The sequence below is a fragment of the Sorex fumeus genome, unplaced genomic scaffold (assembly GCF_029834395.1).
Source record: "Sorex fumeus unplaced genomic scaffold, SorFum_2.1 ptg000122l, whole genome shotgun sequence".
Taxonomy (NCBI): domain Eukaryota; kingdom Metazoa; phylum Chordata; class Mammalia; order Eulipotyphla; family Soricidae; genus Sorex; species Sorex fumeus.
Window position 1 is genome coordinate 38,009,372 of NW_026606179.1, and position 71,564 is coordinate 38,080,935.

At 49.2% G+C, this 71,564-nt stretch overlaps 1 protein-coding gene across 1 annotated transcript; it reads right to left on the reverse strand.

Annotated features, from left to right (window-relative positions):
* Positions 1-4,219: 4,219 nt before the first annotated feature.
* CES5A (carboxylesterase 5A) lies at positions 4,220-43,747 on the reverse strand. The gene is made up of 16 exons (XM_056136108.1): positions 43,675-43,747; positions 43,194-43,207; positions 42,524-42,714; positions 41,747-41,885; positions 39,116-39,249; positions 37,362-37,515; positions 35,557-35,661; positions 33,330-33,434; positions 31,831-31,971; positions 25,299-25,367; positions 22,413-22,560; positions 16,525-16,674; positions 13,340-13,412; positions 13,076-13,259; positions 4,747-4,800; positions 4,220-4,375 (listed from the first exon to the last, which is right to left on the reverse strand). The coding sequence occupies exons 1-16, from the start codon at positions 43,745-43,747 to the stop codon at positions 4,220-4,222; spliced, it is 1,890 nt and encodes a 629-aa protein (XP_055992083.1).
* Positions 43,748-71,564: the final 27,817 nt, after the last annotated feature.

Below are 71,564 nucleotides of genomic sequence, written 5' to 3' on the forward strand. Positions count from 1 at the left end.
GGGTGCTCACACCACACTCCGACCAGGTGCGTGCCAGCCCTGTGCTCTAGTTCTTCCAAGGATCTCCCTAGACCACAGTCCTTCCTGATACCCAAATTAACTCTACCACTTTTCTGCCAAGTGACTCAGTGTACTGTTGTTACCTCCAAAGACAGGGAACTCAGTGCCTCTCCAGCAGGGACCCTCCTGTTAACAGACTGTTCTTGTAGTGTAGGAAGTTCGTCTTTCCATGGCTCTGGCTCTAATAGAATCCCTCCCTTCCTCCCTCCTTCCCTCCCTCCCTCCCTCCCTCCCTCCCTCCCTGTCTGCCTTCCTTCCTTCCTACCTTCCTTCATTCTTCCCTCCCTCCCTCTCTCCCTCCCTCTCTTCCTTTCTTTCTCCCTCCTTCCTTCCTCCCTTCCTTCCTTCCTTTTTTCTGTCCTTTTCCATCCCTTTCTTCTTCCTTCTTTTCTTCCTCTTCAGTCAATTCCTTCCTTTTTCCTTCCATCCTTCTTCCTTTTTTCTTCCTTCCTTCTTTCCTTCCTTTCATCTTTCCTTTTTCTTTCTTCCACTTACTTTCCTTCCATCCTTCCTTTTCTCCTTCCTTCCATACCTTCCTTCTTTCCTTTCTTTCTTCCTTCCTTCCATCATACCACTTTCTTCCTTCATTATTCCATTTATCCATTACACCTCCAGACACTCCCTAAACCACCCTGTGTTGGCCTTTTGGATCTAAAGATGAAGTCATGTTTCACCTCGTCAAGGAGCTCACCAGGAGAGTTGGGAAAATAAGAGAAGTGGGAAGTGGGTGGTGGCCGGGACGCAATTTGAAAGCATCAAACAGGTATGAAGCGCTCTGGGTGTGCCATTTACCTGCATGGACACAAGGAAGCTGCTCAGCGCCTGCTTTATTGACTGTTTACCTGCTCAGCAGAGTGTGTGTGTGTGTGTGTGTGTGTGTGTGTGTGTGTGTGTACGCAGAACAAGTCACTCTGGTACCCCCCACCCCCACCTGCAGCAGTATCCTCTCCCAGCTTTGATGTAGGCCTGCATGTATCAACCAGGGAAGATGGGCAGGAGCGGAGAGCTGTGGGGGCGGTAGGAAGATCTGCCCAGGGAGCTGCACTTTGGAAACAATTAGGCAGTTTCTCAAAACCTTGAAGATAGTGCCCTGGATTCTACTCCTCAGTAAGCAGGCAAGCAAAAAGAAAACAAGAGCCTGCGCAAAAAAATAATAGCATTATTCATTGCAAAGAGTGGAGATAGTTTCTAATGTCCATTGAGAAATGGACAAACAAAACGGCTCTAGGTACACCACAGCATGTTCTGCTTAATGGAATGCACACCGGCTGAAGAGGATTAGACCTGGGAAGCAGGGGGCTGATGAAAGAAATTACACACACACACACACACACAACACACACACACGCAGCGGATTGGAGGGTCTGCCACAGGAAATAAGCCAGAGACAAAGGGCATTCTCGGCTGCTAGGGGCTCGAAGAAGCGGGGTAAGGGGAGACTGGAAATGTGGCAGGGTTTCTTCAGGGGCAAGGCAAGCATTCTCTGGAGAGTGGTAACAAGCACACAGCTTTGTGAACATCCTGAAAACCACTGAATCTCCCACTTCCCAAAGGTGGATTTTGAATTTGAGGTGCATGAAAGAAAACATTTCAATGCACTCAAGTGGGAAACATTCTGGAAGGAGGTGTGTCTAGTGTGTATTACAAGGGTCACTTCTTCCTGCTGGATTAACTAGTTTTCCTTATTGGGGGCAGGGAGGGAGATGGGGCCACACCCAGTGGTGCTCGAGGGTTACTCCAGGCTCTGTGCACAGGGATCACTCCTGGCAGAACCGTTGGGACCATTTAGGATGCTGGGGAATTGGACACATGTCAACTGGGTCACCTGAACCTGCCCTTACTTTCTGGCCCCAAGAAGTCACTTTTCTTGTCTTTGTTTTCTGCTTTCTTCCACTCTTGCCTTCATCTGAAGTTTGCCTCAAGTGTTTACTGGCTGGCAAATACCACGCTGAGTGTTTGTGTGCAGAACTCACATGGTTCCTGAAGACGCCCACGAGGAACCTGAGCATTGCACAGCGGGTAGAGCACTTGCCTAGCAAGTAGCTGACCCGCATTCGATCCCCAGCACCCGTATGGTCCCCTGAGCACCGCCAGGAGCTTTTCCTGAAAGCAGAGCCAGGAGGAGAAACCCCTGAGCATCCCCGGGCATGGCTCCAAAACAAAGACACCGTGGGCCAATGCTCTCATCTCCTGGACTCGGTGGAGCAAGGTGCCATCACCTACAAAGCCCATACTCTGAACTTTCCTGCCCGGGTGAAGAACTTTCAACAGGGCCAGGAGAGTAAGGCCAAAGGCCCTGAGTTTGATCACAGAGCCCCTGAACCCCTGAGCACTGCAGGGCTGGAGCAGCACCACAGCATCTGGTCTGAGCACCAAATCTTCGGGTCCGGCTGACAGAGTGTCACTGGGAGTGGCCCCTGTGTCCCCTAAGCATACCTTGGGAGCCCCCAAAAACCGTCTTTTGTGGGGGTGAGGATACGAGGCTGCACCCAACAGTGCTCAGGCCCTACTCGTGGCTCTGTGCTCAGGACAACTCCTGTCCGTGTGCAAGGGACTGACCGGGATGGAACCAGGGTTGACCTCATGCAAAGCAAGTGCTGCACACCCTGGGCTGTTTCTGCCCCAGGCCAAACAACTCTTAGGATGGACCAATTCTGCATGGCCCCCAAGCATATACTTGATTTGCCCCTCCCACATGTCCATGTCCTCCTGGGCACTCGCTGCCTGGAAGTGTCCTTGGGCCCAGAAAGGAGAGCTCCCAGGAGAGATGGTGCGGGGGAAGACCCCAGTTTCAAGGTCCCCTGTCCCGGTGTGATTTGTGCCTGAGAAATTTCTGTCCCAGTTTCTGTCCAGAGCCATGCGCATGGCCGGTGGAGAGGGAACAGGTGTGAAGTGGACTGTCCCCAGGCCAGCCGGGCCAAAGGGCAGCTGGGTCTTCTTTGGACCCCACATGAACTTGGCAAAACTGTCCTTGTCTAGACCATGTTCATGCTGAGAACAGGGCCATCAGCAGCAGCCACCTCAGTATGCACCCCCCTCCCCCGCCCCGGGCCCACGGCAGCATGGCCAAGGCTGTAGGTGCGGGCTCAGAGGAAACACTGGGGATGTCCCCCCCTTCAACGAGGAGTGTTCCTCTGCGCTCATGAGTCCCTGGGACTGCGGCCAGGGTGGACAGGACTGGGTCAGTGCTGAAGGTCGCACTCCACAGACACGTGCATGAGTTCCTCCTTCACGATCCCAGTGGAGCCACAGGTCAGAGACCGCCTCACTGTCCTCTCTTCCACACGGGCTCGCTGGTGGGCTCCTTAGCAGACAGACACACCATCCAACCACTCACGTGCACACACACACACACACACATTCACACTCATATTCACTCTCACACAACACACACACTCACACAAAACACACTCACACACTACATGCCACACACACATTATTCACACTCTCCTTCCACAGCTTCACACACCACACACACATATCACACACACTCTCACACAAAACACACATGCCACATACACATTCGCGCTCTCCTGCACAGCCTCACATACCACAGACTCACACAAATGCACACAGTCTCATACACACTCTCACACAGAACACACATGCCACATGCCACACACACATTCACACTCTCCTACACAGCCTCACATACCACACACTCACACACACAAACACTCTCATACACACTCTCACATGAAACACACTCACACGCCACATGCCACACATGCATTCACACTCTCCTACACAACCTCACACACCACACACTTACACATATCACATACACATTCACACTCATACATTCTCATGCACCACACAAATATTCACACACACACTCTTGCACACCAGACACTCACATTCATACTCATACACTCTCACACAAAACACACTCACATAGGACACATTACACCATTCACACTCATACACACTAACACACCCTCACACCCTCATACACACACTTCACTCACACAGTCACTGCCTCTGACATCCACCTCCACCACCAACACTCACCACCCCACACACACACTCACCCACCACACACACATACCACACATGCTCCCACGTACACTCACACAGACACACAGCCCTCCCCATTAGGACATGCCCATCCTGCCTCTCTGTCCTGGCCAGCTGACCTTTGCAGCCTGGCGCCATGCCCTCACCCTTGGCTGGGAAAACTGTAGCGTGCTCTCTTCAGCCCTGGATTGAAGGTGCTGGTGACATCACCCAGTTCTGCCAACAGCCAAAGTCTCTCAGGGCCCCGGGCAGGACTGGGTGCGGCCTGCAGGTGGTGGCCTCCAGTCTCATCGTGACTCTGCAGAAGGGCGGATGAGGCGGCAGAGGCTCTGGACACGGGGCCAGAGCTGAGCTCAGCACCGCACACTCAGAGGTCACATGAGGTGATTGTCAGGCACACAGTGGGTCTGTTCCCACTGTCAAGGGCAGAAAATGATCCCTCTTCCTCCCCCGTTGGGCCCACCCCTGTAGGAACAGCCTCGCTCCTCTGCCCCGAGAAAGATACTCTCCTGGGAAAGCAAATTCCCAGGAAGGGGCCTTTGCACTCAGGAGGGAGGATCCCAGCACCCCATTCCATTAATTCACTTAAGAGCTGAGTGGGGAGCCTGTTCCAGAACCAGCACTGGTGATGAGTCCGTGTTCGGCCTGACCAGTAACTATAGGACTCACCGGACAGACTTTCCAGCTCTGGGCCACCCAGCTGGTGAGGCACAGGGGTCCTTTCTAGAAAGAGGGGAGGGGAGGCAGGGGCGCTAGGAGGGAACTGACCACTAGCCTTCACCCTGGGTCAACAGTTTGTGAGTAGAGGCTTTGATGGCATTGTCCAAAACAGCTGCTGTCTGGAGACCTCCTGCCTGTTCGGTTACCCTCCCAGTAACCCCGACTCCTGTTCCAGCAACCTGCCGCCCATCCCGCTATGAGCAGCAGGGCAATTCTGTTGGACATGAGCACACCTGCTCAAAGGCAATGCGACACCATTGCCATAAATGAAACCCCAACGTGACTCCCCAGGAATTAAAAGAAAGCATGGAAACTCTGCCGCTGTATTTTGAAGAATTACAAGCATGGGGCTGCAGCAATAGCACAGCTGGTAGGGTGTTTACCTTGCACGCGGCCTACCTAGGTTCGATTCCTAGCAACCCATATGGTCCCCCGAGCACCGCCAGGAGTAACCCCTGTGCAACACCGGGTGTGACTCAAAAAGAAAAAAAAATAATTACAATCATGATAAAGAGTAATTAATCCAAAGAGTAATTAAGAGAGGAGGCTGGGGTGGCGAATGCCTTCCCTGGGCAGCCCCAAGTGAGGAGCCCAAGTCTGGGTCTGCCCCCCAACCCCCATGGTAGTGGTGGTGGTAGGGGGAGGAGGGTGCCCCAAGATTTTGATCCTGGCGTGGATGTGGCAAGAAAGGGACCCTCCTTCACTGCTAGTGGGAATGCCAACTGGTTCAGCCCTTTTGGAAAACAGTATGGACGATTCTCAACAAATTAGAAATTGAGCTCCCATTTGAGCCAGTAATACCACTCCTGGGGATATATCCCGGAGAGGCAAAAAAGTACAGTCGAAATGACATCTGCACTTCTATGAACATTACTGCACTGTTCACAATAGCCAAAATCTGGAAAAAAACCCAAGTGCCCAAGAATAGATGACTGGTCAAAGAAACTTTGGTACATCTACACAACGGAGTACTATGTAGCTGTTAGAAAAGATGAAGTCATAAAATGTACATACAAGTGGCTCTACATGGGAAGTATCATGCTAAGTGAAATGAGTCAGAAAGAGAGGGACAGACATAGAAAGATTGCATTCAACTTGGCAATATAAAGTAACAAAATAGGAGACTAACACCCAAGAATAGCCGAGATAAGTACCAGGAGGTTCATTCCATGACATGGAGGCCATCCTCACATGCTAGGGGAAAAGGCAGCTCAGGTAGAGAAGGGAGCACCAAGTAAAGGGTGTTGGGAGGATCATCCCAGGATGGGAGATGCTGAACATGATTGCCACTCAATGCCTCTTTTGCAAACCACAGCACCCAAAAGGAGAGAGAGAGAGAGAGAACAAAAAGGAATGCCCTGCCACAAAGGCTGGTTGAGATGGGTTTTTTTTGGGGGGTGGGTGGGAGAGATACTGGGATAATTGGTGGTGGAGAATGGGCACTGGTGGAGGGATGGGTGCTCCATCATTGTATAACTGAAACCCAAGCACGAAAATATATAAGTCTATAACTGTACCTCATGGTGTTTCACTAATAAAAATTAAAAAAATAAAATAAAATATAAAAAAAGGGTAGAATGTTCTTAAAAAAAAAAAAGAGTTTGATCCTTTTCCACCAGGTGTGTCTGAGCCCAGCCCAGGGTTCACTGTGTCTGAAAGAAAAAGTTATGTAAACACAGCAACACTGAAGGCCATGTGCTAGACTGTTCATGGCGTGAATTCAGGTGTGTTCTAGAATATTCTGTTCCTTACTACCGTGATAGATAGCCAACAACAGCAAAGCGGATGCTTCGTGGTCCAGAGACGGAAACATTGGCTCTGTGGCGGTAAGCGAGAAGTCACTGCATGCTTCACGGCCAAGTGTGAGAAGTGGGATATCAGGAGATGCAAAGGCGATGCCAGGGGGCACACTCTGGATCAGAGGCGGAGCTGGGACAGAGCACAGTGTGCTCCTGGCCATCAGTAGTGGGGTGATTCTGTGGGCAGATGGGGCGTGGGGTGGGCAGGGTGAGGACAGGGTGCGGGGGCAGGAGGATGGGCGGGGGTCAGGCAGGGACCACCTGAGCTCAGATCTGGATGCTGCTGAGAAGCATAATGAGTTTGTGGCATTTCTCGCTAATCATTAATATCTGCCTTTGCCTGCTTTGTATACTGTCTCCTGAGTTTTTACCGGACAGCTGAGAACACAATGTCCAGTCTTTTTTTTTTTTTTTTTGCTTTTGGGTCACACCTGGCGATGCTCAGAAGTTACTCCTGGCTCTGCACTCAGAAATTACTCCTGGCGATGCTTGGGGGACCATATGGGATGCTGGGAATCGAACCCGGGTGGGCCACGTGCAAGGCAAATGTCCTACCCGCTGTGCTATCGCTCCAGCCCCAACACAATGTCCAGTCTTAAGAACTTATTATCAAACAGGTGAGACAGGATTGCTAGAGACAAAATTCCTGACCATCTACGCTGACGGAGAGAACGTAAATGGTCCACTCGCCCTGGTTTTATTTTTTTTAATTCATTTTTTAACTTTGTTTTTAATTTTTAAATTTTATTTGTATAAAGTTGGCCACAATAATTGATTATTATTATTCAATATTTCAACACCACCATTACACCTTTTCCCATCACCATTATTTGGAAGTTTCCCACCTCTACTCAAGCCTGCCCCACAGGCAGATGCTAGATAATTTATTTTGTATTGCTGGTTATGAATAGTATAAGATGTCTGCAAGGGACTATCTCACAGTGATTCAACAAAAAAGCAAAAAAATAAATAAGTAATTTGAAATATCGAAGGGGCTGCAAAAGGGGCCACGCACTCTTGGGATCCTAAAAATTTAAATAATTGACGTCTGGCATCATCTCTGCAGCGAGTGGCCCGGTTTCAAGAGTCATTTGTGAGTCTCTGGATCATGGCCATTAATGCGCTTAAATGGCACCCAGTGGCAGTTCGTGGGCGTGACAGCCAGTCACCCTGGTTCTAAATACGCGATCATGATTCTATTGTTTCTGCTCATAGGAAGAAAGACAGCATGACACTCAAGCAAAGGCTGGGTTGCACTGGCTCTAGCATATGAGAAGTTAAGGAGGTGGCTAGGTATAATACAGCATAAATCAGAAACAGAGCACCTCAGTAGGAAGTAAACGCAAATGTGATTATAACATGCAATGATATATAATCACATGAAATTAATCAGGTAGGTAGGTAGATATAACAGATGGCCAGAGAATGATGGGTGCCTGGGCAGAGATGCTCAGACCAATTCCCTTTTATTATTATTATTTTTATTATTTTATTTTATTTATTTATTTTTGCTTTTTGGGTCACACCTGGCAATGCACAGAGGTTACTCCTGGTTCTTCACTCAGGTTTTACTCCTGGCGGTGCTCAGGGGACCATATGGGATGCTGGGAATTGAACCCTGGTCTGCCGCATGCAAGGCAAACGCCCTACCCTCTATGCTATTGCTCCAGCCCCCCCCCCCAATTCCCTTTTATTGACCAGGCCCCCATCCTCGGTTTGGGTCTGAAGCTGGGTTCCTCCCCCGTGCCCAGGCTGGTCTTCCTGCCACTGTGCGTCTGGGGAACAGCTCGGCACACCCTCTCGCTGGCCTTTGTCCTCCTGTCTGTTCTTTGAGGTTCCACCCAGGGCTCCGGAACCACCAGGTAACACGCAGTCTTGCCAGGAAACTTCCTGGCGTTTGGAATCAGAGTGGCCCGTGGTAAATGGCTTCATCCCGCTCGCCCGGTTCCTGCCTGCCCAGGGAACCACGGAGATGAACGCAAACTCTAGCAGAGTGCTGGGCTGTGTGAGGGTCCTCTGGAAGGTGCTTTCCTGGGACCTGAGAGTGGCTTCCTGATGCAGCCCTGAATGCACTTCCCGTGCCGCCCCCCGCCCCCCCAGGCCCCATACCCACAGGAAAGACTGAGGCTTATAGCCAGGGCCTGGGGGCCGGAGAGGGGAAGCATTGAGTCTGGGCAGGAAAGTTTAGGGGGAAGATGAAAAGGAATAAGGATTCCTTTTTATTCCATTTTGCCCACATGCTGCAGGTTCCTAGGTACTTGATAAGAAAGTATATAAATCAGAAAAGACCCAGCATGTGTAGGTGTGTGTTCGGGGAGGGGTGGTCCTTGGAGCTGTCTCCAGGGACTGAGCGTAGGTAGGGTGTGCCCGCAGGAGGCTTGGTTTCATCCCCAGCACCACATGGTCCCCTGAGCACTGCGAGGAGCAACCTTGGGTTATTGAGTTGGAAGGAGGAGCCCTGGCACCAGTGCACATAGCCCTGAAACAAAACATACAAAAATTAAAAAAAAGTGCAAAAGACCCAGGACTAGTGAGATCTCTCAGAGGGCTGGAGGACAAGTTTTACATGCAAAAGGCCAGGGTTCAGGCTGGAGCGATAGCACAGCGGGTGGGGCATTTGCCTTGCATGTGGCCGACCCGGGTTGATTCCCAGCATCCCATATGGTGCCCCAAGCACTGCCAGGAGTAATTCCTGAGTCCAGAGCCAGGAGTAACCCCTGAGCATCGCCGGGTGTGACCCAAAAAGCAGGAAAAAAAAAGACCGGGCTTCAATCCCTGTATATCCTCCAAGCACCAACAAGGGCAACACCCAAGCACCACTGGGTGTAGCACGGAAAAAGAAAACAAAAAGAAAAGAAAAGAAAAGAAAAGAAAAGAAAAGGAAAGGAAAGGAAAGGAAAGGGTAAGAAAGAAAAGAAAGAAGAAAGAGAGAGAAAATGAGAGAGAATGAGAGAGGTAGAGGAAGAAAAAGAAAGAAAGAAAGAAAGAAAGAAAGAAAGAAAGAAAGAAAGAAAGAAAGAAAGGTCCCAAACCTCACCCCTGTTCCACCTTTGAGAGCAGACTTTCTGGTTGATAGATTGCATCTCTTCCTTTCCCAGTGTTTCGGGGGAAGAAACAATGATACCTGGTATTGGTTTGGACGTGAACGATTTTGTCTTATTTTCTTCTTCCAAGGTCTGGGATCCCATCGCCAGCAAGTCACAAAGCCTGAGATGAATGGGTTTTTTTCTGTGATCATACTGCCCTCTGCTGGACATCAGAAAATTCGCAGACGAAGAACGGTTAATCCTTTAATTCTATTTTGGTTTGATTTGGTGATTCCGGTCCAAGATGGTTTAGAAAAAAAAAAGTAAACTGTGTATTTCACAACAAGGATTGGTTAACTATGTTCTGGTTTCATAATAATGAAAAAGCAAAGAGGATTGTGAAATGCATGTGTCTGTGCTGCTGACAGAGTGTTTTGTTGAACCATGGACAAGGGGTGACGTTGGAAGGGCATGGCCTTTGACTCGGTTCATACTTCACCGACCCAGATGTGAAAAGCAAAAGCGTGTTGATTCAAAGCTGCTTAGGAAATTGTACTCAGCAGCATCCAGGGTAGGTAAGTGTTGAGGCTGATGAGAGCCATCAAACCTGGCATAGCTGAGCACCTGGTCCCTGGAACTGCATGGTTTTAAGTGTGGTGGGTTATGGCCTTGGTGTGCCCCAGCACAACCAGGCGCCAGACTTACACCACTGGGCAGGGAATTACCATGAACGGCCTCTGGGTCTTGGGCTGGAGTGATAGCACAGCGGGTAGAGTGTTTGCCTTGCAAGCTGCCAACATGGCCGACCAGAGTTCGATTCCTCCTCCCCTCTTGGAGAGCCTGACAAGCTACCGAGAGTATCTCACCCACATGGCAAATCCTGGCAAGCTACCCGTGATGTATTCGATATGCCAAACACAGTAACAATTGTCACAATGGAGACATTATTGGGCCCGCTCGAGCAAATCGATGAACAACGGGAGGACAGTGGCAGTGGCCTCTGGGTCTTAGGGCTTACTCTTGACTCTGCGCTCAGGCATTACTCCTGGTGGGGTTTGAAGGACCCTATGAGATGCCAGGGATTGGAACTAGGCCAGCTGTGTGCAAAGCAAGTGCCCTACCCACTATACTATCACTCCAGCTCTAGATCTGTACACTTTGGGAAAGTTCTCTAAGTGGTTTTCCTACTTAAAACTTGATTAAAAATTTAAAAAAAATAACACTTTTCACTTTTAAAAGAAAAATGCAAGATGTCAAGTGGTATTTTAATTTTAACTTCAACTCAACAAAACTTCTAATGCCATGTGACAGGCCCAAGGAGGGAGAAGGTCCCACCCTGGGTGGACCTGGAGCTGTACTTCCTCCTGTGAGACACCTCTGACAATGAGAAGGCGAACTGAGGACACGGGCACTGTGGGAGGGACATAGGGCACATGTGCACTGATAGTCAATGGTCATATCTTAAAAATGAATTTTGATGTTTCCTGGTCTGCCAAGTCAAAATTAGCCTTCTTGGACCAGAGAGATAGTATAGGGGTAGGGCGCTGGCATTGAGTAAGGCCGTTCTCTGTTTGATCCTGGATACCTTATAGGGTCCCCTGAGCACTGCCAGGAGTGACTCCCAAGCACAGAGCCAAGAGTAGTCCCTGAGTAGCCCCCTGGGTGTGGCCCAAAGTCTCTTCCTCCCCACCATAAAGAAACAGGAAAGAAAGCCTTTAGGATAGGTCTGATAACCTTTCAGTAGCTATATTGCTAACTATAAGGCCCAAAGGAGAGGAGAGGAGAGGAGAGAGAGAGAGAGAGAGAGAGAGAGAGAGAGAGAGAGAACCTGTCATAGAAGCGGGTGGGGTGGGGTGGGGTGGATGATGGGAGGGAAACTGGGGACATTGGTGATGTGAAATATACACTCGAGAAGGAACAAGTGTTGGAACATTGTATGACTGAAACCCAATCATGCACGATTTGGCAGCTAGCTTGTATCTCTTCAGAGGGCCCTGATGCCCTGATGCAGTTCCAGCATCTCCCATGTTTCCCTACCACAACCATCTCAGCAAGCAGAGACCCTTTGATATGTAAATGCTCAATCCAGGGAGATTAGCATGAGAAGGGCAGCCGTGCCCACCTCCCACAGCTGCTAACTGCTGACTCACTCACCTGCCCGCCACTACAGATTCCCGACTAAATCTCCCAGGAGATGCATACCAAGCAGCTGAACTACACTGGAAGTTCTAGTCCCAGCGGTCAGCTCATTGGCCCAGACCTTAGACCCTGAAGTCTCTGTCCTGGCAGCACCTCTCAATTCCTCAATCCTGACATCCCAGTTGGTACACGTCAAATCTGATAGAAAAGTAACATAGAAGCCAATGAAACTCAACAAATAAAAGCAATTACACAGAAGGCTCAATTAGCCACAGACAACTTAATAAATCTTAGATAAGGCTTGACCCAGTGATCAGATATGACAATTTTCATATTTAAAAAATTAATTTAAAAAAGATTAGCATGATAGACAATTGGCTGTAGAATGCTGCCCCTGTCCTTCTGATGATTGTTCGTTTACAGCAATAAATATCAAATGTGGGGCTCAATCCATATGGCCCCACACTTTTTCTCTTATTTCCTTAACCCCATGGAGCAACCTGCTCCAACCCTTTTCACCGAGGGCTGGCCCCTGGCAGTCCCTGACTTGTGAGTTCCTGACCCCGTATGGCATCTGCTTTCCGTGACTGACAGAAGTTGGCTCTTGGACATGTCCCAATCCCCCACACATGCCCCCAACCTGAGCATCTTCAGTAATCCAAGGTCCACGTCACCTTGGGTGCTGAGGGGAGGGAGAGCAGTGTTGGGGGTGGCAAACTTTTCAACACAAAGTCAAATTCTTTCTCTTTATCTTACATTTTTATCTCATTTTCAAATGAGTAACAAGATCACTATTAGGTAACGAATAAGTCAACTGCCCTGGAGATTCATTGAATCTTTTGAATCTTTTATTTTTTCTTTTTGGGTCACACCCGGTGATACACAGGGGCTACTCCTGGCTCTGCACTCAGGAATTACTCCTGGCAGTGCTTGGGGGACAATATGGGATGCTGGGAATCGAACCCGGGTCAGCCACATGCAAGGCAAACGCCCTACCCGCTGTGCTATGGCTCCAGCCCCCCCGGAGATTTATTGAGGAGATCTGGAAACCTTCCAAGATGAGCAAAATTTATTAGGATTAGGATTATAATTATTTCGATGTCAAAAAGAATTATCTAAGGATGATTCCTCAGTCCCTAAAACAATGAACATCATCATAAAACATCATGTCTGATGACACAAGGATCCCCGCAGAAATGTGGCAGATCCCAGATGAAGCTAATGATGATTCTGGAGAAGGAACTCCCCACTCACACCGAGAGAGCTTCTCAAGGAGTGAAAGGGGAAAAGGAGATGCAGGGAGAGAGAAAATACAAGTAGGGGAGAAAGCGGGTCGTGGACGACTCCGGCGGACAGGATGGCTGGGAAGGCTCTGCTCCAGAAGGCCACCGGCCGCTCCTTCAGGTTCCTGCCCACACTGATGTTCAGGTCCAGCTGCAGATACTCTTTGCTGCCGTTGAAGGCCGGCCACCGAGGTAGGCCTATTCCATTAGGATCCCTGAAGGGAGGAGAGCAGAGCCCGGGTGAGACGCTGGTCCTGGGACACGGGTGCTGGGGCAGATGCAGAGGGTTACTCACCCACTGCGGGCAAAGTTGGCCCAGTATCTCATCATCTTCCTGCTGAGCGTTTTTTCCTCCTCTGTGGCTCCCTCTGAAGCAGAGAATCACAGTGAGGGGCCGGAAGTCACAACCTCATCTCTCCCCATGCCCCACTCCCCAGCTTCTCGGCAGCCCAAGCCTCATTCTGTGGGTCTCCTAGTGGACAAGGCTGAGCACACACTTCCCCAAGCCCCTCCCACCCCCAGGACATGCCAAAGTCTCAGAGGCTGCAAGTTTCTGAGGACAGGGACCTCCCTCCCTCCTCCTCTTCCCCCCTCTCTCTTTCTCCACCGATAAATTAATATTACTTATTAGTCACTTATCAATTTTTATTTTGTGGCTTTGAGCCACATCCTGGAGCTACTTCCAGGTTAGAGTTTGGGGGTCATCTCTGGCCTATCTGGGGCGCGTGTGGTGCCAGGGACTGAACACATGGCCCTTGCATGCAAAGCCTCGCTCCAATCTGTTCAGCGATTGCCCCAGATCATCAAATACCTTTTAGTTTTTTGTTTCTGGGTCATGTTCCAAGCTGCTCAGGGCTTACTCCTGGCTCTGAATGCAGGGATCACTCCTACTGGGGCTTGGGGGGAACCATATGGGATGCCTGGGATCAAACCTGGGTCAACCACATGCAAGGCAAGTGCCCTACCTGCTAGCTCTTTCTCCAGCCCTATCAAAGATTTCTTTATTTGAAAATATACTGTGCAAAGAAAAAAATCCAAATGCAGAACAGATCTCTAAGGAAAGAACCTCTCTCTCTCTTTTTCCCATTCCAGATGACTAGCCTCAGAGACAAGCCTTGCTCCCAGCTATTATAGTGATCATTAAGGACAGGATTTAAATTGACATCTTATTTTTTTTGTGGGTAAGGCGGGGGTCATACCCAGCAGTGCTCAGGACATATTCCTGGCTCTGCACTGAGGGATCACTCATGGCGGGGCTCAGGGGAGTATATTTTTTAATTATTATTTTACTTTATTTTTATTTTTTCTTTTAGGATCACGCCCAGCGATGCACAGGGGTTCCTCCTGGTTCTGCGCTCAGAAATTACTCCTGGCGGTGCTCAGGGGACCATATGGGATGCTGGAAATCAAACCTGGGTTGGCCGCATACAAGGCAAACGACCTACTCGCCCTACTTGCTGTGCTATCGCTCCAGCCCCTCAGGGGACCGCATGAAGTGGCAGGGATAGAACCTGGACTGGCCACAAGCAAGGCAAGTTCCCTACCCACAGTACTATCTCTCTGGCCCCTAAGTCAACACCTTTTCACACGCTTGATGCATTAATACTCATATATTCAGCATTTTTTACTTTTTGCTAAATTTTCCATCAGAAGGCACTTCCACATCAACACTTATAGTTCATCAATGTCTACTGGATAAATGTACTTACACCCAATTGCGTCTAAGTAAATAATTTCTTTATCCAGCATAAGGATGTAAAATGGATTTTTACATTACTTTCATTGATTTTTTTGCTGATAAACATATTGTGTGTGTGTGCATATGTTTGCACTTATGGAAATAAAAAGTGCAAACTTGTTACTTGTGGAAGTAACTGCACAAGAAGTTTTCCATGAATGTATGAGGTTGCCTGTTTCCTCACATCTGCCTGATATGCTATCATCATCATCAGTAAAATGTATTATTCTTCCAAAATGAGCAAGGAGTCCCTGCTTACTCGTCACCCTCGTGAGGAAAGAATGGTAGAATGAGTTTTCAAAATCACTCATGCTTCCTTCCTCATAGACTATTGGTACCAGTTCCCCCATTCTTTGGCTATTCCTTTTTTTTTTTCTTTTTGGGTCACACCCGGCGATGCACAGGGGTTAGTCCTGTCTCTGCACGCAGGAATTACTCCTGGCAGTGCTCAGGGGACCTTATGGGATGCTGGAAATCAAACCCGGGCCGGTCTCGTGCAAGGCAAACGCCCTACCCACTGTGCTGTCGCTCCAGCCCCTCTTTGGCTATTCTTGTTTCATTGATGTTAGTGCTTTAGAGATCAAGGAATGGGATCCTCTGGTTCCTGGCTTCTTCCTTCTTCTGGGTCTGAGGATCCATCTGCCCAACGTGTAGTAAGCCTTAGACATTGGTGCCTGATTCATAATCATAACATCTATTTTTCATTTTCTTTTGGTTTGGGGGGGCCACACCCAACAGTGCTCAGGGCTTACTCCTGGCTCTGCACTCAGGGATCACTCCTGGCATTCTTATGGGGTGCTGGGGATTGAATCTGGGTGGGCGCCTGCAAAGCAAACTCCCTACCTTCTGTCCTACTGCACCAGCCCCCGTAGCGACATTCATTAAGCAACCTTTGTGAGATTTGTGGGAATTGTTTCAGCTAATCCGTATAGCAACAGGGAAGGGAGTGATTATTATCTGTAGCACAAGATGGAAATGAGTAATGGAAACAAAGAGTAAGTCACAGTGTGTGAACCAGTCATGAGCCTGTATCATGTCATTCCCGCTGCCCCCCAACAAACTCTTAAGTGACACCTCAGGTAGGCTTTTCCCATCATTTATCGACTCACCTGACCTAATTGGTTAATGTTTTTTTTTTCCGGCAGTAAACATGGCATCCATTTGGGAGCCATAAGCCAGCACTACTAGTTCATGTGAATCTACATTAGATCATCGACATTCAGACCACTTGCAGCTAGAACGAAGTGAATAGGAGTTTTTGCCTTTGAATGCTTATGGCCAGTTGGTTCCTAAGAGTTCTGGGAAGTGCAGAGAGGTGGGACCCAGAGTTCAGAAAAGGAAAAAAGGAAAAAAGAAAGGGACTCTAATTTTCGCAAACAAAAGCACACACACACACACACACACACACACACACACACACACACACACACACAAAGACCCACAGGGAAAAAAAGGAGATTGCTTAAGAGTCAACATCTGCAAAGCTGAGCCCAAAAAGAAACAGTCATCAAGCAAATGAGGGCGGCTCCTATTCCACCTTGGCTTCTAACAATACAAGTGGATGCTTTTGCCAGGGCGAGTGGTGTCTGCCAACACAGATCCCAGCCAGCCCTCCCAGACTCCTCTCTGGCCGCCAAGAAGGGGCCGCATGGGGCGCTGTGGGGGATGCATTTCTGCACGCAGCCCTTGGGGCTCTCCGGAGCATCCGGGCCAAAGCCAGAACCCCTTAGGGCGGTTCCTACCAAACATGACCATGTCACTCTTCAGGAAGGGCCCTCCAAAGACAAAGCGGATTTCATCCGTGTGGTCAGCTTTCACGAAGGCAGGTTTCGAGTCCGCAAAGCAGAGGGGTCGGTGCTGGAATTCGTAGAAATAGACTGGCGTGCCGGAGTCTGCAGGGCAGAGGGGAGAGGGTGCGGGCTGTCATACAGGCTGGGCCGGGCAGAGGCTAGCCCTGCTGGCCCCCACCCCTCCCCCATCTAGGCCCCATCACCATCACCAACCCAGCCACAGGAGAAGGGGACAGCCTAGGGACCAGAACTCTCCTTATCATTTGAGACCAGCCTTTTCTATTCTCCAACACCCAGGGCAAAGAACTCTACCCTTCCCCCCCACCCCCCATTCCTCCCCCAAGGGACAGCCAGAGGGAAAAGAGCTCGTTCTTCTCAAAATTCCCTCAAACTGGTCAACATCTCCCTCCCCGAGACCTCTCCTTGACCCTGGTTCAACTGTCTGCAGACAAACAGAACCAAGTTTCCCCTGCTTCTGTGACATTGAGTTGCCTGCATTCCTTCCATTCTTCTCTGCTAAAGGTCTCTCTCATTTTGACCTTCTTTCCCTGAAAAATCAACAAGTTTTCTTGATTGGACCATGGCCACTAGGAGCCAAGTGTTTTACAAAGGCTCTCACTAAAGCGCACACAGGTGCACACACAGACACACATGAGCACACAGGGATACACAGGTGCACACGTGAGTGCACACAGCTGCACACACGTGCCCACAGGCGCAGAAATGCTTCTGGTCTTGGCCCCAAACTCCCAATCCGGTTTCTTTTGCTCCATTCTAGCAAGACCCCATGCTACAGTTGCTCTGTGTGCATTATCTTGGCTTTAACTGGAATATCATTTATGGGCAATACAAAACAGATTTCAAGGGTACAGTCCAATGAGATCTCACAGAGATATATTCTATTCCTTGATGTGCCTGCATCAGGACACAAAACATTTCCATCACCCTGGAAGGTTCCCTTGTGCCACTTTCTAATCACATTTTGCCAAGAGACAAGCGAGATTCCCCTCTCTGATCACCATTTAATCGTGCCTGCTCTTGACCGCCAAACAGATGTCATCTCTCTGCATGTCTACTCGGGCATGGCTACTTTTGCTCAGTATAATGCTTTTGAGATTCACGCATGTTTAGCATGTATGTTGCAAGATGACCTTTTTATTATCAAGTAGTGTGCAATTGAACAAATATACTATGATTTATTCATCTGATAATAGGGTTCTTTTTTTCTTTCTTTTGGCTTTTTGAGAGCCCGGCAAGCTGCCGAGAGTATTCGATATGTCAGACACAGTAACAACAAAGTCTCCAATGGAGACGTTACTGGGCCCGCTCGAGCAAATCGATGATCAACGGGAGGGCCTTTGGCTTTTTGAGTTACAACCGGCAATGCTCAGGGGTTACTTCTGGCTCTGCACTCAGGAATTATTTCTGGCAGTGCATGGGGGACCAAATGAGATGCTGGGGATTAAACCCAGGTTGGCCGAGTGCAAGACAAACACCCTACCCACTGTACTATTGCTTTGGCTCCAAATATGGTTCCTTCCTTCCTCCCTTCCTTCCTTTCTTCCTTCTTTCTTTCCTTCCTTCCTTCCTTCCTTCCTTCCTTCCTTCCTTCCTTCCTTCCTTCCTTCCTCTTTCTCTCTCCTGTCCTTCCTTCCATGCATGACTTCTCTCTCTTTCTCCTTGTCTCTCTTTCTCCCTTTGTTTCTTTGCTCTTGGATCACACCCAGCGATGCTCAGGGGTTACTCCTGGCTCTGCACTCAGGACTTACTCCTGGCTATGCTAGAGGGGCCATTCCTTTCCTAGGTATGAGATGCTGGGGATTGAACCCGGGTTGATCTCATGCAAGGCAAGAACCTTACCCACTGTACTATCTCTCCAGCTCTAATAGGGTTCTTTCACCTTGGGGTTATTATGATTTAAATTTGCTATGAAAAGAGATATTCAAATCTTTGTATAGCTAGATGCTTTTATTTCTCTTCAGCAAATATCTAGAACAGTAAAATAATGGGGTCAGTGTGCCTTCAGCTTTATAAGAAATTGACATTTCACAATTTTACATTCCCATCAGAAGTATATAATGGCCGTGAACATTCTGTGTCCTTGGCAATAATACATCTTTGTATGGTCCGCGTCTTGAATATTAGTCATTCTAGTAGGCGTGAATGGTTGCCTCATTTGGGCTTTATTTTACATTTCCCTGATGACTAATGATATTGAGCACCTTTTTGAGTACTTTTGGCTTTTCTGTATCTTCTTTTGTGAAGAGTCTTTTCAAGCCTTTCACTCATTTGTAACTGAATTGTCTTTTCATTACTGAACTGGGAGAGGTTTTCTAGTCTGCATATGAATTTATTGACAGGTAATTGTATTTGGAATTTGTTATTATGTTCTATGGCTGGTGTTTTAAAAAACTTTAAATGGTATTGTAGGTAAAATTCACAGTGTATAACGTGCATAGCTTTAATTATTTCAAAGTATATAATTCAGTGGACTTGAGTATAGTCAGGATACTGTAAAGCTGTTCTCTTCATCTAAATCTAGAAATAGTTCACCACTCCAGAAACCCTAGTCCCTCGCCCATTTGTCCCTCCCCTTTGACACTGGAAATAATTAATGTGCTTTCTGTAGATTTTCCTTTCCTAGGTATGTCATATATACTGAACCAGACAACACATAGCCTTTTATATCCAGCTTCTTTAACTTAGCATAAGGTTTCTAGCCTGTGCCAATACTCACTCCTTTTTATGGTCAAAAAATTATCCATTGCATTTATAGACCAGATTTTGTGCATCTGTTTATAAGTAGATGGACATTTGGATTGTTACTACTTTATGGTTACCATGAAGATGAACTCCATGAGCAATTTTTGTTTAACTCTGCTTTTAGTGCTCTAGCATATATTCCTGGGAATGTTGTTGTTGGATTCAAGAGTAATTCATGTTTCACTTTTTGAGAAGCAAAGATTTTCACCATGGGAGAGTAATTTTACATGTCTACAAGAAATACATAAAGATCCAGTTTCCCCATCACACTGGTGTTTGTACCCCCATCAGTTCAACAGCATCACTTCTCTCTCGTGGACATTAAATGGCATCTCAGTGTGACCATGATCTGAGATGCTTTAATGCTTAGTACTTGAGCATCTTCTCATGTATTTACTAGGCATATGCACTTTGTCTCTGAAGAAATGTCCCTTCAAATTCTTTGCCCGTTTTTGAGCTGAGTTGTCTGTTTTTAGTGGTAAGAATACTTTACATATTCTTAATAACAAACTCAGGCCAGATACATAATTTGCAAATATTTATTCCTATTCTGTGGATTGTCATTTATCTTTCTTTCTTTCTTTCTTTCTTTCTCTCTTTCTTTCTCTTTATCTCTTTCTCTCGTTCTCTCTTTCTGTCTGTCTGTGAAGCAAGATATATTTTATTGAACAAAATTTACTTAGAAACATGTGAGAAAAGAGAAAGAGAGAAAATATATGTTCAAGAGAGAAAACAGATTTTCCCAGAGTGGGAAAAAGGCAGCAAAGATACATAGAAAAATCAAGTGGGATCGGTGTTCAAAGAACACAGGCTTGAAGAACAAGTTTTTGGGTTGTCATTTAATTTTATGTTGTTCTTTGTTTTGTTTGGGCACTACACCCAGCAGAGCGTAGGCTTACTCCTGGCTCTGCTCTCAGTGATCCCTCCTTGGCAGGCTTGGGTAACCGTGTGGGGTGCCAGAGATCAAACCCAGGTCAGCTGTGTGCAAGGCAAGTGCTGTTTTTTGATGCATAAGCAATTTTAAGACAGTCAGCCAGAGATCCAGGGACCTTTTTTTTTTAATGTCTTTTCTGAGCATGTTGCCCACACTGGACATGAACATGGCCTTCCAGATACCCAGGGATATTAAGAAGCTTTTAAGCCTTCATTCCCCAGAGCATCTTATGCTCAGTTTTCCCTCCTCATCTTTGTTCTATTGTTGCCCAAACTGCCCTGGTCTTCAGAGCAGCTGCAAAAGCATTGATCTTCAAATATTTGTGGGAAATGTCCTCCAGGTAGTGCCTCAGCCCTAATGGAGCTCGAAGTTGGATGAAATAAATGCAAGTCTCTTCAGTCAGTTGTTTGGGGAGCCATCAGGCAGTTCAGAACAGACCCACATTTCTTTGAGAATAAGAATAATTCTTCTCCCTCCAGTAGTAAGTGTTTTCTACAAGTGTCGCTTGCTTCCTCAAGGCTAGTCAGTAGTAGCTGAGTATCAGAAGGTCATGTACGAGTATATTAAGACACGGGAAGTCTTTCTGAGGCCCAAGAGTAAATGTCTCAGTAAAACACTTGTTTACTTTAAACCCTTGATTTGTTTCCAGGATTCTGCTGAAATTAATTCTCAGAGTTGTTTCCAATTTCTATACTGCTTTTATAGAAGCACAGTTTCCTCCCATCACCATTTTCACTGTTATTATTAACCATGTTTCTTGTTATTGTTGCTAAGTAAAACTTTTAAAGTTTCCTTAAGTATAATTTTAGCTTTTACAATTGGATTTATAACTCACCACAAACTAGTTTTTGTGTGTCATATGAATTAGAGGGCTGAGGTTCAATTTTTCTACATAAATGTCAAGTTGTTCCAACTCCATTTGTTGAATGGGAAGAATTTTGTTTCCTTACTAAATTATCTCAACAATATTATTGAAAACCCATTAACCAGGTCTTTTCAGAACTCTGTTCTCTTTGTCGAGGTTTCAGCTAATACCAAACTTTCTTAATCATTTTAAGTACAATACTAGTCTTGGAAACAGGTGATGTATAAGTTCTCTGATTTTGTTATTCTTTTCCAAGATTGTTTTGGATATCCTTGTGTTTCTATATACGCTTTGAAATCAGTTCATTCAGTTCTTCAAAGCCATATTGCAACTGGGTTGAGATTGGGATTGTATTGAGTCTAGAGATCAGTTTGCCCCTTTTTTTTCTTAAACCATTTCTAAAAAGGCTCTCACATTCATCATTCCAGGAAAATAATTCTTGTCCAGGGACCTCCGGGTCACCAGTTCAAGAATCGGTTCTCAGTGTCTATCTTACCTGTCATAGGAATGGCTTCTATGACATAGTTGCCTCCCATAATTTCCTACCATTGCCAGCCCTACTCTGCTTGATAGCACTTTTGGACACATAACAGTATGCAGTCTGCATTTACTTATTCAATACCAATCTTCCTGAAAAGAATAGGAGCTGATTTTTAATTTTCAGAATGTGAGTTTCATGGTGTCCAGAATCTTTTCTTCACTCATTGCTGTGTCTCCAGAGCATAAAAGGCTGCCAGGCACAGAGTATGGCATTGCTAATTATTTATGGAAAGGAAAGGAAAGGAAAGGAAAGGAAAGGAAAGGAAAGGAAAGGAAAGGAAAGGAAAGGAAGATGGAAGGAAGGAAGGAAGGAAGGAAGGAAGGAAGGAAGGAAGGAAGGAAGGAAGGGAGGAAGGAAGGAAGGAGGAAGAAAATAATTTTCATCCTCACCAGTAATCTCTAATTGTTCCATTACCCCTCGCGCAGAGCTAAGGTATTTGAGACAATTCTACAAAAATAAAGGACTGGGGATGCTCCCCAAATTATGGGGAGGCTGCAATTTTCTACACTGTAGGGGAAGGAGTCTAAATAACTGAGCAACATTCCTTACCTCTGAAAGCGGGGCATTCCAAAGGTTAGCATTTGCACATATGCCCCAGACCACCTCGGGAATTCCCTTTCAGTGAGGAAAGATAAGGCAGAGCAGGTGACAGGATGAACAGGCAATACCTGATGCCTCCCAGCACCCACTGGACTCTCTGGCTGAGTCTGGGGAACTGAGGGTATGCAGAGACTCACCTCTATGATACTGAGCTGTGACCAGTCCAGGAACCGTGAAGAACACATCTCCGAACAAGTCCAGGAGAATATCCCGTGTTTCCAGCTCAGATTGCTTGTTCTGGAAGTATTCTTGAGCCACAAGCTGCAAAAACTGGGTGGAAGTGCGCTGCAAGGAATTGAGGATGGGTGGATAAGCAAAGGCCAGCCCGCTGAGAATGGACCCGGTGCTCACGGGGCTGAGAGCTTGACGGTCTCTGCCTCCCTGCATCCACCTGAGCCCCTGGGGTTAAGGATCACAGTGAACTCCCATTTCCCTGGCAAGAGCCCCAAGGCTGAGAGGTGAAGTGGGGGTGCCTGAACTCCCAACTGATAGATGGACCTGCGAACCAGAGGGTGGAGCAGGGGTGTCCTAAAGGTAGGACAAACACATTGTGGTTCAAACACTTGCCTCCTCTCTGCTCTTCAGTTAGTAAAACTGTTGTCTGACAAGGCCACACGCTGGCCCAGGCATGAGCTCGCTTGAAACCTAATGGGTATCATTGGGGCTGGAGCAATAGCACAGCGGGTAGGGCGTTTGCCTTGCACGTGGCCAACCCAGGTTCGATTCCCAGCATCCCATACGGTCCCCTGAGCACCACCAGGAGTGATTCCTGAGTGCAAAGCCAGGAGTAACCCCTGAGTAACCTCCGGGTGTGACCCAAAAAGCAATAAATAAATAAGTAAATAAATAAGGGTGTCATGAAGGTGGGATGGTGAGGTAGCACGGTCAGCCACTGGGCATGAGTCTGAAATGTCCCCGCTGCTCCCAGCTGGCAGCTTTGTCCCAGCAGTGGTGCTCTTCGAGTGACCTCCTTCCCTCCTGACTTGTTGTAAGTAATGGACGTTTACTCTCAGCAGTTCCTTGGGTGTGACTGGCAGGCAGCCACACGCCAGGATGCAAGTCCCCTGCACTTGGTAGCAAAACCTCGAGGCTCCTGCAAGTCTGCATCCAGAGCAGGAATAGCGACTTCATAACAATCCACTGAGCACAGGGCCCTTCTGAGAAGCAGATCTTTTTGTGAAAACACAGGACACGCCTTTACAAAACTGGTACATCTGGGTGCGTATATGTGTGCATGGGGGGGAGGGGGGAGTGATGGAGGGCGCAGGTATCAGTAGATGCCTTCAAGCCTTGGTAGCTTAAGTTAGTATCAATGTGAGAATAAAACAGTGTTGAACAAAACCCACATGGTCCAAAGACCTGTTGTTTTTGACATCTGAAAAACAGCTCCCAGGATCCCTTTGGGCTCCTTTTCAGTCTCCCGCATCTTCCCACACCATCTCCTTCCCACCCCCGGGTCCAGCTCAAGGCCCCACAGTTGACAGTATTTCTCCTTCACTCAGGCCTTGCTCCAGCGAGACCTTCTCTCTCCTGGCCTGAGCCATTCCACTACCTGCCTTTGTCTAAAACAGCCCTCGCCCCTGAGCTGCCAGAACAGAGAGCCCCGACTCTCAAAACTCCCCACTCATAGGGTTCTGGGGGAGCCTCTGCCTCCAGATAGCCCCTGGCAGCCATCCCCTTTTCTGTGCCATGCCTTTTTCTCTAAGGGGTGCAGAATTCCCTACCTCTCCAGCATAGACTTTGCATTCTTCTGTGGTGTCTCGGGGCAGTGCCCATGGCCCCTCGGCATCCCCACCCAGCTCTGTGTTTGCAGATCACCCTACTCCCCCAACACCTTGCACTGGGAATTTCTCCTCTAGGCTCCTTCAACTTACCCCCTACACCCTCCTCCTGTGGCAGCCAGAGAAGTCCAATTTATCACCAAACCCCACTCACCAAGGAGCCTGCTGACCTGGGTTATGTTGTACATCACGTCAGCTCTGCCACCCAACAGTCTACATGTTCCTGTATACAGGGGGCATCTGCTTATGGTCAGAGGGGCTCAGACATTGAGACTCTGAGTAAACGGCTTGTTGAATGAATGAATGAATGAATGAATGAAAACCAAGCAGGTGCTCTGGGGAAGGCCACCTGTTCTTAATTACATCCCCCCAACCCCAATTCTTCTGTGAAAGCACTATGGGCCTCAAAATATGGCAGGCAGGAATGAAGACAAGCTATCTCTTCATCCTTGGTCCTTGTGTCTAGGAGGATGGCTCTCAATCTTTTTAATCTTGTGCACTGGCCGGGTCTGCAGGTTGGTAACCACAGGTCTTGGAAAAATTTTTGTGTAGAGGACTAATGCATAAAATGACAGGGCTGTGGCCCCATACTAATTAGAGCCTAGAATCGAGCTTGGCTGGCATGTACAGTATACAAGCCCTCGTCCTGGGCACCTTGACAATTCGCAAGGTCTCAGATCCTCAGTAAGCAGGACTTAGGCTGCATAGTCTCTGCCAGGCTCAAAAGGGCGGGAGCAGGGCTGCTCCCAGCACACACATTCATACACCTGAAACCTCTGAACAGGGGATCAGCAAAGGGAGTGAATTTGTGGGCAAAATGGCTAGTTGGGCCGCCATGTGTGTTACCAGAAAAGCCTTTGAGTCCTGAAAGCTCTTTATATTTAATTTTATGTTATTTTGCTTTTAGGTCACACCTGGCAATACTCGGGGGTTACTCCTGGCTCTGCACTCAGGAATTATTCCTGGCGATGCTCGGGGAACCTTGTGTGATGCCAGGGATTGAACCCAGGTTGGCCATGTGCAAGGCAAGCACCCTACCTGCTGGACTGTTGCTCTGGCCCTTCTTTATATTTTAGGGTTGTGGATAATGAATGGCAGAACTATACCGACTAAAGATCTACTGAATGAAGGAAGGAACATCTGTGAGAAACATCTGTGCCCTGAGCCCGTAGGCTTAGTTTGCCCCTGGGAAGTTTGTTAAGTGAACAGATCTCCGGAGACCCATCACCCACGCTCACTTACCAGGTTGATTTGCACCAACTTCAAGGCATAAGACTTGTTGACACCCTGGAAGACTTCAGGAAACTCTTTCTGTGAAGAGAGAAGGTGGCTTTTTAATTGATTTTATTTTTGTGAGTTTATTATTATTATTATTTGTTTTTGGAGCATGTCAGGCCATCCAAAGGGAAGTCAGCTTTTAGAGGGGCAGTTGGGGAATGAAAATTTTTTCAGCCCCTAGGGCACCCCAAAGCTCAAGCAGTGCCATTTTTGTTCCACCTGCAGGATGTGGGTCCTGAGTGCCTGCTTCTGGGAAGGCCACCTGGTGGTCTGAATTACATCCTTCCTCCCCATTTCCTATGGGAAAGTCCTAATGACCAATGTCTCAGAATGGGAGCATATATGGAAAGAGATGCTCTTCTTTTCTTTTCTTTTCTTTTTAAGAAACAGGATAAGTTTATTGGGGTGCACTTCTGGGTGGACCCTTTCAGCCCCTAGTGAGGCTGGGGTAGAGCCACACCTCAGGAGAGGCTAGGCAGGATTTTAAGAAGTCTTAGTCCTTGAAACCAAGTACCTGGATTTTGCTTCTGGGAGCTTTTGGCCATGGGGGTTTCATCTGGAGTGGGAGGAGAGGGCACACCCAAATCCATCTGAGATTTCTTGGAATGGAATTGACTTGGTATGGGGTCCTGAGAGGTCTCTGATGAGCTGCTGTCTTCTGTGGATCAAGGCCATTGATGCACTGAGATGGCTCCCGACAGGTTGTGGGTGTGACAACCAGGACCCCAGGCAGGCGGAGAGATGGGAAGGGATGGCCATGGTGGCAGGGGGGAAGTCTGTCCCTTTCTGTCTTCCCACCCACCTAGGGCTGTCACACCCACAATTTGCCTCCGGGTGCCATCTCAGCACATCAACAACCTTGATCCAGAGACTCCCAAATGAATCTCAGAATGGATTAGCTCCCTAGAGAGATGTCTCTGGACCCCAACCATTTACAATTTTAGAATTCCAGAAGCATGCAAGCTCTCATGATATTCATAGTAAGCAACAGAAAATAAAGTATCCAGCATCTGTCCCTGGCAGACAGGCTTGAATGGTGGTGGAAAAATTTGAAATAATGGTGGTGGGATTGGTGTTGAAATATTGAATGGAATCAATTACTGTGAATAACCTTATGAAAATAAAATTTTAAAAAAAGGAATTCTTGGTCAGGAAAGGTAACAGAGACCAGCAGAAGTGGTATACTGGGTAAGCACAGGATATAGCCTGGGGGCTACCAGACTTGGGATGGGCCATAACCTCTGTCTTAGGTACCAGTGCCAGGGTAATCTTTGATTCTGGGAATGTCGATATTTCATCAGCCGGCCACCATTTGGATCCAGGCAAATCTTACATAATAGATGGCCTTTGCAGGGGAGAAGTGAGGGCTAGAGAGAGAGCTCAGCACACAGAGCAAGGCTTTGCATACTTGTTTGATTCCCAGAACTGCATGGTGCCCGGAGCATGTCCGGAGAAACCTCCCCCACACCCCAGACACAGTGCTAGGACTAGCTCCTAAACATCACTGGGTGTGGGCTCTTAACAAACAAAATACAAACTTAAAAATATAGACAGAGGGGCCAGAGCAATAGCACAGTGGGTAGGGCAATTTTCTTGCACATGGCCGACCCAGGTTTGATGCCTGGCATCCCATATTTTTTCCCAAGCACCGCCAGGAGTAATTCCTGAGTGCAGAGCCAGAAGTAACCCCTGAGCATTGCTGGGTGTGACCCAAAAAGCAATATATATATATATATATATATATATATATATATATATAGACAGAGGGGTTGGAGCGATAGCACAGCAGGGAGGGTGTTTGCCTTGCATGCAGCTAACCCAGGTTCAATTCCCAGCAACCCATATGGTCCCCTGAGCACCGCCATGGGTGCTGAGCCTGAGGGCAGAGCCAGGAGTAGCCCCTGTGCATCGCTGGTGTGACCCCAAAAAGCAAAACAAACAAACAAACAAAAAAACCCCAAAAATATAGACAGAGAGGCCCTACTGCAGCTATGTGTCATCATATGTTATTCATAACCAGCAATAGAACACAAACTGTCTACTGTTGCCTTTTCAGCAGATCTGAGTGTTGGGGTAAAATCTCAAATAATAATGGTGGGTCTGGTGTCAAAATATTGAATGTGATCAAAGTAGAGAAAGAGTGATATGGAAATCATCTGCCCCACAGGTAGGGGGAGGTTGTGGGATGGGGGTATACTGGGGATTTTGGTGGTGGAGAATGGGCACTGGTGAAGGTACAGGTGTTTCATTGTATGACCGAGACTTAGACTCGAAAGCTTTGTAACTGTTCTCATGGTGATTCAATAAATAAAATTATAAAAAATGAAAAAAAAGGTAAGGAGTTCATGCACAATTCAATCAGCTAATCAGTGGCTGAATAAATAGCAGTACTCCTACATAATATATATATATATATAGACAGAGATTATTAAGCTAACCGAAGAGGACAGCAGGGTGGGCCTAATCCTACCAGACCCAGTGCCTTTACGAGAGGAGAAGGTTTGGACACGGAGAGGCATGAAACAGTGCAGACCCAAGAGAGACACAGGAGCGAGCATGCAGAGAGATGGTGGCTGCCCGCGAGCCAAGGAGCAGGTTTGGGAGAAAGCAAATGCCCTGATGCACTGATCCTGATCCTGGCCCAATTTATTTATTGAGAAAATAAATTGAGGTTGGTTGAGTTGCCCAGTCTGGGGTACTTGATAACAAGAGCTCAGCAAAAAAGTACAGCAAACAATGGACCTTCAACTCACAGATTGAGGAAGAGACCAAAATCATCTCAAATCTAGTGGTCTGATGTTCTTTCCAAAGACTTTGGCAATTAGAAGCCAGTGATGGGACAATGGTCAGCAAGGCTGGTGGGTGAGAACACAGGTGGGTGCTGCTTGGTACAAGGGAAGAGCAATGTGTCATTTTGTGTAAATGCCCTTCCTAGGAAAAAGAACATCTTAAAATATGGTCAAATGTCTTTCCCTCCTGCATTTTCTGCTGAAAATCTTGGGGGTACTTAATTGCTAGGGGAGATATTTAAGAGAGCAGTCTTCTGGAATCTGAGGAAATGCCCCAAACAATTCAGGGGCTGAGACTCATACGTGGGGATTTCCCGTGGTCTCTTACCACCACCAATGAGCACCCACAGAAGGTTGGCACCATCAGACTCCTCAGTTCTGCATATCTGGACACTAATTCCCACCCCACCCCCCACTAATAATTCCAGTAGTTAACACTTAGTTCGTGCCAGCACTGACTGTATGCCAGGCTCCTTGGAATGTATTTATGAGAAGGGAAGTAACATTAGCTCTATTTCACAGACACAGGAAAGGAGGTTCTGAAAGTTTGGCGACTTACTCAAGGTCAGAGAGAATATCAATAAAGAACCCTGTATAGAGGCAGAACCAAAAATGCACACATTTGAAGTGCCATTGACTCTTCTATCACTTGGGAGACTTAGAAAAGTCACCTCAGCTCTTCTGAGCCTCAGTTTCTTTACTTGCCAAATCAGGACACTAATGCTTGTGGGCAAGCTGTCAACCAGGTGAAAGAGTACATGGCACATGGAAGGCATGTAGGGCTGGTCCTGGCTGTCATATTGGTGAAGGCTGTAGCACAAGCCATCTTTCCATCACAGATTGATAATATACAAGAGAGTGGTGACATGTGTCTACCACTCAATTTAAAGGGCCTCCTGTTCCCATGCAGAAAGTATTGGAAGATCTCAGTGAGACAATAGTGTGTGACCCAATTGCCTTATTTACACTGTGAGGAGAAAAATCCATACCTGAATCAGTTCCTGAACCAATGGCTCTGTAGGTCAAATCATTAATGGCAATAAAAACTCGTTTTTAATAACCCAGTCATCACAGGATTCTGGCTTTACATGGCTAACAGCTTGGCAGAAGTGTATTTCTTTCTTTCTTTTTTTTTTTTTCTTTTTTGGTCTCACCCGGCAATGCATGGGGTTACTCCTGGTTTATGCACTCAGGAATTACTCCTGGTGGTGCTCAGGGGACCATATGGGATGCTGGGAATCAAACCCGGGTTGGCCACATGCAAGGCCACCTCCCTACCTTCTGTTCTATTACTCCAGCCCCAGAAGTTCTTAACTCATTTCCCTCCTGGAAGGAGACTGGTCTGTATTAATGAGCTCTGGTGGCTCTATGACTGAGTTATTGACTCTTCAGAGGAGTTTATTTAGGAAGAGAAGGGTCTTCTTGAAGCACAAGTCAAGAAATTGTGGTGCTCCAGCATTTAGACCTCAGCCCAGACAAGAGAAGGGGTCCTTTTTCCTCCTTCCCCACCATCCTCTCATCCCTAATGTAGTCTTCTCTTTCCCCAACTCCTTAGCTCTGCATTTCATCTCTGTCTACCTCTGGGAATGAGCACAGGAGGCTGGAGCTGTGTGGTTAATTCACTGTCATTGCTCAAATTTTCGCCGAGCATAAAGCACACACTAAAATATATAGTACTTTTACCGACTTTCAGCACACAGTTCTTGTCTAGAGTGATCATTTCCAACTATCATTGTCATAGTGGTCCTTTCTCTATCCCAACTGCTTCTTCCCCAGCACTTGAGGTAGGCTTCCAGCTGTGGACCAATCCTCTTGGCCCTTGTTTCTACTGTCCTTGGGTATCAGTTTCATACTACATTTTTTTGTATCCTACAATTAACTGCATTGAAACCATAATGCCCAAAAGGAGAGAGAGAGAGAGAGAGAGAGAGAAGTGCCTGCCATAGAGGTAGGCTGGTGGGCAGGGGGATGGGGGTTTGGCAGGAGGGAATTGGGACATTGATGGTGGAAAATGTATACTGGTGAAGGGACAGGTGTTGGAACACTGTATGACTGAAACCCAATCCGTGAACAACTTTGTAACTGTGTATCTCTCTCTCTCACACACATACACATATATGTATATGATATCTCTATCTATCTATCTATCTATCTATCTATCTATCTATCTATCTACCTACCTACTCAGAAGAAGAACCACCAGGCCTGTCCAGAAGAGACTCAAGATACTCAGGATTGTTTGCCATCGTTATGGTGGTAGTAGTCACAGTCAGGGGCACCCAAGTTAAACATCCTCTATTTGATCATTTGAAGGGGAAATAATATAGTCAGCTCTAGCTCTGTAGAGCAATTTGGGAGTATTTATTCTGAAATACCTTCTCTGCTGGGAGTGTCCTTTACTCTCTCTCTCTCTCTCTCTTGTCTCTCTCTCTTTATGCTCTCTCTCTTCTCTATCTCTTTCTCTCTCCCTCCAATTTCTGATATGAAATCATTTTTATTGTCCTATCTTATCCAGAGGGCTGGAGCGATAGCACAGCAGGTAGGGCGTTTGCCTTGCAAGCGGCCAACATGGCTGACCCGAGCTCGATTCCCCTGCCCCTCTCGGAGAGCCTGGCAAGCTACCGAGAGTATCTCGCCTGCACGGCAAAGCCTAGCAAGCTCCCCGTGATGTGTTCGATATGCCAAACACAGTAACGAGTGTCACAATGGAGACATTACTGGGCCTGCTCGAGCAAATCGATGAACAATGGGAGGACAGTGACAGTGACAGATCTTATCCAGAAATTCTTTTCTGTGGCACAAAGAGCCTACATTGGGGTCGAGACTGGCACTGACTTGTTTTGGGGACATGCTGAGGGGCAACTCCTAACTCTGTGCTCAGGAGTGCTCCTCGTGGTGCTCAGAGGACCATGCAGTGCTGGGGATTGAACCCAGGTCTCCAGCTTGCAAAGCCTTTGCTCCACCCTTTTAGCTACCTCTCCAGCACCGGGACTGACATTGTTTTTCCTGATAAGATCATAACCAGCATTAACTTGAGAACCACATGTTTTCCCCCAAATTTAAGTAGGGGGAGCCAGCTCCCATGTCATGAGGATCCCGAGCTGCCCATGTCACGCAGGAGCTCATGCAGGCTTTATCAGCTTTGAACGTCCTGGGCATTCACCCCACCAACAGCATTTTGGAAAGCCAGCCAAGAGTGAGGCGGCTCTTTCTATTGTGGTCAGCCCCTCCAGCTCCGCGGCTCCTGTTTGCACTCATGGGTGACATGATTCGATACTTTTGCAAGTTGCCCAACAACTGATCAAGGCTTTCTTGAAGTTCAAGTGCCTGAACTGAGGCAGAACATATTTTCCAAACTGAAGCTCTCCAAAGATAGCTCAATTGCATCTTTGAAAGCGTCACTGTGATCCTTTAAAATAATTATTTGTGGTGTTTTGAACCCAGGTAAAATGCATAGAATCCTCTCCTCCAGTTTTCTGAAAAATAAAGTTGTTTCTTTTGTTGTAAATATCTACAAGCAGCCAGGCGCACTTGCTTATGGCTACTGCGTCCTCAATTATACTCTAAAAGAGAGACGAGAGCTGATTTCTATGAACTTGGCTCCAGTCTGCACAAGACTCGATGTCATCTCTGGGAATGCCCAGCTGTGAGGCGAACAGTCACCTCATTGTCGCTCCATCGGCAGAAAACACAGTTGAAATTCTTACCATGGGCAGTAGGAAGCCACACTCGTGGTTATTAACTCCAATGATAGAAGGAACTGGATGGTATGTACTCTGAGACAAGAGGTCTAGAGGCTCATGAGGAATGACGAAACCATCAATCACTCGAACAAAAGACTTGACCTTCTGGAATAAGGAAGGAGAGAGGGATCAGCAGCTGTTTCTGCTCATCAAATCTGCTCACAGGCTCCTGCCTCACTTCAGCTAGCCTGCTCTAGCAGTAGCTGAAATACAGTAAGAGAGGTAACCAGGTTTCTATCGTCCAAACTGGGTGAATCCTACCATTTATTTGGGAAAAAGGTTTCAGCTTTTCTTTGCCATACTCCCCTCACCTGCTAATTAGGATAACAAGTAGTATCTTCCTAAAAAAAAAAAATTGAAGTGCATTGCACCTTTGAAATTGTCACTGTGCTCCATTAAAACAATCATTTGTGGTGTGTTGAACCCAAATAAAAGGAATAGAATCCTCGGTCCAGTTTTTCTTTTAAAAAAAAGTGATTTCTTTTGTTGTAACTCTCTAACACATTTTCATAAGTAAGTATCCGACTCATTTTCATATGATGAAATCAGGTGATTCTGACACGTGGTCAAGTATGGACAAATGGAACAGGAAGAGTGGGAAGCAGAAAGAAAGGCCAGGTGAGTGAAACTGGGAACATCTTCCTGAGATGTCTCCCTCACAGACCTGGGGCTGTGCTGTGGGGGGTCAGGAAACAACAGCTGGCTCTAATAATGGGTTATTTTAAAATCTCTTTCTTAGAAAGTGGGGAGAGAAAGATGTGAAGAGAATAGCCATTGCACTGTGTTGGGTCAAGGACTGGGTGTTACCATTGCTCCAGATTCTAGCTCCGGCCACAGCAGATGCTTAATGCCTGCCAAACAACTACTGCGCAAATCCTGTCATCTGACCGAGAACAAGTCTTCTCTGCCAAGGGCAGTGGGAGGCTCTCAAGATTGGAAGGTGACTGAGACTTCTCCAACTGGAGTGAACCTGGATGGAACTTGGTCTTGGTCAGCTCGACCCCACCTGAATACCCACAGAGCATCTCCCTGATTCAAAAGGAGCAGCTCTTGCTTTAACATGGAGATTGTAAAGGAATTTCGACTCTTCCCTGGCCCAAACGGCTTCCTAACAGAACATCTCTCTCCTGCTGCTGACTTGAGCTCCTGGTGTCAGATGAAATGGGGGATGGGGTGGTGGTCTTTCAATGAGGACAGCCTCTGGATTTAGCTGGATCTTCTCCAGGATAGGCAATAGCCCACTCTTCAAGTTTCTTAAATGACTTGGAAGAGTTCTAAATTCTACCCTGCCTCCTCCTCCTCTTCCTCCTCCTCCTCCTCCTTCTTCTTTTGACAGCTTTGACTACGAAAGCCCCAACCTCCATCTTTCCAAGTTCCCAGTCAAAGGGGATGAGAATAGCAGAAGTGGTCTTCCACACCATTTCAAAGCGACCCTAACCACAAACACTCCCTCCCCTTTTCACCTTATTGAGGCTCAGCAGCTCCTGAGAGGATTTCGCCCTCAGACACTTGAGCAGAGCCTTGGAGTCCGACGCCTTGCAGTCACATATCTCCGCAATCACTGCCAGCTATTGCCAAGAGAAGGTGCAAGTCAGACTGGGAAAGCCTCTAGAAAAATCAAACTTGGAAAGAGCCATTAATCCAGTCACAGACTGGATCTTTATGCAAGACCCAGTCTTTCCCCCAACCCCTGCCACCACCATATGCCTATAATGAAATTGAGGTTATAGAGGGGAAGTTGACACTGAGAGTCATGTTCTCTCACCAGACCCATTTGTCCATCTGCACCCACTGCTGATGCTGGGGGAAACTGTTGGTCAGCTCATGCCACGATGGGAGTCTAGACTTCTGATCCCAGAGAGACTAGTGAGGGGGTGTTGGCACCGTGGACTAGCCCCCCAACCCCACAGATCCCAGAAACCCAAACTATGAGAGTATCAATGAAGCCACCACCCCCAAGACTGAAGAGTCATTTTGCAAGAACTGTTTGTGTCAACTGAGGCTTAACACTGGGTCTAAGTCCTGCTAGGTCTCCTCAAACCTCCTCTCCAGTCCCTGGCCCAGGATGCCCTGAATAATTTTTTATTTTGACACCAATTCCCACCCTCTTCTGAACGTTTCTTTGGGTTACTACAGTTCTCCTGGGCCCCCTTCCTCCTCCAATTTCCTGTCCTCCCAGTGAGGGCTGTCCTTTTCCTACCACCTGTTACTCAGCACCTGTTCACCAGTCACACTTGCTACATGTAAACTTACCTCTTGAAAATGGTATTTCTGGGGCCAGGTGATAGGATAGTGGTTGGGGCACAGCCAGCAGGCACCAGGTTCAATCCCTGGCTCAATCCCCAGCACCCAGGGATTTGGATGCCAGGATATGGCCCCTATGCCAGCAGGTGTGGTCCTGGAGGCGCCCCCTAAAGCATGCCAGAGCATTCTGGGTAATCCCCAGCACCCCGTGGTCTGAACAGCATGGCAACCACAGCCCTCACAGTCAATGGCAGGCCCAGCTGGCTGAGAAATGCTAATGGAGTCTCCGGGCCTCCAGAACACCACGTAGGAGCACCCCTCCCCACCAAAAAATAGAAAGTGGTGATCCTGACTGTTCTCTAGAGGTCATGGATGCTCTGAGCAGTTCGTGAACATTGCAGATCTCCTCCATGGGAAATGCAGAAGCTTTAGAAAGTCGCCATAGAAACGGGCAGAAAACGCCCTCTTGAGTGGATGTGGAGTCCTTTCTACACTCCAACCTGCATAGCGCCCCATCAGCACAGCAAGAACAAGTAAGATCACTCTGCACACATCAGAAGGAGCTTGCAGGGAGCAAACCCAACCCTCCTTTGGGTCACCAGGAAAGGATTTTCACAGTGGTGGGACTCTGCGTTTCTGGTCTTGCAGTGCCTTGGTATTTTTGACAAGTTGTTAAAGGAAATGCAGTCCCCAAACAGAGACTAGCAGGAGATGGGTTCATAGCCCCGTGCTTAATTGATACCCAGCAACAGCATCAGCGCCCGCCGTGACTCATTCAACCTGCCAACATGTAAAGTCGCCTGCCACACCACAGCCGCTATGCTGGGAGACAGACAGACCTCACACCCTGGGCCTCACTCTCTGGTAGAACTCCAAGGCAAGATGACAGATGACAAATATCTGGGGCACAGGCCTCTCCCCCGCCCATGCCCACCCCCCAGTCTCTCATCAGCCATGGTGTCACTTCCCACTGAGCTGCTGTGTCTGGGTCCCCCTTGTCATTGTGTTCTGGGTGGAGGAGAGGAAGTACAGGAGGATTCGAGCTAATACAGACAGCTGAGAGGAGACAGCAGGGAAGGAGCTTGCCTTGCCCTCAGCGCCACAAACGGCACCACGAGCCCCACCAGGAGTGATCCTGAGCACGGAGCCAGGAGGCGACTCTGAGCAGAGCTGGGTAGGGTTCAAAAACTGAAACTAAATAAGAATCAAAAGATAGATCAAGGCAAGAACACCGGCACACATATAGTACACAGCCACATCCATGCATCAGTGCCACTGCATTGTGTACCCAGTACCCAATCTTTGGGGGGGGGGGTCACTGTGGACCAGCACAAGATCCTCTGGCCATGGTTGGTCAAGAGGGTCCAGTACCTGATTTAGGACACCTGACCACTCTTCTGTAAAGAAGGAAAGAAAGCATTAGAGCAGTGTTCTTAATATACTTACATCTTCATCCCTCTCCTTTTTCGAGGCCCTCAGGTAAGGGATGATGGCCACCCCGCTCTCCATGATGGCTTTATGGAATAAGCCCTTGGATAGAGGGGACAGGATCTGCAGAGAGAACACAGTTAGCCACAAGACTCCCCAGCCATCATCCATATCTTTTTCAAAAATCAAAACTCCCAGGCCAGAATTTTAGATCAGCAGATAAGGTCTATCTTGCCTGGCTGACCCTGGTTCAATCTCTGCCACCCCTAGGGTCCCCTGAGCACTGCCAGGAATGATGCTAGAGCACAGAGCCAGGAGGAAGCCCTGAGCACCTCCAGATATGGTCTCCAAACCCAAGCCAAACCAACAAAATGGAATGTCTCCAGAGAGCTGCCTCAAGAGATCTAATCTTGGAAAGAAAACAGAGGACCTGGTGTGTGTGTGTGTGTGTGTGTGTGTGTGTGTGTGTTTGTGTGTGTGTGTGTGTGTGTGTGTGTGTGTGTGTGATGGAGGTAGGTGCTCCAGGTCCCTCTGAACTTTAAAGCCCACCACACTGCATGTGTTAGTGGGAAAACTTGAGGCCACAGGCATCCTAGAAAACCAGTCACAACTGGGCCCAGATCAGACCTACTGTAAGGGAACAGGTTTGGCACCATGTCTGATAGTGGAGTAGGCATAAGTGGCTGTTGTCACACGTGGAAAGTTCAGTCGCTATCATCCACTTATCAAGTGATTTTGAAAGCATGAAAACTCTTTGCCCATTGTCCAGTGTTATGCCCAGTGGAAGCTCTGTGAACCCAGGTGCATGAGCTGACCTCAGCAATGGGCAGGTTTGCTGATGTTCAGCCATACAGACCACACACAGCTGGAGCAACGTTCCAGCAGACCATGTCTGCTCCCATCATCTGCTTCCTGAAACATGTCAATCCATCTGCCTTCACCCTTGTTCTATCCACTTATGCTCATGGTTGTAATTACATAATGAAACATCAAGGGACCCCTATGAAAGAGTCATGTGGAAAGTAAGCAAAATTGTGTTTAGGGGAAAGTGTGCGCATAAAGACAAGTGAAGACTACTGCTATCAAAGGTGGTGTGAATGAAATGTAAGGGAGGAGAGGAAACTCCAATAGGCCACATCTCTGAGTTCAAGCCATGAAATCTGTGGGTGCTTTTAACTAGGGATCCCACGACAGCCTTCTTGTTGGAAACCAGCTCTAAAAAGGAAGGATCCTGTTTCAGAGAATAAAGGGATGGACCTTCATTTTTCAAGTGAAAATGGGATTCTCCAATCCTCCTCCATTATTTGGGGCATTCACTGAGATTTTCTATTAAACAAGTCACAGTTGTTCTTGGCCTCGGTATACCAGGGTTCCAAACTTGACAAACAGAAGTGACTTTTCCCCAGACAATCACTTGCCTTGTGACAGCTCTTTCATCAAGAGCTTCCCAAAACTTATTTCACCTACAGTCTCATTTTAAGAACAAAAAAGTTACCTAGAAGCCCCTTGGAAATCTACCTTCTTTAGATAAACAAACAAAAGGAGACCCCAGCCAATTGCACTGGAGGCTTCAATTGCCCCCCAAAATCATTCCAGCACCCCCAGGGGTGGTATCAGCCACTTTGGGACACAGTGATGGATCTTGATGGCAGTGTTCATCCATGACATGAGACCAAGCCTCTATCTCTATAGGGTAGACTCAAGGGAGAGAGCCTGAGGGCATGTTGGAAGTGAGTCAGATATGAAGTAGTATCAGTCTCACCTACACTTCCCTGAGCCCCCATTCCCCCAGGCTCCATCCAGGTAACAGAGGAGGGACTCACCAGGCTAGAAACACTAATAGCTCCTGCAGACTCGCCAAAGACAGTCACGGAGTTGGGGTCCCCACCAAAGAACAGGATGTTCTCCTGGACCCAGGTGAGGGCTGCCAGTTGGTCTAGGAAGGCCCAGTTCCCCGGAGCATGCTGGTCCCCTGTGCTGGGAGGAAGAGAGGGGCAGTGAGCAGGCTCAGTGGTCACCGGGACACTAAGCTTGGGGTTGGTTCTTAGGTGGGATCTGGAGTTCTGTGCATTTTTGTTTTGTTTTTGCAGGGGTCACACTGCCAGAACTCAGGGTTTACTTCTGGCTCTGTGCTCACTCAGGATCCTCTGGCAGGGCTCCAGGGACCCTATGGGGTGCTGGGGATCAAACCCAGGCCAGTCCCATGCACTGCAAGTGCTGTACCCACTATACTATCTCTTCAGCCTCCCGTTGGGTTTCTTTGACAAATGGTTGGAAACTACACACCCCAGAAAAATGCACCTCGGATGCTCTGATGTCCCCTCATTCCATAGATGCCAGAAACTTTCTGCTCCTGGGGCTTGATCTATCAAGGCCAGAAGCTTGACACTCGCTGGACACTGAGGATCTAACAAAGGATGAAGCATTCCAGATGAGCCAAAGGTTCTGCACCATCACCCTTCCCCACAGTCCTTCCCTGCCCGAGCTACTACGAGCTGGTGATTTTCTCCCCTGGTCCACCAGGGACCTCAGTCTATGTGTCCCAAAGGCTGGCTTCATAGGCACTATAACACCCCAGCTTCCATGTCTGGTCAGTGTGGGGGCAGTGGGGGGCTGAGGGTGGTCTGACAATGAACAGTTCTACCCCCCCCAGGACCCCTGCACTGGGAAATGCTATGGGCAGAGGTCACACTGTCCACAGCCACACTCATGACCCCCTTCCGTTCAGAGGAATTTGGGAACAAGTGCTAAGGGACCCCGGGGGTATGTGACCTACAGGGAAAGATGTTTGGTTTCTTTGGAATAAGGGGTACAGCCAGCTTAGTGCTTGGCGGCCACTGCTGGCAGTGCTGGGGTCTTTCTCTAACCAAAGCTTCACCTTCAGACGGATCCAGAAAGGCCTTCCCCTTGTTGGCCAGAGGCAGAAGATCTGGGGTGAGGGGGCGGGGGTTGGAGGAGGCAGGGTCATAGGATAGAAGGGGCTCGGGTCCCATCTGTATGGAGGAACATCTCAGGACTTGATTCCGTTGAGAGAGTTTTAGTGTATGAATCCGTTGATTGTGGGTGAAGGGGACAGGTCAGAGGACAGACGATTCTGACAGAGCTCACTCTGGGCCAGGACTAGGTGCTGAAAAGGGGGTACAGTGGGCTCACTCTGGGCCAGGACTTGGTGCTGAAAGAGGGTATGGTGCCTGGCACGATGCCCTCTCAGTCACGGTATAGGAAACCACAGTGCCTACAAGGAAGGAGAAAAGGGAAAAACAGAAAAAGAAAAGTGTCTTTCATAGAGGCAGGCTAGGAGGCGGGAAGGAAACCAGGGACACTGGTGGAAGGATCCGTGCTGGAACATCATACACCTGAAACCCAGATGTGAGTAACTTTGTAATTCTGTAATTTGCAGTGATTCAATTAAAAAAAATTAAAACACAGACTTTGCATTGGATGGGCCTTAGGTCCTAGAACCCCTAGACTCGGGGTCAAAGGTGTTCAGAGTCATTGAAGACTTACACCTCCTGCTGTCACCCACTGCCCCGTGGCCATCTGTTGCCTGCAGCTTCCTGTCCCCATGGACACTCACTTGAAGAAGCCAAAGATGCCCAGCCGGTACTGGGTGGTCACGACCAGCACGTCTTCATAGGCAGCCAGGGCGGAGCCATCAAAGATGGAGGCTGAGCCTGTCTCAAAGGAGCCGCCCGGGATCCACACCATGACCTGAGATGGGGAGGGAGATCTCGGGTCAGCTTGCTGGACACCCATGGGCCCTGCCCATCACAAAAGCCAGGATGATGTTTCTTTACAGAAGAAGGATCTCTCTGTACCTTCTCAGTAGCTTTAGAGGTTTCTTTTTTGTTTGGGTTTGTTTGGGGTTGGGGTTTTGTACCACACCTGGCGCTGCTCAAGGGTGACTCCTGGCTCTGCACTCAGGAATGACTTCCGGTGACTGTGAGGGATGCCGGGATCAAACCCGGGTTGGCTGCATGCAAGGCAAATGCTCTCCTCTCTGTACCACTGCCCTGGGTTCAGCTTTTAGAGGTTTTGTTCTTTTGAAGAAGGCTCAAGATTTAGCTGTCGGACTCTCTGCCCTAGACCCGCCAGGTTTGACCCTCTGTCAGGGCCTGGCTGTGTGAGCTAGGGCAGGAAACTTGACTTCTCTGAGCCTCGCTTTTCTGTCTAGAAGGTGTGAAGAATGAAAGCATCTCCCTGCAGAGGCGGCCCCAAACAAGATGCTGCAACTCAAGGTCGCAGAACAAGGCAGGCCCTTTTCAGGGACTCAGGAAGTGTCAATGAAGCATCACCCTCTCCCTCACCCCAGGAGGAGGGACCCCACTGACAGCCTGGTGTAAGCTAAAGCTATTCGGGCTCGTTCTGATCTCAGGGGTCCCTGTGGGCAGAGAGGAGTGAGGGAGAAAGGAAAAGACATGCAGGAACGTGATGAGAAAAATTGGAGCCGTAGTGGCGAATGGGAGGAGCCTATTTTCAGCTCTTTGGAGACCTCCTAGCAAAGCCCTTCCGTGTGCCGCTCAAGGCAGGTCAGGGACTCCAGCCCTCACGTGCTCTCCCCACGCAAGACTGCCCCATCTCTGAGCATGGACCCAGGAGTCCCAAGCACAGCGTGACTGTCTGAGTCCAGGCACTGCCTTAGGTGTGACTATTGTGCTACAAGACAGCGAGCCTCCTGCTGGGGTGGAATGAGGGAGGGGGCTGGGGGGCACCCGGGGTTCCAAGCCCAGTGGTGGAGCACACATTTTTCACTCGCTCACAACGGGGGTCTTTTTCATCTCCAATGCCATCTTTCACTGCCTCCAGGGCAAGCTAAATTATTGGCGGATGCCAGGGGCCTCTTTGAAAATGTATCTACTTCTCAAGCAGGGAAAGAATATCTGAGACCTTTGAAGCCAAGTCTTAGGAGAAAAGTTTGCAGAAAGCAAAATAAAAACCAAAAAGATATAACCCAGACAGGTCCTTCAAGTTGGAAGGCATCACCCCAAGTCACTGCCAAATACAGAAGCCACTGGACAAGATGAAAGGAATCTGCTATTGGAATGACTTTTAAAAAGTCGCTCATGTGAGGCTGGAGTGATAGCACAGCAGGTAGGGCCATTTGCCTTGCATGTGGCCAACCTGGGTTCAATTTCCAGCATCCCATGTGGTCCCCCAATCACCGCCAGGAGTAATTCCTAAGTGCAGAGCCAGGAGTGCATCTCTGGTGTGACCTAAAAAGCAAAAATAATAATAATGCACTGTAGCACTGTCTTCTCGTTGTTCATCAATTTGCTCGAGTGGGCATTAGTAATGTCTCTATTATTGAGACTTGTTATTGTTTATAGCATATCGAATATGTCACAGGTAGCTTGCCACGCTTTGCCATTGTAGGTGCAATACTCTCAGTAGCTTGCTGGGCTCTCTGAGAGGGGCAGAGGAATTAGAAGAAGGAGAAGAAGGAGAAGGAGGAGGAGAAGGAGAAGGATAAGGAGAAGGAGAAGGGGAAGAAGAAGGGGAAGAGGAGGAGGAGGAGCAGGAAGAGGAAGAGGAGGAGCAGGAAGAGGAAGAGGAGGAGGAGGAAGAGGAAGAAGAGGAAGAGGATGAAGAAGAGAGAGGAAGAAGAAGAGGAAGAAGAGAAGGAAGAAGGGAAAGGGGAAGGGGAAGAGGGAGAAGGAGGAGAAGGAGGAGAAAGCGAAGGAGGAGGAGGAGGAGAAGGAGGAGGAGGAGGAGGAGGAGGAGAAGGAGAAGGAGAAGGAGAAGGAGAAGGAGAAGGAGAAGAAGAAGAAGAAGAAGAAGAAGAAGAAGAAGAAGAAGAAGAAGAAGAAGAAGAAGAAGAAGAAGAGAAGAAGAAGAAGAAGAAGAAGGAGGAGGAGGAGGAGGAGGAGGAGGAGGAGGAGGAGAAGAAGAAGAAGAAGAAGAAGAAGAAGAAGAAGAAGAAGAAGAAGAAGAAGAAGAAGAAGAAGAAGAAGAAGAAGAAGAAGAAGAAAACTCATGTGTTCAGTGATGAGGCAATAGGGGACCAGGTCAAATCCCAAACATCCAGCCCCCCTGCCCTCTTACCCTTGTCCTCCTGCCCCCTGCCCCCAGTCCCTCTACCCTCTGCTCCCAGTCTCCTGCCCACCTGCCCCCAGTCCTGCCTCCTTGCCACTCTGTCCCCTGCCCCCTGCCCAGGCCCCGCCTGACTTGGGCCTCTCTGTGCTGGGCACTCAGCCTGCAGGAGCCTCACCGGGAGCTTGGAGCCAGAGCACGCATGTTCGGGCGCATAGATGTTGAGGTACAGGCAGTCCTCGGACACCTCCAGCTCAGGGTACTGCATCTTGACTAGGTGACGATCTGCGTGTAGCCACTGTGTGTTCTGGTAGCACCTGGGAGAAGAGCGAGGCCCCTTGAGGTGCCGGCCCTGAAACCCCGGAGAGGGACGGGCTGCCCTGGCACTGTCCTTGCCCAGTGTGCTGGGAGGGGTCCCCTGGAACATGCCCCCAAGAGCATCTTTGGAACAAAGGCCAGACAAGCCTGTCGCAGAGGATCCGAGGCCTGAGCGGTCTTCAGTCCACAAGCCTGGTTCTAGAACATTCCTGGGGCTGGTCCTAGAACATTCTTGGGCCTGGTTCTAGAAAATTCCTGCACCTGGTTCTAGAAAATTCTCAGGTCTGGTCTAGAAAATTCCATGATAGTCAGGGAGCACAGGGAATCTGCCTCTGTGCAATGCCCGCCTCACTTCTGCCCTCCATCAGGATTGAGTGGGGCATTGAGGGCTGAAGTTACCGATCCATTCCCACCAGGTTTCAGAACCAGCGTTATTTGGCCCTGCAGTGCTCCACCCACAATGCTCCACCCTGCAATGCTCTATCATGAAGTGCTCCTACCACAGTGCTCTGCCCACAGTTCTCCACCTGCAGTGCTCTGCCATGCAGTGCTCCTACCATGGTGCTCCACCCACAGTGCCCTTACCCCGGTGCTCCACACAAGTGCTCTGCCCCAGACTCCCAGAGCGCCCTCTTACAGTGCAGGGTAGGTTGTAGCATCTCGGACGTCCTCCCAGGGCAATGCAGGGTTAGGTTTCGCAAATCGTTGCCGTCCCACAGGGGGCGCGGCGAAGGGGACCCCCAGGAACACGTTCACCGACACGGAGCAGCCCAGCACGCTGACCCGTTTGCCCCGGACCCATCCCAGCCTGGAGTTCCTCAGTGGGGCCTCCACAGACTCAGGAAGCTCCGGGGAACCTGAGGGAGAGGCAGGGATGAGGAGCCGCGAGCTCGGAGCGCCCCCTAGAGGACGCCTAGGGCCTACCACAGCCACCTGCAGCCACCCTTGCCTCACCCTTGCCTCACCCTTTCCATCTCCGGGAGCCCGGCCCGGAGCCCCCACAGGCTGCCAGTGCACCAGCCACCCCTCAGACCTCACTCTGTCCAGCCCATGCCCTCTGCAGTCCAGGACCCCACACAATCCTCAGCTCCAGCCCTCCAGGCCTGGATGATCTTCCTCACCCGCTTTTGGACAACAGACTCTTTCCCGGTGAAGTTACATCTAATCGAGTGCCGGTGTGACGAGGCATTCCCAGGCCTCCTCCACCACCACCACCACCATGCCACGGAGTGTGGCTTGGCAAGGGGAGGACCATGCTTTGGATGTAAATGAGTGCATCGACATGCATGACCGCCTGGGCTGTTGACGTCAGCTCCTCCACCTCCCAGCCCTGAGGATGAGCCTTTGGGTTTCTACGTCCACTAAAGGAGCCTTGGTGACCTGGTAGGACCCTGTTATCTTGATGACCACCTGCCTAAATGTTCTTTCAACAGTGCAAGAACCCCCCCACCCCAATTCCGAGACTCAACCATGCAACATCACAGGATCACCCTCTGCCACTAAGTCCGACTGACCCACCCACCCAGTCCCCAGGGGGGCTTCCCAGTTAGTACCCTCTCACACTCACCAAGGAGAATGTGGCTGCATCTGTTCTCTGTGCCCAAGGAGACTGTGACTCGGGGGCTCCGTGGGTCCCCGAGGGTCCCCAAGAACCCTACACATACTACGTTTATGTTCACCCATGCATGACTATTCGGGTAGAACAACCCCTCTACCCCATCTTCCAAGACCACCTCGCCCCACCACCAGCCATCTCCCCGTCCCCCCCCCCCCCAATGGATGTCTCACCCTCAGTGGCAACTGCAAAGACCCAGGCAGCCCAAAGCAGGGTCAGGCCTGAGTACACACTCTCCCCACTCATCTGGCCGGACCGCTTGGCTTCCTGATGGCCACAGTCACTTTGGGTTCGGGCAGCGAGAAAGGGCTTCTGGTCAGCGGGCAAACGCAGAGCGGGCAGGCACAGAGTGCAGGAACGCAGAGAGCAGCATCAGCTTGATTTTTCGGGGAGAAAATCGGCCAAACAAGACTTTCCTGTTCTTATTTACATAAGGTGAAGCTGATGATTAACTCCAAACGGGGAACAGGCAGACTCCGGGCACATAGGATGGCATCAGGAGAAAGAATATTTGGGGTCCAGTAAGTGAGAAGATTCAAATTCAAATGCCGATTAGGCAAACAGCTGATAAAGCTGCCGGGGAAAGTTGGGGATTGTGATTTCCCCAGATCTAGTAAATATGCGTTTTAAGCAAAGGCAGTAGGTCAGAACAGAAACTATGATACCTCTTGATTTCTTGCATAAAGAATCATTTTTTTTAATGCAAAGTTACAGCTGGAGTGATAGTAATAGCAATAATCACAGGAAGTGGTCCCTGAGCAGTCATGAGTGGGCCTATGTTTCGATGTGAGCCCAGTGTGGCATGACCTGGTTTTGGATGAAGCCTCTCCTATCTGACCCACATCCTGGAGGGAAGTAAAGTGATGAGCTCAGGCAGGTGAAGCTACTCGAAGCGGTTCTGGAGGGGCCTGTTCTCAGCAGCCTGGGTGTCTGCAGTGCTCTGTTTCTTGGAAAGTTACGCTGAGACACAGTTGGTCACGCGTGATCTGGAACAGTACCCAGAGTTCCTCCCAGTGGTCCCCTGCAGGCTTCCCGCCTCACTTGGGAGCACTGACTGGCCAAGGATGGGACTTTCTAAACACTTGGGGCCAGACTGATAGAGGCGTCCTTCTCTCTCCCTGGAGACAGCCAGGGGAGCTTGAGACATAGCTGTTTAATGAATGGGCAGTTTCCTGGGGTCGGGCTCCTGAAAGGCACACAGGAGACACGAGCAGGTTTTATGCACCTGCTGGATCCAGAGTTTAGTGCCACAAGCAGGGCAGACCTACCCCATGGTGAGGGTAAGCGGTGCAGGGTACGCTTTGCTCAGTGCTCTAGAAACCTTGGCAGATTTGCAGTCCTCTAGTGAATAATCTCTCCCAGCTTCATTTCTGACATGCCACTCGCAGTGCCATGCATTAGGAAAGGAGTTATGTGAAGATGCAGGTCTGGGTTCAGTAGAGAGCAGAGATGTCTCCAATTAACCTTGAAGTCCCCTCAAATGCCTCCTAAAACGCAGAGAACATCCAGTAGTCCCCATGAGTGACCTAGGCCAAGAAGTCCTTGCACTCCAATGCACTCTAACCCCATGATCTCTTCTGCTGGGACTAAAGAATAAAGAGAAAGCCTTAGAGTGGACATCCAGGTGGACAAACAGTCCACCTTCAAGGGCACCATAAGTCCTGGGAGGTAAAAGGAGGAAGAGGCAGGGAACTCTCATGTTTCCAGTTTGCCTACAGGGTTTACACATGCAGGCTTCAGATGAAACACAGAAAAATTTTAATGCATATTTATTTGGCTGCAGTGGGGAGACTCAGACATTGAGGACCTTTGGAGACCAAAGCATGTAGCTCTGGCCCATATAGTAGGTGGAGGTAGGACTCCATCTTGCTTGCTGAAATCACCGACATTATTGTTCTTTGAAACGCTGCCAAGCACAGTGCGATTTGCCCTCCTGCCTTTCCGCGTGGGCTTACCACGGTGCAGGCTCTTCCTTGTGGCCTTGAGAACCTTCAAAACAATCTGGATTTGATCACGGTTCTTGGAACAAATTCTTTCTTTCCTCTGGGCCTCAGGCTCCCTACTCTATCATCGTGCACACATGTTAGGATTATAAATTCCAGAGACCCGAGTGGGACTGAGCTTTGCAGACTTGCTGGCCAGGCATGAGAACACGGAGGCTGGGGAGGGTCCTGAGAAAGGGCAAAGCTGCTGGTGGGCAGCTGAGTGGCGCTGAGGGCATGTCTGTCCAGTGTCTCCGTTGGGTCCACCCATCCATATCTTCAGTGGCCTTTATGTCCCTAGCCTGGACTATCTTTCTCCTCTGGCCCTGTCTAGTTTCTTCCAGAGCAACCAGCAGTAATAGCTCTGTTCTCCACAGCAACTCATTCAGCAATGCCTCCACGGGTACGATCACACATAACACACAAACACACACACACTCACTCGCACACACATGCACACACGCACACACACACACACGCTCATGCATGTACAGGCACAGGTACACGCACACACGTAAGCACACACATTTGAGCATGCACACACATTTTAGGTCTCTTCTGCTTTATTTTATTTTTTTGCTTTTTGTGTCACACCCAAAGATGCTCAGGGGTTATTCCTTGACTCTGCACTCAGGAATTACTCCTGGTGTTGCTGGGGGACCATATGGGATGCCGGAGATCAACCTGGGTTGGCCAAATGCAAGGCAAATGCCCTTCTTGCTGTACCATAACTCCAGTCCCACTTGCTTTTATTCTTTAAAGTGCAGTTCAACTACCACCTCTTCAAAAGAAACTTTCCTGGGTTCTTTTGAGTGCCTCGGTGCTCTGCTTTTCTAGGCCTTCCTGTTTCCTGTGCAGCTGTGCACACACGCATCTTCCCTTGGAGGTCCGTTTCACAGATGCTGATGGAACCACCAGATTTCACAACTCTGAGTGGTCCCCAGCCCCCTCACAGACCCTATAGTTTCATCATGTGGATCACTACCGCTACCAAGTTGCCTCTCGATTGACTTGACTTACTATTTTCTTCAAGTTGACCTTGGTAAGTTATTTACGGCCAAACACATCCTTATAAATAGATCCTTATAGGGTTAATGGAATGGGAATGAGATAGTGTTTTGACATGTTGAGGGGTGGGGGTACACCCAACAGTGCTCAAGAGAAGAGGGGCCCTGTGAGGCCAGGGATCAAACCTGAAATGAAATCCATGCACTCCAATGCACTCTAACCCCCTGAGCCATCTCTCAAGTCTGCGATGATGTTTTGAACAAAACAAATGTGTGCGTTTTTCGTTTCTAGTTCATAAAATCAGTTTCCCTGACAACCAGTAGGAAGTAGCTGGGTATGGTGTAAATCAGTGTTTCTCAACCGGGGGTGGAGTGGGGGCGGGGGCAGCTATACAACCTCCCTGAAAGCAATATTCCAAGGGGACCACGGGTGATAATTGTACTAATAGGGTGGATCTTTGAGCCTGGGGGCAACTGCTAAGACAGGAAGGAAATAAGGTGGGAAGTGTCTGTGGTCGTAAAAGGTTGAGAAACGCTGATGTAGAGAACCCCAAATCTGAGAGCAGAGATTGGACCATGAGAACCGGCTCCTTCTGTACTGTTGGTCTTGGGAATCAGAGGGAGAGAAATCAGGGAAAGAAGATTTGATAAGAGGTGCCCCAAGTTCCCTCCCAGGCAGAATTCCGAGGCAGCCTGGAGATACTAGGACAGTGCTTCTCCCGGGTGGGGGGCCCTGGAATCTCGTAACCAGGTTCTGACTTTGATGTTGGGGCAAGAGCAGACCTGAAGTCTCTATTTCCGGGGCTCTTTCATTGCTCTGAAGGACCCTTGGTCTTGAAGGGCACTTATGGATATGGAGCAGCTGGCTGGGAGCTGGGTATCGAGTACTGGGAACCTCTGAGACCTGAGAGCGAAGGGGAACCACAACAGAGCTTGGGTATTGAGTGCCCAGGATGCAACCACCGATTTCGAAGAAGACGAAGGTCTTACCACGTTAGAATTGGAATTCTATTTCCACCCAAGAGCTGAATGCAGAGGGCTGGGCGGAGAGCAAGGTGACATGGGGCCAGCCCTCTCTGCTCCCCCAATCATGGGATCAGATATATGTACCTCAACTTGTGTAACTAGATACAAACCCAGAGCATAGCATACAGTGGGTGAGAAGTAAATCTGAGGAATGATGCGTTTATTTGAAGATGCTTATGTTAGTTCTAAAAAGAAATAGTCCTTTAAATGATCGCATAGGACTTGGGAGCAGATTGAACTCAAAGTAATTATGCACAATTTACCAGGGGATGAGGCGTTCTTTTCTTTGTTAAAAAGGGGGAAATGGATGAGTATTCTTTTGTATACCTGAGACTATCACCAAACTGAATTAATTGCTTCTAGACAATTAGTATGAAAAGAGAACTATGATTTTCCAAGTGTAAATAAAGCCTCTCTTTTCTCTTCCCTCAAGGTAAGTCCTCTGATTACTTCAGGTGACCCCAAAGTTTCAGGTACTATGTATGGGGGGACTCTAAAATGCCAGGAAACAATAATAGCTATTATGGAACGCTCTTGCAGGTATCAGGCAGGCCCTGGGTGAAATGTTAGGTAACTAGGACTTAATAGAAATGCGGTTATTTCCATTTTGCAATGAGCAAACAGACTCAAAGGGAGGATGAAATGTCAGCTATCATGAGACTCAGGCAGAGCTTTGTAACTTGTTCCGGGAAACAAGGAGTCAAAGACAGGTTGCTGAGAGGTAAATTCTGCAGTTGCTGGACCATAAACAATCACCTCATCTCTGTGCCCAGAGGGCATTATCTCCAGGACTGTGTTGCCCGGTCACACAGACTAGTGGCCTGGGAACTTCAGGAGGTCACTGGCCTTTGATGAGCTCTCTCTGTCCTCCTGGGTGTTCTGCTGATTGTCTCAGCGGGAGAGGAATGAGAGACTCTCAGACTAGGCTCGCCGAGATCACGTGAACATCAACCCTGCTCCTCCAGGTCTCACTGGAGGCTGAAGGGCTGACGGCACAGGTGAGGGCACTGGCAAGTGAGCTGAATTACCAGGCAGTGCCCATCTCACAGTGCCCTGGAGCAGGATCCTGAGAACTTCCTACTTTTAACTTCCTTCAAACCCACCTCCCATTACTTAGTATAAACACTTTAATGGGGAGTTCCAAACTTTCCCACAGATCCCATCCTGTCTTTCCAGGTAAATGCCTTTATTCACCCCACCAAGGCAGCCATCGCTGGACCCATAGCTCTATTCCATCACAGCACCCCAATTAGTGCATCCATCACTGCACCCATGAATGCATCATTGTATGCCTCACTGTATTTATCACTGCACTCTTCACTGCATCCATCTCTGTGTTCATCACTGCACCCACGAGTGCATCCATCACTGCATCCATGGGTATACCACTACATACCTTCACTGTTTTTATCTCTGCATCCCTCACTGTATTTATCACTGCACCCCTCACTGCATCCACCACTGCATCCCTCACCGCATCCACCACTGCATCTATCACTGCACCCCTCAATGCACTTTTCACTGTATCCATCACTGCACTCATTATTGCGTCCATTACTATGCCCATCACTGCATTCATCACTACACCCAGTAATACATCACTATATCTAGCACTACATTTATCACTGTTTCCCTCACTACACCCTTCACCACATGCATCACTGCACCCATCAGGGAGCCTGTACACTGCCCAGAGATACTGTTGGTGTTAGAGATGCTAAGCTCCATTGCTCACAGCAATCCCAACAATTCACCCCATCTTTTCTTCCTCCTCTCCTCACTCATTCTTTGCTCTCATACTAAGTCCATTGGTCCTAGAGGAGACTCTCACCGGAGTTCCTTCACTGGATCATTCACCAGTCTGACAGCATCCCATGATGAAGATGCTCCTCGGTGGGCTGGAACGAAGTCTTGTTGAAGGTGCTGTCTAGGGACTGGCACCAACCCAGCCAGGGCAGTTGAGCATCTGAGAGGATGTGATTTGCATTGGTTTTTAACAGTTAACAAAAAAATCCTTGAAGAAAATGACACAGAGTACAGCATATAAAAAGTGGAGAGAGTGACTTGACCTCCTGGAACCATCTTAGAGCACACTGAAAATTAGAACCGTGATTTTTCCATCAGAAGGTGAGTGCTAAGGTGGAGGTTGAATGTTAGTACGCTCTTAGGCTCCGTTTTAAAACACTTTTAAAAGGAGATATAATAAGATAAGTAAAATACTTTAAGTGAATGAAATTAAAATACAACATTGCACAACCTCAAGGGGTTTAGTGAAAGCAATACTTGGGAAAGTTGGTTGCTGTCAGTGCCTACAATTTAAAAAAGAGGAAAGATTCTAAAACAAATAAGCCAAGTAGCCACTTTAAGGATTTTGACAAAGAAGAGCAAATTATGTCTAAAGCAATAGGAAAGAAAGAAGGAAGTAACAATAATTGAATGGTTATAAAGAAATAGAGAATTTAAAAAAATAAAGAGAATTAAAACATCAATAGCTGGTATAATGCATTGACAAAACTTTCTAGATTGACCAAAACAGAAAAAGAAGAAAATTCTGCTATGAAGGAGGGCTACTATGGAATTTAGGAATGTTCTTCAGGCTGAAAGAAAATGATAATTCAAAGATTTTATGGGTTTCTAAGAAAGAGCTAAAAAGTTTGATAAAATAAGACAAAGCGGAGTAATGAGAATTATGCCATATTAAATTTCTCTTATTATGTAGTTATAAAGTACTCAACTAATCTAAAATAAATACAAAGAAGAAATAACAATGAAAGAATTGGTGAAGAATATAAAAGCAATAGCAAGATGGTAGACTCAATCTATCTTAGCAAATAAATTCAAGAAAAAGAGACTTTGCACTATAATTTAAGGCAAAGATTTTGGAAGATGTTCTGTACAATATAGTTCAATATAATAAATCTTACCAGCAATAAGGGGGATCCCTTTATAGTGATAGAAATACAATATAACAAACAGAAAGATAGAGAAACCAAACTGTGTATTCATCAAACAACAGAGCCTTAAGATCCATGAAACAAAATATTTAACTAAAAGAAAATGGAAAGTGATACTATTATGGTTAAAAGTTTTAACATACCTCTCTCAATGCAACAGGGAGGGGAAAAAACAGATTTGAACAGTCATTGCATATTGTTTGACATGTGCTATGGTTGAGAACTGCTGATTATGCTTTTCTCTTTGTTTCTTTTGTCGTGGGTCACACCTTGCTGGGCTCAAGACTTATTCCCGGCTCTGACTTCAAGGATTACACCTTGTGGGATTTGGGGAAACTTATGTGGTTCCAGGTCAACCTCATGCAAACAAGGCAAACATCCTACCTGCTATACTATCGCTGTAGCCCCATGTTATGCATTTTCGGGGGGCGCACATGGAACATATGCAGACATAGGTCATATGTAGGGCCTAAAGCACATTTTAATGAATTGAAAATTATTAAAATAGAAAGATAAACCATCTTTATAGACTTAAGGATAGAATATATTTTTTGTTTGTCTGGGGATCACATCAGGTAATGCTCAGGCATTACTTCTGGCTCTGCCATTCAGGAATTTGTCCTGGCAGTGCTCAAGGGACCACAAGGGATGCCCAGGATCAAATTCAGATAGGCTACATGCAAGGCAAGACCCTATCTGCTGTACTGTCTCTCCAACTCTGAGAACCAAATATTTTTAAGATGTCAATTCTCTACAGATTGATCTGGGGCTGGGGCAATCGCACAGCGAATAGGGCATTTACCTTATTCAATTCCCAGCATCCTATATGGTCCCCTGAGCACCTCCAGGGGTAATTCCTAAGTGCTGAGCCAGGAGTGACCCCTGTGCATTGCCAGGGTAGGAAGTTCTCAGGATCCCGCTCCAGGGTGCTGTGAGATGAGCACTGCCTGGTAATTCAGCTCACTTGCCAGTGCCCTCACCCGTGCCGTCAGCCCTTCAGCCTCCAGTGACCTAAAAAGAAAAAAAAAGTTGATCTATAGACTGAATTTAATCCAAATGAAAACTGTAACAGAACTTTTCTTTTCATAAATTGAAGGCAGATTCTAAAGTTTATATGGAAAATGAAATACTTTGAAAAACTACAAGATTTTCCACAAAGTTTCCTGTCACATTATGTACAATTAATTTGGAATGGATAACACACCTGAGTGCTAAAACTAGACTATAAAGTTTTCAGAAGAAACATAAGAGAAGGGGCAAGAGTGTTTTCCTTGCTTGTGGCAGACCTGGGTTTGATCCCCGGAACTCCATAGAACCCCTGAGCACCACCAGGAGTGATCCCTGAGCACAAAGCCAGACATAAGCCCTGAGCACCGCCAGGTGTAGCCCAAAAACAAAAACAAAAGAGAATACATAATAGAATAGCTTCATGATATTAGAATAGGCAAAGTTTTCTGAGAGAATATATAAGGCACTAGTCAGAAAAGAAAGTAACTGGTAAATTGGGATTTACTAATATGTGAAACTAGTTGTCATCAAGAGATGCCATTTAGAAAGTGACACGATAAGCCACGGACTAAGAAAAAACATTTCCAGTATGTACATCTAACAAGAGAATCAGATATGGAATATACAAAAGTTCTCATGCCCAATAGGAAGACAAACAAGCTCATTAAAATGGGCAAAAGATTAAGCAGGTGTTTTTTCAAAAGAAGCAACTCAAAAATAGATAACAAGCACATGAAAGGCTCTTTACAATCATTAGCCATCAGGGTGGCAGGATTAAACTACATCGCCTATGGAAAACAATATGGAGATTTCTCAAAAAAAAGATAAGAATAGAGTTCCCAGATGGCCCAGCAATCCCACTTCTTGGTATCTAGCCCCCAAATACAAAAAAAAACATTAATTTGAGAAGATATATACACACACCTACATTCACTGCAACACTTAGTACATTAGCCAGGAAATAGAAATAACTGGAATGACCAATGAATGGATAAAAAAGTTGTGATATGGGGGCTGGAGCGATAGCACAATGGGTAGGGTGTTTTCCTTGCACATGGCTGACCCGGGTTGGATTCCCAGCATCCCATATGGTCCCCTGAGTACCACCAGGAGTAATTCCTGAGTGCGTAGTCAGGAGAAAACCCTGTGCATCGCTGGGTGTAACCCCTCTCAAAAAAAAAGTTGTGATATGTAAACACAATGGAATACAACACAATTGAAAGAAAAGATAAAATTAGGCAGTCTGTTGCAACTTGGATGGAACTGAAGGGTAAAGTGTTGGGTGATGCAAGTCCTAGGCAGGACAAACACAAGAGGATCTCACTCATTTGTGCTATAGAAAACAACCAAGACAGGGACATGGAAGGTACCAAATGACAGCAAACCCTTGGCCCTGACAATAGTAAGCCAAGAAAGGGGTAGTGGGATGGAAATCATGTGGAAGAACCCAGGGAGCATCAAGACATTGGCAAAGAGTCTTAAACACTATTATAATAGTAATTTTTAAAAATGAGGTTGCTAAGAAAGAGGAGTGAGGGTGGGATACGACATTGGATTGTCAGTGGAGAGACAATGATAACAGTGGTGGGTTTGGAGTGGAAAGCCTGGAAGACTCCCTACTATTAAAAATAATTTTTTTAGTAGAATGACTGTGAGATACACAGTTACAAAGTTGTTCCTGATTGAGTTTCAGTCATACAATGTTCCCAAACCCATGCCTTCACCAGTGTACATTTCCCACCACCAATGTCCTCAGTTTCACTCCCACCCTCACCCTTAGATTGTCTCTATGGCAGATACTTTTCTTCCCTCTCTCTCTCTTTTTTTTTACTTTTTTTCCCTCTCTCTCTTTCTTTCTTTCTCTCTCACCTTCCTTCCCTCCCACCTTCTCTCCCCAACTCTTTTCTTTTAGGCATTGAGATTTGCAATACTGTTACTGAAAGGGTGTCATGAACATCACCTTACCTTTTTTACACACCCAGTTCTTGTCCAGAGTGATCATTTCCCTTACTGTCATAGTGGTTGCTTTTCTGTTCTAACAGCTCCCCCCACCCCCAGCTTGTGGAAAGGTTCCTACCATGGACCAATCCCCCTGGCCCTTGTTTTTATTGTCTTTGGGTGTTATTCTCATACTATGTGAAACCCTACTATTAAGAGGGTTGTAGATCACAATGCCTAAAAATAAATACACATATATTACCACTAAAAACCCACTTAAAAAGGCCAAAATTTAAAAAATGATTAATGGTATCGAATATTGGCAAGAATGTAGTATGTATATCATTGAGGAGTTATAATGACAAAACTATTTTGTATAACTGCATAGTAAACTAAAGCTAAGTATTTTCCTATCTGTAAACAATTCTATTCCAAGGTAAATAACCAAGAGAAAAACATGTCTAAACCCACATAAAAGATCTGTATGAGAATATTTATAGCAGTTGTAGTATAATACCCTTAAATGAGAGACACACCTCTCCAAAGATAATAGCCCCCTAAAGACTATCCATCTACAGAGAATGGATAAATAAATGGTGGTATATTCTACAACTGAGAACTCCCACAGGACTTCTGAGGTGAGACACGCAGAGCTTCACTCTATCTACCTTGGGACTTTGTCTCCTGAGGCACAAGGATGGCCCAAAGAGCTCCTGAGGTCCCTGAGCATGGAACAAAGTCCCATTCCCCTGCCAAGGCCAACCTTACTTTTCACCTGTCAGTATGGGTCAGGGCACTGCAGAAAATCATTTTTGATTCCAAGGTGTGCCTTGGAAGTCGGTGTTGGCACTAGGTAAGTGGAGGGGGGCGGGTGGTGCAGGGTCTCTCGAATCCACGCTGCGGCCATATCACCAGGATCTCCACAACGCATCACAGGCCAAGAATGCAGATGCTGAGAAACTCTGGGCTCAAACCTATGACACAGCTTATGTCTGACCCACGAGCAGTGACATCCTGGTGGAGAGAGAGCTCCCTGGGCCTGAACTCAGGCTTTGAATCCAGAAAATCCCAGGCTAGATCCCTGACACCCCATGGGGCCCCAAATCCTGCCACGAGCAACCCTTGAGCACAGAGCCCCGTAGAGCCCCTGGACACCTATGGATGTGTCCACAAAATAATAGAAAAAAATGCACAATGTTTTAACCTAAGATCTTGAGATCCTCTTGGTTCCCACTGGTTTCTATTCAAGAGAACACACCAAGGTAAAGGTAAAGGTAAAGGCCCTCCCGTTGATCGTCGATTTGCTCGAGCGGGCTCAGTAACATCTCCATTGGAGACTTTGTTGTTACTGTGTTTGGCATATCAAATACTCTCGGTAGCTTGCCGGGCTCTCCGAGAGGGGTGGAGGAATCGAACTCGGGTCGGTCCATGTTGGCCGCTTGTAAGGCGAATGCCCTACCGCTGTGCTATTGCTCTAGCCCGCACCAAGGTAGTCTCATAAATTATTTACCGTTGGATGCAAAGCTGCAGAAGGCAGCAGTGTGGCTCAGGAAGACTAGGGGGACTCCCAGAGGCACAGGGCAGATTGCTGTGCACCCATCCACACGGAACCCCAGCCCCCTGGACCCCGGAAAGCTTCCTGTCTGTGGAGAAGCCTGACACCCCGCAGGCTCATTTCTCCGAGGACAGGAAATGTCCTTCTTCCCTCCGAGAAACTCTCAAACTCTGAACCAGGCGAAGTCATTCTCAAGAGAGCGTTCCCTCCCTCCCCACACTTGCATCGACATTCATCCAGAACTCAAAAGAAATTATCTGTCTGCTTAGAGAGAAAGAAGAGGGAACAAAAGAACCTTATTCCCAAAGAGTTGTGCAAAGTGCGACCAGCTGCAGGGAATAAAGAGAACAAGGACCCGCTCACGTTGATGGGGAGAGAAGGCAGATGCGCGACACGTGGGGGTGAGGCTCTCTGACTTTGTCTCTGAGGGGTGGGAGATGTCCCCTCGGCAGGGGCCGCCCAACATTAAAGCCATTCAGTTCTTGCTGGTCTGTGGTTTATAGCACAACTTGTTTAGGGAATTGCAAGGGTTCAAAGGTGGGCAAAACATTGGCTCTGGATTACAGAAACCAACATGCCAAAGGAGAGAAATGGGTGGGGGGAGAGAACAACAAAGAGGGGTGATCTAGAAGTAACCCAGGGGCAAGGCCAAGGGTCTTAGTGTTGCTGGTGTGTAGAGGCAAAGAATCTGGTTGTAGAAAACCCCCTACATCCAACACAATAGACAACATGGGACCCAGATGCCAATAATTAATTTAGAAATATATGTTCTGGTGGTGAGAAGGTGTAATGGTGGTGGGATTATTGTTCAAATATTGAATGTAACCAAATATAGTGAACTACTTTATAAAATGAAAATTAAAAAAAAAAGAATGTGTCTTCAAGGAGTTGGGATGGGAGGAGGAAGAAATGGGGTCACAGTGGAGAGATGGGGTCAGGACGTGGTGGGATGAGAGGTGGGAACACTGTATGCCTGAAACCCAACTGTAAACAGCTTTGCAAATCATGGTGTCTCAGTGAAACATTAATAATAACAACAATAACAAAGACCTTGAGGGCGCTCCAGGCATCCATGGAAACTTATTCTCCTTGAAAGGTGGAATTATGAGGCCAGAGCCATGTAGGGAAATCTCCACGACCGGTGGATTCTTGCTTCAGATGCAAAGGGAATGAGGCAAACCAGCTGGACTTTACAATTGGGTTTTATTTCTCAAGCCACGGGGACACAACTCTCCCTGCGGGAGATGCAGAAGTCCAGAAAACATTCTGGAAAATAGTACTTCTGCCCCCAACTTATTTCACCTTCACCTCCTAGCTGGGTGTTCCTTGCAGAGACTAAGCCCCCCCACCGCTCCCCTTCCCCATTACCACCTCTGCTGCCAGTTCCCATGGGATCTGCTGGGAAAGGGAACAAGAACCACTGAGATTCGAGTCTCCCAGTTTGATTCCCTGTCCTTCGAGTCGTGGGGGTGGCAGGGAGAAATGAACAGGACCCCCAAAGGGATCCTTGTTTTCCTCTGCCCACAACCGGGCACAATGGTGCTCAAAGCTGCTCTGCATGCTGAAGAAATGAAACTCCAGGGAAGTGTCCAGGGATGAGGAAATGCATTAATGACTAAACCTAAGTGGCATCAGCAGCCAACAGGAATGCTAACGGTCACTCCTTGGCAGGCAGGAAGATAGCGCCGAGAGCAGAGCTCAGTTTGTCAGAGCCAGAAGGACTTGGAGTCGGGCCTGGGGTAACAGCACTTAGAAATGCTGATCAGGGGCTGGGCAGGAAGTGGCACTTCTGTGGCTCTCAGGCCCACAGCCAGGAGCTGTATGGCAAGTGTCACTTGGCTGACTTAGATGGGACCTGCACACACACACACACACACACACACACACACACACACACACACACACACTTTAGTACGGGGGCACTAAAACCCCATCCACCCATTGCCAGCTTTTATGCAAATACTTTCCTACAGTGCTCCTGTGGGATAGATACATGGATCTAATATCCTTATTGCCTGAGGAGTGTGGAGGAGGGAAACTGAGGCAGCAAAATGGGATTTACCTTTCCCTGACTACAACTCGGGCCTTTTTCCCAGACACGGAGTGTCAGAAAGTCAGCCTGCAGCTCTCCATGGGCATCTCAAAGTTCTGCTTGATTAAAAAAAAAGTGCCAGGGGAAAGGATGCAGCTTGGTGGCCCTGTGCCAGGCCTTGCAGGTCTGAAACTCTGGATTTGATGCCCAGCTTCACCACACAGGCTGAGTGTGGCCCTGGCAGCACTGACCTGAGGTCAGGACCACCACAAAGGGCACATCTTTTATATATCTTTTTTAATTTAAAAAATGTGATTCAAGGTTTGTGACTTACAAAGTTAATGATAGTTGCATTTCTAGGCATATATTATTTCAACTAATCCCACAACCACTGTCAGCATCTCTCTACCACTCTTCCCATATCCCCTGCCTACCTCAACCTCCACCCCGTCCCCTGCCTATCAACATGACAGGCACATGACAAAGTTCCTGTGACTGCGGCTTAGAACTCATGTTTTAGGTACAGTTGAGTCTGTGTTTTGGGTATATGGCTAAACCACTCACCCAAATCATCAGGATAACTGGAGCCCTGAGGCCTGTTCACCCAGGACCTCCATTCTCTTCTTCCCCTGCCCCCTTCCCTTGGTTTTTTTCCTTCTCTGTCCAACCCTCCAAACACTGAGGTCAAGGGTGACCTAGGCATCCCCCCCCCCCCTTTACCACAACACATTCCCTCATCCAGTAGTCTGTATACCACAGATAAATGAGAACATCCTGCTTGTCTCTCCTCTTCTGGCTTACTTCACTCAACATAATGTCTTCCCATTCCAACCAGGTGGCAGCATATTGCTGGGGAAGATCACACTGAGTGAAGAAAGCCAGAAACAGGGTGTGTCTGACAGCTTCCAGGGCCAACCCAACCCTCCCATTTCAAATGCAGGTTTTGGGTTCACCCCAGAGCACTTGAAAAATGAGCCTTCACCCCCCACTCCTGTTGACCCTCGTTTCCTCTCTGAAATCAGTGGATTTTTTTTTTTGTGGCAGGGCTCACAATTCCAATTGCTTGGCAGCCCCTGGCTCCTGCAGCCAGATGTAGTAGTCCCGATTCCTTGTCCTGGGTCCTTTCGGGAGAGAATGGCATGCCTGGGTCGGGACTGCAAGGAGGAGCAGAGGAGTTTGTGCTCCTTCAGAACTCTGTCCCTCGGATCTCCGGATCTCCGACTTGCCAGGAGAGGCTTGACCTTTGTCTGTCAAACAAAACAGAAGATTTGCCGGCACCCTCGGCTCAATTTAGAGGCACATGGGAACTTTGATCGCCGGCTGGCTGAGCAGCAGAAGAGCATGTAAGCAGGAATGAAAATGCAAACGTGCAGTCTCTCCCAAGGAAATAGGGTACATGGGGAGTGGGCAGGTATCAGTGGACATTGTCTTCCACGCTGCCTGCATCCACTTTGGCTGAGCCCTCCACCCGCAGATGGGAAAATGCACACGCCTCTTTCACCCAAGCTTCCATTCCGAAGCAGCTGCCCTTTGATGATGTGAGAAGAGAGTGAACATGGAAGGCCCTTTGCTAACCTCTATCAGGCGGGCTGCAAATTCCGTGAAATCACAGGTTACTCAAATCTTCCTGAGAAGATGGTCACAAAGGAGCCCAGTGATCAGAACCATCATATGCATTGCGAGAGTTCTGTGCAGTGTGAACTCTGAGGGCAGACATAAAAAACACAGGTCCTGGCAGATCCATGTTCTCAGACTCTGAATTTCCGGGAAAGCTGGAAGACATTGTCTGAATCCCCATCACCAGCAGAGGCTGCCTGAAATCCACCTCGGAATGGTTCCCTCTTTACAACACAGATGTCCTGGAGGAGCGTGCAGGTGGATACCCCTGGGGGTCCTCACATGAGGGGACAGACTTCCCCTCTTCACGATGGTGTCATGATCGGGCCTTGCATACTTGGCTGTGACCACAGAGATTGCACACTTGCTTGTGGTATTCCAACATTGCATTGTGACACTCACCAGACCACACACATGTTGAAGCTGAGGGTATCACAACGACTGTGCTCCTGAGATGGCATGTGGGTCAGTGCTGGGCATCAAATTTGCAATCTCTAGCATGCAGTGCAGGTGCTCCACACCGCTGAGCTGCATCACCAGGCCTGAGGGGAGGAATTTTTTTTGCTTTTGCTTTTTGGGTCACACCTGGCAATGCATTGGAGTTACTCCTGGTTCTGTGCTCAGGAATTACTCCTGGCGGTGCTCAGGGGACCATATGGGGTGCTGGGAATCGAACATTTGCATTTCAGGCAAATGCCCTACCTGCTGGGCTATCGTTCCAGCCCTGAAGGGAGGAATTTTTCAGACAAGAACCCAGGAGGGAGGGTTGGAGTGAGGGAGATGGCACATTTGGATATGGAACCCAAGTCTCGCTTTAAAATGATGGAGCAGGCCAGCAATATAGTGGATAAGGCACTTGTCTTGCATCGCTCCGACCTTGGTTTGAAACCCCAGCTCCATAAGGGGTCACTTCTAAGTAACTGAGTCAGAAACATCCCCTGAGGACCAACTGGGTGTGGCTTTCCTAAAGCTGGAATAAAATAAGTTAAAATCAAATAAAGTTATGTAGAGACATTACAGATGTCTCATGCACTTTGAGACCTGAAATAGTCACCAAATTCAATTTCTGAAGCTTAAGAGGGACAATGAACTCTGCACGTTAGGCTGGAAATGAAAGCCAGGCTTCCAGACCTGTGTCTGGGCTAAGAAAAGCTCGTCTCCCTGCCTGGGGCTCTGGCCCAGCACAAGCTTCTTGTCTGAGACAAGATTGGTCAGACATAGGAAAGCAGGAATTCTCCAAACAAACTGGAGCCCTGCCGCTTGCTTTACAATCTCTCTCTTTCTCTGTCTGTCTCTCTCCCCCATCTTCTCTCTCAGAGGAGCAGAGATAAAATAAATTTTTAAAAATCTCAAAAAAATAGCATCATGGCAAAGTACCAAAGGGGTCCAGCGAGCCTCCGAATTCACACTAGCAGTGAAAGGAACAAAGTGTAAATAAAACACTGATGGTCAAATGGAAGGGAGTGAAAGAGGAAAAAAAAAAGAAAGACAAAGGATGCCCAGTAGGAAATACAAGATAGGATGGTCAACCTAACGCCGAGTAGAATAGTAATCAGAACACATAGGAATGACTGAAACCCACTAAAGGCTGGAGCCTTTCAAACTGAACTTAAACCTACAGGCAGTTTATAACAGACATATCTGAAAATGAATAAGAAAATAGCTAAAAAGTAAATGTTGGTGGGGCTGGAGCAATAGCACAGTGGGTAGGATGTTTGTCTTGCACGCAGCTGACCCGGGTTCGATTCCCAGCATCCCATATGGTCCCCTGAGCACCACTGGGGTAATTCCTGAGTGCAGAGCCAAGAGAAATCCCTGTGCATCCCTGGGTGTGACTCCCACCCCTGCAAAAAAAAAAGTAAATGTTGGAGAAAGAAGTTGTATCATACTGAAATCCAACTAAGTGGAATTTCAGTTGAGAAACCTAAACAGCCAGGGCTGGGGATGGCTTAGCCAACTGCCATCAGGAGCTGGAGCACAAGCCTTGTAGACACAAAGCCCCAAATTCAGTCCCTGACACCAGCGTTCAATCCCCGTCCCCAGTATGGCCTGGGTGATCCTGGTGGAACTTCGACCCTTCAGCTCAGAACTTCCCTGATCCTGGAACTTCCTGCTACACCCACTAAGAGACAGAAAGGGGCTTCAGAGAGAGGAGGAGCAGGCCAAGAGGTGGCAGATCCCAGGGCAATTCTGACTCCTGCATTCTTGGACCTCAGGGTTAAGTTGCTGGCCCACTCCACCGCCAGCACCTTCTGGAGAACTATGCAGCACTGGGGCAAGTGTACCCTAAGCTCAATAGTCCCCCAAGCTATGTAAAGTAGAGGTTCTTATTGATAGTCCCCCAAGCTATGTAAAGTAGAGGTTCTTATTGGTATTCCCATTGCACAGAACAGGTCATTGAGACTCAGAAAAATTCAGGGACTTGAAACGAGAGAGAGAGAGAGAGAGAGAGAGAGAGAGAGAGAGAGAGAGACAGAGACAGAGAGAGAGAGACTGGGGGTGGGGATGGAGGTGATGGGAGGGAAACTGAGTACACTGGTGGAGGGATGGGTGTTGGCACACTGTATGACTGAAAACAAATCATAAACAGCTTTGTAAGGGTCTATCTCACAGTGATTGAATAAAAAAATTTTTTTTTGAATCTTAACAAAAAGAAATTCAAGGACTTGTCTGCAACTGCATAGCTTAATGAGTGACAGAGTTAGGATGGAATCAGGATTTCATCTAAATGATCTGAACCACGTCAGGATGCAAAGTCTCAGCCACTGAGGTGCAGGCGCTCACCAGGATCAGCATCACAGCACTCGGTCCCTCACCAGGCTCAGCATCATAGCACTTGGTCCCTCATAGCACTTGGTCCCTCATAGCACTTGGTCCCTCATAGCACTTGGTCCCTCATAGCACTTGGTCCCTCAAAGACTCAGTTCCTCGGACTCAGGCCCGAGTCGGCGCAGGCTTCTAGTCCACATGCTCCCCCCAACACCCGTACCCCACACCCGGGCAGCAGGGGAGGCACAGAGAAGCAGCTTGTCCTTCCCCAGCACCAACTCCTACCACTGTCCCATCCACAGAAGGCCTTGGATGTTTTATTATGCGGAACTGAATGGGCTGGTGGAAAGAAGCCGCGTTTTGCCACGCCCCAGCCCACTCAGGCAAGTGACACATATGAGTCATGCGTTTTCTCAACTCTGTTCACAGTGGTCAGTCACTTCGTGGACCAGGTCTGCTACCTACAGCCGTGATGTCTGGCCCTGGCTGCCCCCAGCACCCCACACTCCTCATCATTCCTTACAGCAGACAACTCCTGAGGGGTGTCCAAGGCAGGGGAATAGGAAATGAGGAGAGGGTATGGAGTAATAGTATAGCAGGTAAGGCACTTGGTTTGCATATGACTTACCTGGATTCTATCCCAGGCATCCCCTGTGGTCCTCTGAGCACTGCCAGGGGTAATCCCTGAGCAACACAAGGTGTGACCCAGAAACAAAAAAATACAATTAAAAGGTTTCAGCGCGCGCGCAAGAGAGAGAGAGAGAGAGAAGGAAGGGGAGAGGAAGAGGAAAGATAGGGGAAGGGGAGAGGAGGGAGAGGAAGGGGAGGAGAGAAGAGGAGAGGAGAGGAGAGGGAAGGGAGGGAAGGGGAGGAGACGGAAGGGGAAGGGAGGGGAGGGGAGGGAAGGGGAGGGGAGGGGAGGGGAGGGGAGAGGAGAGGACATCACTGACTAGGGTTGTCTCAGAGCCCCCGACAGGGAGGAGAGGAGAGGAGAGGAGAGGAGAGGAGAGGACAGGACAGGACAGGACAGGACAGGAGAGGCGAAGGGAGGGGGGGAGGGGAGGGGAGGGGAGGGAAGAGGAGGGGAGGGGAGGGGAGGGGTGGGGAGGGGAGGGGAGGGGAGGGAAGGGGAGGGGTGGGATTCCCTGCTGGGAGGGTCTTCTAATGCCCAGAATTCCTTTCTTCTAGGATACTCTAATTTATCCTTCCCCCAGTCAACAAACACCCACCAAGCTGAAGGCCACCCTGATTCTCCCTGCCACTCCCTCCCTTGTCCCGCACAGCGTCCCTGCCCGGGTTTCTCTGCGTTCTTTGAGAAGGACAAGAATGTGACTCAATAAGCAATCATTTCTCAACGAGGAGTCTCCAAGGCAGGAGAGAGGAAGGCAGGCAGAGAGGAAAGGCTGGGCCTTCACACCTGCTGTAGGCACACCGCCCTGGGGACTGCCAAGCCATCTCGGCAGCAGAGAACAAAGAAGCCAGTAATTAATAGAGAAGTGGCGAGAAAGGGAAGTTTTTCTGTATTGATCACTAGGGATGCTGGTGCTGCTTTCAAGGTACTGTCTCAATCACCGCAACTACACTCCGGGGACATCACTGACTAGGGTTGTCTTGGAGCCCCCGACTGGCAGGTGTTCAGCCGTGGCCCAGGCTCTCAGAGAGAGCATGGCAGCATCGACTAGGGGACCCAGGACTGGCTGCAGACCACGCTGTCCAGCCGGCCCTCCCACAGATGGACAGCGCAGGTGTCTCTCTGCGGGTCAGCCCCTGGCTGGTCCCCAGGAAGACTCTGGGGCTCCAGCAAGACAGTGTCTCGCTGAGAGGGCCGTTTGCTGGTGAAAGCGTTTGGGGAGAGGGAAGCAGATTGAGGCGGGGTGTAATAATACTTATTTGTCTGTAATTACGCTTGAATCTCAGCCTGAATCAGCCACATTGAACTGCAGCTGTACAAGATGTCTGGCTTCTCCCACACAGCCAGGAGTCGGGAACTGGGGGATCAGGAAAGGATCTGAGTGAGGGGTGGGGGCCAGAAAGAAGAGGATGCTGCTCAATGCCCAGTGTTGGTTGCGGGTTTTCTCCCACACAGAACCTTGGGCACCACCAAAGGAGGGGAATAGCACTCAGTTGAAGAAAAAGTGGGGTTCACTTGCAAGCAGATTTAATGTTTGCTTTAAAAATCACACACACACACACACACACACACACATACACACACAGAGAGAGAGAGAGAGAGAGAGAGAGAGAGAGGTTTTCTCCATTGATGAAACAAGTAGCTTGGTCTGATAGACAGCCTAGTTGGGGTGAGCCTGGAGTTGCTGCCCCTGGAGGTGGGGAACTTTCCAGAAGACGTGACTTTTACATCTTGTAGACCTAGATTGTCTGTTCATCAGCTGTGGGGTGCGGTGGGAATGCGGGTGTGGAGTGTCCAGGTAGAGTTACAGGCTGAGTGGAGGTGGCAAGGCACAGGTCAGTGGGGCCTGCGAGGGTCTCTGTGTCCAGTAGAGACTCTCCAAGCCTGCAAAGGCCCAAGCCTTGGACCCGTCCATTTCTCTGGGCCTTGGCTCTCTCCTCTGTGAGCAGGAGAGAGTGATGGCTCCTACCCGGGGGTGTCTCAGAGAGGGACTATTCTGAGCTGAGTGCTCAGAAGAGCTCCCGGCAGTGCTCACGGAGAGCTGGCTCACCGGAACTCACTGCTGCAATGACGATGATGACAATGACGATGATGATGAAGATGAAGATGAAGAAGAAGATGATGATAATGATGATGGTGGTGATGAATGGGACACTGCTGCTGCTGATGATGATGATGGAGGATCACAGGACAGTGATATGAGGAGGGGACAGTAGCCCTGAGCCAAATTGTTCCCAACTCCGGGAACTAACAGGAGAATTCCTCCTGCTCCCTGGGCAACAGGGAACTTGTCCCACTGCTGAGGGAACGAACCTCTAAAACACAGGTGCGCTCGAGTCCGACTCCGAGCAAAACGTGCTCTTGTGCCGTTGACCCTCAGGTGTGTCCTCTGCCCCACGAACACATGCATGCACACACTTGTCCACACACCTACACCTTGACAAGGAAACAGCCTCCCAGACTGCGGGATGGGCTGTCCAGCAGTGGGCTATATGCAAGCCGGTCTCTATGGTGGCTGGGCCAACGCCAGGTCTGCTGCAGCCGAGAACTGCGGAGCTTTATCGAGAGTGTTCTCTCTCTCTCTCTCTCTCTCTCTCTCTCTCTCTCTCTCTCTGCCAGCCCCCTGGACTCCCCTGCCCCCCACTTTTCCATGTCCCAAACAACTCGCAGAAGATCTGACATGGGGTGGGCCGGCCCCGAGTCCCTGTCACTGCTTGCTTCTCTGACTTCTGCCGCCTGCCTGGCTCTGGCCTTGACCCAGCACTGTTGCCCTCTCCTTCCGCCCGCTCTTCCCCATGCCTGCCCTGCATGGTCACCTCTCCCGCTTTGCTCCAGTCCCCTTTGTGGTTGGAGTTCCCTGCTTTTGTCACTGTTTCCCGGCCCAATTCGGAGCTCCTGTTCCAGCTCCTCCGTGCATACCATGAGCCAGCTGTCCGACTCTAACTCTGAAAGGACACCTATGCCCTCCCTTCTTGCTGCCGGCCAGTTTGGGAGACCCCCATACCTCCCCCCCCCGCGCTCCACACACATAGCTCAGTGCCTCCGAGGTCAGGTGGGAATATGGGCACCGTGGCCTGCGGGTCTGCTTCTCCGAAAAGTTAGGGGCTCCAGCAGGCCTCTCTCCTTCCCCACCTGCCCCCTGCCAGGGTTCAAGGCTGCTCCTCTTCTTCCTCCTCTTTCTGACTCCTTCCAGATACGAATTTCCCAAAGAGGATGAGAAAGCTGCTTCCGTTTCTCTGAAGAGCGTAAAACGCAGAGAGAATGCAGAAGAGGGGGAGGTACCACCTGAGAGCCATGAGACACGGCCGGCAGGGATGGGGTTAGAACAGTCGCTGCGAGGGCCCTGTGGCTTCCATGCTACCGCCCAGAGCCAGCGGGGTTCGGGGCAGCTGGGAAATTGGCCCGTTTCCTCCTGTCCTCAATCCTGTCTACCTGGGGACAGGACAGGGTGTGAGGGGGCCGGTTCTGACATCTGGCAGCAGCAGAGTCAACCTGGGCCCGAGGCTCAGACAGAGCACGTGTGACACTGAAACCAGTTCAGTTGGGAGCCAGGGGGTCTGGAGGGTACTGGGGGACATGTAGGGGTGAAAGCAGAGATGAGTTCAGGATGCCCCGGGAAGGGACCCCATTACCGGCAGGGCTGGGATGCAGCATCTTCAGGCACTCAGACCTTTCGGGCCCCGCCCATGTTCTATCAGGCCCCGCCCATGTTCTATCAGGCCCTGTCCATGTTCTGTCCGGCGCTGCTCATGTTCTATCAAGACACTGCCCATGTTCTATCAGGCACCACCTATGTTCTGTTGGACGCTGCCCATGTTCTATCAGACACTGCCCATGTTCTATCGGGCCCCGTCCATGTTCTATCAGGCCCCGCCCATGTTCTATCAGGCCCCGCCCATGTTCTGTTGGGGTCTGAGCTCCCAGGAAGGGTAATGGGGGCCCGAGAGCACAGGCCCCAGACACCGGCTGCAGACCTGCAGCCTCCTCACCCTGTCTCCATGCCCCCAGCCTGGAAGTCTGGGAATCTGGGTTCTGTTTCCTCTGCCAGCCCGGCAGGGGCTTTCTCCTCTCTGGGTTCCCCATCACCGTCCCAGAACGGGGTGGGAATGCTGATCTAGACACTGTCTGAGGGTTCTGCCCTGGGGGGAGAGGTGAAAGGTGGGCATGTGCTGGGGGCAGGGGCACCCCGGCATCTCTTTCCTATGGGCAGGCAGGCGACATCGCTCCCTCCAAAACCCTGGCCTGCCTGCTGGCCACAAATGTCTTCTGGGAGTGGAGGATACTTGCTCCCTCCCTGTCCCCCAGGGATCTCAGGAAGCAGTGTCCACAGATCTGAGCTGCGCCCCTCTGTCCAGGTCCCCCCAGTCCAAGAGGGCACAGGATAGCCAGCACGGGCAACCACTGCTCAAGCCCAGGCTGCAGCACCCAAGCCGAGGCCCCTGCCGACCCCCAGCTGGCCAAGGTACTGCCCCATGGCCCAGATGGTGTCCTCTGCCCATCTCTCCACCTCTCTCCTGCAGATGAAGCTCAGCCTCCTTCAGGAAGCCTTCTATGATTACACCCCTTCTCAGAGGACTTGACACAGCTTACTGCCTGAGCCCCAGAAATCCCACATGACAGTGCTCTCACGTTTGTCCTTGGCCCTGACCCTCCCCCTCCCTCCCAATCACACACACAGTCTAAGCTCTGTGAAGATCACATGCAACCCAGAAGTTTTGGGGGGTGAGTTGGGGAGAGGTTACATGAAAGCCCAAGTGCCCAGGATGCCTGGCGTTGGGGAATTCAATGAGGGTTAAAAAGTTCAGCTGCCAGCAACCCTCCAAGTACAGTGGCCCAAAGAACATACAGATGTGGATTCTCCTCTTGAGGGTCCCTGGCTGGCACCACTGGCTCTGAGCTGAGCTCCCTGGGCGTGTCTGTGCCCGGAGGCCTGGCTGCGGGCACCTGCCTCCTTGCAGAAGTCTGCAGTGGGCTTCCGGCAGGCCCATGTATGGCAGGCTGCAGTTACACTGTGCCCCAACACTGCCCTCCCCAAGAATGCCCCCTCCCCTCCAAGGCCCGCCTGAACTCACCCCAAGCACCTGGCCCTCCTCTGAGCACAGGGTCCCAGGGCCCTTCTCTCTTCATATGAGGCCCCTCCCACCCCCCACTCCCCAGGCATCAGCCTGGTCCACACATGGCATCGCAGGCAGAGCCAGGCCCTGGTTTACAGGCAGGGGAAGAGGCAGCACAGTCGGGGATGCAGTTTCCTTGAAGTGAGCAAAAGGACGTCGTGTGCGCGTACCCATCCCTTCCTTCCCCGTGTCCTTTGTGAGAACTGAGTGGCGACGGGGGATGGGAAAGAGCTTTATCATCGTCTGAGATGCACAGCCTCGGCTGCAGAAACGGAAGCCTGCCTTCGTCTGCCCTGAGCCCCACAGGACGCACGTACAAAAGCTCTCTGCCACAGAACGTTGAAGGAATGGAGGCACCGGGTTCCTTCTCTTTCTGGAGTCCCGTGAGGAATCTAGGGCTAAGTTAAGGTCCGTCCCCGGGTCTGGCTGCTTTTTTGCTCTGTCCTGTCCTGACCACCCACCCCCTTGTGTCCGCGGGGGTCTGTTCAGGGTGGACTACCACCCACAGCTCCTGCTCAGGCTCAGAGCAGCACCTGCGGGGCTGCCACGGAGCGGGGGTTTGTACCCCAAAGCCCAACATAAACCACCAAAACAGTCAAAGCTTCTTCCCAGCAATGCTCAGGGGTTACTCCTGGCTCTGCACTCAGGAATTACTCCTGACGGTGCTCGGGGGGAATCATATGGGATGCCAGAGATTGAAACCGGATCAGGCAGATGCAAGGCAAACGCCCTACCCTCTGTGCTATCGCTTCGGCTCCCCCTAGTCAAAGCTTTTAACTCCCCTAAACTGAGTGGGGTGGCCACAACAGCCGGGCGACCCGGGTTCCCTCTGTGCTCAGCCCTCAGCCTGGAGTCACAAGTTCCCAGAACTGAGCCCAGGGCGGGGAGAGGTGTGGGGGAGAGGGGGACACGGCGCACTGTCCACCCCGGGGCCTGGCTGTGGGCACGTAGGACTGCGCCAGTGGAGAGAGGGCCGGGGCCACCAGCGTGCCCAGATCCTCCACGGAGTCATCCCTTGCTGTCGTCAGTGTCAGTTGCCTGGCAACTCCCTTTGGCAGATGGTGGCAGCGAGAGCATGCCAATCTCTCCCGCAGCTAAAAATACCCTCCCACGACAACAGGTCTATTTTAAAAGACACAATGCGCTCCCGACGTCCTCCCCTGTCTGGGAGGCGCTGCGCAGGGCGGGGTCTCTCCGGGCGTCCAATTTCATCCGCCGGGAGGGCAAGGACGTTTCATCCGCTTTACGGGGAGGGAAAGGACCCCCAGGTGGGGGAGCTGCTTAGAGGGGCGGAGGGCGTGGAAGGCGGGCGAGGAAGAGGACGACCCAGACCAGCTAAACCTCCTGCCGAGTCAGAATCAATCCCGCAGTCAGCAGCAAGCCCTTTCATGGGGCCCCCAATTTCTGACCTGCTCAGGAGGGCCAAGTTAGGGAGACAACTCGGACAAGCCTTACAGAGGGGAGGGAGGTGGAGGGACAGGTGGGGAACCTCATTCATTTCAAGGATCTGAGGGCTAGAAAGTAGCAAGAGAAGTTGGCGCCTTCAGGGCGCAGGGGGTGGAGATGCAGGTGTGTGAGGAAGCAGACCTGGAATTCAAGTGTTTTGTTGTCAGGGTAGCACTCAGTGGGTACCACTAAACCTCTCCAATCCCCGTCATCATCATCATCGGCCCCTTTCTCCAGCACAAAGGGTCTAGTTCGTGCCTGCATTCACCCATCCATTACCTCAACACCTTCAACAGATGTTTCTTTCCTTTGAGAGGGGGTGAGACTGCACCCAGCAGTGCTCAGGGCTGCTCAATTCTGGTTCTTTTTTTTTTTCTTTTTGGGTCACATCTGGCGATGCACAGGGGTTACTCCTGGCTCTGCACTCAGAAATTACTCCTTGCATTGCTCAGGGGAGCATATGGGATGCTGGGAATCAAACCCTGGGTTGGCCGCATGCAAGGCAAAAGCGCTACTCACTGTGCTATCACTCCAGGCCCTCAGTCCTGGTTCTATAGTCAGGGGGTCTCTCTAATGTTCCTTGTGGGATGCAGAGGAGGGAACTGAGGCTACCTCTTTCCACCCCTCTCCCCTCTCTCTGGTTCTTCAATGCCTGATGCTTCTCAGGCAACTACTGGAACACAGTGGGCTGAGTCCTGGAGAGGCAGGAAAAGAAAAATATACCTGATCTCTCCCACCCGCCTCTTGTTGGGTGGCCCAGCAGGGGAGACAGGCCTTGAGCAGGGAAGCCCAGGGGACTGCACGCCAGGCCATCGGAAGAGGGTCTGAGTAAGGTCAGCCAGAGACTATCACTTAACTAGGGCTGCAGGATACAATACAGGTGGCCCAGTTACATCTGAATTTCAGATGAACAACAAATCTCTAAATCTACGGATGGCCCCGGGATTTCATTATCCGAAGCGTAAATTTAAACTGAATCTCTTGCATTTTGATTTGCTAAATCTGGCAGTCCTATACTTAACATCGTGATTGCTTGGTTCCCCCGTGCCTATAAAAGGGGAAAGTCTCACTCAGTATAGGGCTTGTCCTCCGACCCTCCTCCCCACTGAGGTGAGAGGAGGGGAGCAGCCAGACAAAACCCTCGGACTAGAGACCAAGCACGAGCCACAAGCAATGAGGCAGCAGCCAATTGCTTGATCCGGAGCAAGGATTCTCTGCTGCTCCGAGTACTTGTTAAAAATAAAGATGTCACGGGGACCAGAGAGAGAGAGAGAGAGAGAGACAGAGAGACAGAGACAGAGAGAGAGACAGAAACAGAGAGTACAGCTGGGAGGGCACTTGTCTTGCACGTGGCAGACCCAGGTTTGATTCCCAGCATCCCATAGGGTCCCCCGAACCCTGACAGGAGTGATCCCTGAGTGCAGAGACAAGAGTAACTCCTGCTCACCATTGGGTGTGGCCCACAAACCGTAGGGTTCTACCCAGGAGTCTGCAACACAGAATATCTAGGAAGGCTGTGGCCTTGAAATAAAATCCCCGCTAGATTCTGGATTCTAAGGCTTGAGAACCACTGGCCTGGACAATGGGGTGGGGGTGCTGTCCCGTCCCCTGAATGGCCCTGAAAAAAAAAGCCGGCTTTTGGAATGTGGGATTCTGGGTTGTGGTCCAAGAACAGTCAAAGGCCACTGGTGGGAAAATCGGAGAGCGGCCTCGGTGGTTCACGGTGTCACCCCACATTCCTTTCTTCCTTTTGATCACTGTTCCGTGGGCAGCTAAGATGTTCGCTGTAGAGAAAGCTCCGTAAAGGGCAGCGGGAACTCTCTGTACTAGTATCACCGAAACTCTTGTGTAAATCTCAGATTATTTCCAAATAAAACCCTGGGGAGGGGGGGGGAGGAGGAGAAAAAAACACACACAACAACCCTGCTTTGACTGAAAGTCTGCCTTGAGCCTTCCGCTTCTCCCCAGCCCCGAGTGTGAGGGGGCCAAGCTGCCCCTAGACTCAGGCAGGTAGCCAGAGACGCCCCCACCCAACGCCATTGGCCAGCACCCCTGAGAACAGAGCTTCGGGCCCCTGCCATTCATGCTGGGGCTTAAAAAATGTCAGCCTCCGGTGAATTACATTTTAATCTGTCTAAGTTATCAACCTGGCCAAGGCCCTAATTGGATGCGGAGCACACCCGCTGAAGGGCATGCATAATTCATCAGCCGGGGCCCCTGGAGGCCTTTCATCCAGCCAGAGCAGGAGGAGGGGCGGAGCAGAGAGCAAGCCAGGAAAGGGGGAGAAGGAAGGGAGGCGAGGGGGGCCTTGGGGAGAAAGGGCAAGGAGCAGTGGTGGGAAGAGGAAAAAAAGAAGGGGGGGGAGAAGGAGAAGGGGGTTGGGAAAGGAGGTGGTGGGTGTGCCTGAGAGGTGGGTAGGGCTCTTGCCTTGCATGTGGAGGGTCCTGGGATGGAGGATCCCTGGAATACATCCCAGGTATACATCCCCCTGAGCATCACCAGGAGTAGCCCCCTGAGCAGAGACAGGAGTAAGCCTTGAGCACTGCCAGGTGTGCCCCCCCAAACAAACCAAACCCCCAAATCCAAGAAAACCAAAAATAAAGCAAGGAAAAGGAAGGCCAGCAGATGGCACTGGAGGGATGGGGAGTGAAGGGACACGGAAGAGCCTCCCCAGTCTTCTTGCTTCTCCAGGGCCACCTCTTCCAGGAAGTCTTCCTGGATTGCCCTCTCCAGCAAACTCAGGCTTCCCTCCCCTCACACACTCTACAGCCTTAGGACTCTTCTCTGCTGTAATGGACAAACCATCGGGCCCGGTAATGTCTGAACACCTGTCGCCCTTTAGGTCCCCGTGGGCCCCAAGCCTGGAGCCTTCCCACCCCAGGACGGCCCTGTGTGCAGAGGGTTTGAATGAATGGGGGCGGGGAGGTGGGAGTTTCCAGTTCTGACCAGGACAGAACAGCCTGCACTCATGAGCAGTCTGTCTG

What these genes read in the sequence shown, in the direction of transcription:
- CES5A (XM_056136108.1), bottom strand. Translation starts at nt 43,747, where the DNA reads ATGAGTGGGGAGAGTGTGTACTCAGGCCTGACCCTGCTTTGGGCTGCC. An exon ending in AGCTGCTGAGCCTCAATAAG is followed by an intron (nt 31,972 to 33,329) that starts GTGAAAAGGGGA and finishes TCCTTATTCCAG; the next exon opens with AAGGTCAAGTCTTTTGTTCG. An exon ending in GTGGCTTCCTACTGCCCATG is followed by an intron (nt 25,368 to 31,830) that starts GTAAGAATTTCA and finishes CTCTCTTCACAG; the next exon opens with AAAGAGTTTCCTGAAGTCTT.